The 60942-nt window shown below is 33.4% G+C and overlaps 3 protein-coding genes across 8 annotated transcripts; 2 read left to right on the top strand and 1 right to left on the bottom strand.

The window, feature by feature from the left end:
* The first annotated feature begins 15624 nt into the window (after positions 1 to 15624).
* LOC143237319 (putative E3 ubiquitin-protein ligase RNF144A-A) lies at positions 15625 to 35054 on the top strand. Of its 2 annotated transcripts, none has more exons than XM_076476433.1 (9): positions 15625 to 15727; positions 25967 to 26610; positions 28149 to 28250; positions 29459 to 29519; positions 29713 to 29825; positions 30332 to 30423; positions 30742 to 30886; positions 31232 to 31321; positions 34128 to 35054. In XM_076476433.1, the coding sequence occupies exons 2-9, from the start codon at positions 26005 to 26007 to the stop codon at positions 34284 to 34286; spliced, it is 1368 nt and encodes a 455-aa protein (XP_076332548.1). In that variant the 5' UTR covers positions 15625 to 15727; positions 25967 to 26004; the 3' UTR covers positions 34287 to 35054. The 2 variants fall into 2 exon arrangements, with proteins under 2 accessions (XP_076332548.1, XP_076332547.1); XM_076476432.1 differs by lacking the exon at positions 15625 to 15727 and adding an exon at positions 22696 to 22853.
* Positions 35055 to 36555: 1501 nt separating this feature from the next.
* On the bottom strand, positions 36556 to 45137 carry LOC143237320 (ribonucleoside-diphosphate reductase subunit M2 B-like). 4 transcript variants are annotated; one of them, XM_076476436.1, is made up of 7 exons: positions 44951 to 45137; positions 39945 to 40010; positions 39250 to 39522; positions 38761 to 38894; positions 38089 to 38317; positions 37346 to 37564; positions 36556 to 36774 (listed from the first exon to the last, which is right to left on the bottom strand). In XM_076476436.1, the coding sequence occupies exons 1-7, from the start codon at positions 44984 to 44986 to the stop codon at positions 36622 to 36624; spliced, it is 1110 nt and encodes a 369-aa protein (XP_076332551.1). In that variant the 5' UTR covers positions 44987 to 45137; the 3' UTR covers positions 36556 to 36621. The 4 variants fall into 4 exon arrangements, with proteins under 4 accessions (XP_076332551.1, XP_076332552.1, XP_076332550.1 ...); XM_076476437.1 differs by having other exon boundaries at positions 39250 to 39519; positions 44951 to 45126; XM_076476435.1 differs by lacking the exon at positions 44951 to 45137 and adding an exon at positions 41997 to 42159 and having other exon boundaries at positions 39250 to 39519.
* Positions 45138 to 47526: 2389 nt separating this feature from the next.
* On the top strand, positions 47527 to 58610 carry LOC143240210 (elongin-C). Of its 2 annotated transcripts, none has more exons than XM_076482308.1 (4): positions 47527 to 47664; positions 50802 to 51006; positions 54862 to 54910; positions 56310 to 58610. In XM_076482308.1, exons 2-4 carry the CDS (start codon positions 50847 to 50849, stop codon positions 56449 to 56451), a joined length of 351 nt encoding a protein of 116 aa, XP_076338423.1. In that variant the 5' UTR covers positions 47527 to 47664; positions 50802 to 50846; the 3' UTR covers positions 56452 to 58610. The 2 variants fall into 2 exon arrangements, with proteins under 2 accessions (XP_076338423.1, XP_076338425.1); XM_076482310.1 differs by having other exon boundaries at positions 47601 to 47744.
* The last annotated feature ends 2332 nt before the right edge of the window (positions 58611 to 60942 follow it).

The following is a 60942-nucleotide window of genomic DNA, read 5'->3' as shown; positions in this document are numbered from 1 at the left end:
GTTTTTTGATGAGTAAAAATTTCCGAATTATATCACCAGATGGCAAAACAAATCTTATATTCAGTAACATATTGATTTCCTATTTCCTTTCAAAGATGACATGGCCTAGCGCGTAAGACGTGCGACTCGTAATCCGAGGGTCGCAGGTTCGCGCCCGCGTCGCGCCAAACATGCTCGCCCGCCCAGCCGTGGGGGCGTTATAAAGTGATGGTCAATCCCACTATTCGTTGGTAAAAGAGTAGCCCAAGAGTTGGCGGTGGGTGGTGATGACTAGCTGCCTTCCCTCTAGTCTTACACTGCTAAAACAGGGACGGCTAGCACAGATAGCCCTCGAGTAGCTTTGTGCGAAATTCCAAAACAAACAAAAAAAAATCGATGATGACAAACGCGAAATTTTTAAGGTGGCCGTAAAGAGAAGCGCCATCAATTTTGAAGTTCAGCACAGAAAGACGAAAAACAAAAAACACCTTATGTATTTTCTGATATTTAAGAATGATTTTTCTATCAAAGGCATTGGTCCAAAAATACATATACATTTAGTTAAAATATAGATTGTGAGTCAAACTCACTGAACAGCTGCTCTACTTTTACCAGCAATATACATTCATACCAAGTAACTAAAATATAACTTTTATAAATAAATAATAAAACATTTTATTTAAGAACTAATAAACAGGAGATAACTGAATAAATACAAAAATATATAAATGTAACATAACTTGTCCATTATTGTTAAGACAGTGATTGTATTAAAGCGATTGTTGCTTATGTCGAGCTTTACATGATAATTATAAAGAAAGTCTTAGTCCAGAGCAGAACAAACAGGATATGAAACAACTGATTTATATGTAGTTCACCAGCTTAAGGTGGTAACCACCCTGTGTATAAAGGTCTGAGTCCAGCGACTTGTAACCAACGGTTACTTTATCAGTTTCAGAGACGTCGATGAAATGTGTTTCATGTCGTGTGCGTCCTCTTATGCTATGTTCTGTGTTAGAGTGTATTTACTTGAACTGTAAGTCTTATAAAGATATAAACTGTGAGCGCTAGTATGTTTATTGACGTTTGTAACTTTCCACGATGGGAGTATTTCACGTGCCACTCTTCTTCTACGTGCTACCCCGAGAGCTGCCCTTTTTGGTTTTAAATGCATGAAAGAATTCCACATGCAGTGACGTAGACAAGCCTTTAAAGTTGCTCAGGTAACATACGTGCATGCGCACATTGTAGATAACGTTTTCGTCTGGTCCCTTTGTGTACACAAACAGCCCGAGGTCGTAGGAGAAAAAGGAAAAAGAATCAAATAAATTATGGAAGTAAAATAAAACCATATTTGTTATATCCAATACTAAAGAATCTCTCGCCAAGTGCCAAAACTCGTATGTATTTACTTCATAACGAGGGTATTTCACAAACAACTGGCCAGCTTACCAATTCTACACACACAAGAACTATTCAGTCTTTCAAACTGAATGATATATTGAATTGTTACCAAGATTTACGATCATGAGACAGAGCATGACCAAACGCGTCGACGTGGATTATAACGACGAGTCCAACATCGTTTTAAATGCTGCTTATTCAAAATTAATAACTGAGCCATTTCCATCTTATCTGAATGTAGGAGGAATTAAATAGAAGAGAAAAAGTAGGGGACTCACAAATCGTTTTAAAAGCTAGTCCACCCACATAAATGATTTTAATCCAGCCCTGCCTAATCTCAGTTTAACTAAAGTTTCAACACTGTAGTTCCTTTCTACGTCTATGACTAACCGAATCCGTTTATATACACTACCAAACTGATAGAAGGTGAACGCCCTGAAAACCAGATATTGCTTATTGATTGAATGATTTCAAGATATAACTTAAAAGCCTTTACTAAATTTGCAATAAAAACGTAGTTCTATACACATAACAACAGTTGCTAACAATCGCCACCGCTACAGGTAACCAATAAGCCTAACGATTAAGCGCGAGACATCTAAGTAAATCTATTCTTTTAACCAGTGGCGACGCCAGGATATTTTCGTTGGGGGGCTGAGGGAGACAAAGGTAAACTGTGGAGGGGCTTCCCAAAATGCCATCAATATGAAGTATAGATGGTAAATTATAATAATGTAAATACCAAGATACATTTCAGAAAGGTGTGCTATTTTGAACTGCGTTTTCAATGCAGTTTTCATTGGAAACTCATACTCTGATTAATAATGGGCAGCTAATGGGAGTGAGCGGGGAAGGGGGGGTGGCGTGCGGCTGGCATCTGGATCTCGATCGAACTGAGTCGATCGTTAGCCCTTACGCAGAGCGTACACCATGGTCAGCGGCTCGGTCATCATACGCTTAAGGCATTCGAGGCGGGAATCGCGCGCTCAAACAAAGCAAACCCGCGGCCTGAATACTAAATGGTCATAGTAGCACCAAAACAACATGTCTAAATTACAGTTGACCTTCACAGAAAGGCTGGTTTCTTCATAAGTTCACATTATTCACACAGGCCAAACTGTGATTGTGATATTGTTCTTATTATCATAAGTGTGGCAAGCACCTGTTACAATAATGTAACTACTATATTACATTAAATTAGGCACTTCTAAATAGCCCAATGATAATTACAAAAGTCATTCTAAAATTGTTTAGAAACGTTATTTGGTCAGTTAACATGTAAGGTTATTATCTAATCATAAGTATAACATTAATTGGATTGTAAGTCACAATTTTAAGTATATGCCACAATCATCAGTGCAATTTTGGATGGCTGATGCACAATGCAAAATGATCTCACAGAGAACACAACACCGGCTAAATGCTTCATAGTTTTGACCTATACACAATACACTTATATATGCATGCTGTGTTTTACTTTTCAATAAAAGATTAATGAAATTAATGGGTAAATACCTGTGAAACCTTTGGTTAATCAAGTAAAATCCCTGATGATCTGTTGTAACTTGAAATCAATGTGGTTGTCTAATCTTCGTCACAGCTCAAGATAGAATGGCATTACACAGGGAGCGGCAATACAGCGCATGAGTTTCAGTGCATTCAGTACGTTGCTATGGGACGCATGACACATACTTCCGTCTTAATGAAGACGTTGAGTTCTACAGATCTATGTATCTTTGATGTTAATTGTTAAGCAACAACGACGATTGTTTTTTTCATTTTTATATGTAGGTAACAATATTGGGGGCTGAGGGAAGCTTGGCTCATTTGGGGGGGCTCAATTCCCCCCAAGCCCCCTTGGCGCCGCCACTGCTTTTAACATACCAGTATAATGTAATTAGATTTCAAAACAATTTATTATGAAAATAAAAAGTTGTTTGCGTAGGAGAAGTTATCAGCAGTATGTGAATTTGTCTTCTCACTGTAAAGATTAGTTTAATTTCGTCGTATTCAACACGGATAGACCAGTGTATTCACATTTTTCCCTATTACTATTAATTTAACACTAAGACTTAGTATTAGTCTATGCCTAGATTGAGGTAAGAGGTTCAATTTAAGTATTAAGCCTAAAAATTAAGTCTAATCCCTGTCTTAACGTAGCTTTAATGTTTAATACTTAATACATAAATATATATTCAACAAGTTTCCTTAGTTTTTGTGAATTGTAGTTTCTTTTCGTTAGAATGGAAGTAGTTCTCATCTTCTTAAAGCTGCTCCAGAAAGTTCCTTTTGAGGATGAAGGTAGCTTAACACTAAAATTTAGGCGTAAATCGTGTTTTTAGCCATCACAGACAGATAAATTGGTTTACTCATATGTTTTGCGGTATTTAACTGATGAAAGTAACAAATCCTTTAAAACCACTTTTTTATTATTCTCGCAAAAACAAAGATATCTTATTAATTTTTTTTCTACTCATTACCAGTCAAAATGAAAATAAACTTGACAATGTGTACTATATTAAACGTCATTCCAATATATGCTACTTTCCACTAATAACTAAGTGGTAATTCTGAATGCTTGTAACGCTAATATTCGGTTGAACACATCACAGATGGCAGCCCTTATGTAGCTGTGTATTTCATAACAGTAAAATAAATAAATAAACGTGTCCACATGTGAATTTGTTTTAACTTTGGAGACCCAGCTATCTTTTACATTTATGAGTGCACGTAGATGGCTGGAGTCTAACTTGTTTTGGAAAGAGAGAGATTATTTTGTATAAATATTATATAAGTGTTTCTTTCTTAATATATGGTTTGTTTGGAATTTCACGCAAAACTACAGAAAGACTATCTGCGCTAGCCATCTATAATTTAGCAGTGCAAGACTAGAGGGAAGGTAGTTAGTCATCACCACCCACTGTTTTGTCTTTGTTTCACAGTAGATAATGTATATTCTGCCCACTGGAATATTGCAGTAATATATAAATTCCAGATTAAAAAAGTTGTTAGTGTAATATAATTTGCTGGTCAGTTATAACGTTGGCTAAATGCAACAGCTTACCAATGCTGTGGGGAAATACGGCTCATGAGGAGACACTAACCACTGGATAAAACAAAGCAGGTTTACCACCTGAATTCAGACGTGTTTTTCAAGCCAGTTTCTACTAGGATATCTTAAAGTGAAGACTTCTTTCAAAAACAACATTTTTTAGATCTTCGGAAATTAACTGTTAGGGATAAAAAGCTGTGAAACAAACACAATCTCGTAGAAATAACTATCAGTTAGTCTGAAAAGTAGCACAGCCTGTGTTTTCAGTCTTGTTTTGGTGCTAAGTTTTGTTTATTCATTCAAACTACCCAGACGCTTTATTTCACGCTTAGAGGTCAGGTTTCGTTTTTGTCAAGCACAAAGCTACACAATTAGCTATCTGTGTTCTGCCTACCATGGACATTGAAAACCAAATTTTAGCTTCCTTAGCCTTTAGACTTACCGCTGAGCCGCCGGAGGCTACACTAAAGGAATGCAGTCAATTTATCTATTACAAAACAGAACCTTTATTTTATATCGAATCTGGTGGTTTAGTCGTTGTGGGTTCGTATCCTCGTCACATATTAAACATGCTTACCCTTTCAGCCGTAGATGCATTATAATGTGACAGTCAATCCCGCTATACGTTGGTAAAAGAGTAGCCCAAGAAATTGACGGTGAGAGGTGATAACTAGCTGTCTTCCTTCTAGTCTCTTACTGCTAAATGAGGGATGGCTAGCGCAGATAGCTCTCGTGTACCTTTGCCAGGAATTCAAACCAGACCTTTCTGCATTTATAACCACCAGGTCTCTACGTATACTGAAATACGTTATAAATTACATGTTCCTGTTTCACTGTTTGAAATCAAGCCCAAAGTTACACCATGGGCTATTTGTGCTTTGCCCACCACCGGTATTGAAACCCGATTTCTAGCTTTGTAAGCCACTGGAGGCTATACGTCTCTGATTGAATTAATGTCCCTCAACCCGTATTCATAATCCAAACGTCGTGGGCTGTGGCACGCACCAACTAGCAATTGTGGAACCATCTTTCAATAGTAACTGCTTACACCTCTAACGTCTGGCGTGAATTGCATTTTATATATAATATACACTGCTGGCCAAAATCTTAAGGCCAATGAACATTAAGAACAAATATGCATTTTGCGTTGTTAGGCTCAACCACATATTTGAGTAGAGCTTTGAAAGATGATAATAAGAAAAGGGAAAATAAAAAAACAGAATTTTTAGCAATTAATAGGGAAAATGTGAAGACTATGAAATTAGCCTAAACACTAGCTGGTCAAAAGTTTAAGACCATACCAAAAACAAGTCCTAAACAGGGTAGGAAATGCCCAACAAGAGGTCTCAGTAGTGATAGTGAGTTGCACGGCGGCCGTCATTGCGAATAACTGCAGACATTCGCTTTGGCATGGTCGATATAAGCGTTTGCACTAGGCTGGATGAAATGTTATTCCAAGTGGTGAAGATGGCATCATGAAGATTATGCACTGTTTGGAATTGGCATCCATTTCTATAGACTTCCCTTGCCATCCACCCTCAAACATTTTCAATGAGGTTCAGTTCGGGCGAACACGCTGGATGGTCCAAACAATCACGCTATTCGTCATGAAAAAGTCCTTTGTCCTGCGGGCATTGTGGATTACAGTATTGTCCTGCTGAAAGATCCAGTCATTTCCACACAAGAGAGAACCTTCAGTCAATAAAGATACTCTCTCCAACATGCCAATGTAGCCAGCTGCTGTTTGATGCTCCTGTATAACCTGAAGCTCCATTGTGTCATGGAAGGAGAAAGCACCCAGATCATGATGAAACCTCCTCCACTGTGTCGTATAGAAAATGTCTCCAGTGGGATATCCTTATCGTACCAGTAACGTTGGTAGCCATCTGGACCATCCAGGTTAAATTTTTTCTCATCAGAGAACAAAATCTTCGTCCACTTTTCTACGTCCCATGTTTGGTGCTTCTCAGCTAAGTTTAACCAGCTACTTCGTGGTGTGGAAGGAGGCGTGGCCTTTGAAGACGTTTACGGTTTTTAAAGTCTTTCTCTCGTAGATGCCGTCTTATTGTTCTTGAGCTGCATTCTGCGTCTGTAAGGGCCTTAACCTGGTTCGACGATTGGCTGATGTCTTGCCGGACAACTCGTCGAATCCTGCTGCTCAACGCCGTCGAAATTTTATTGGGCCGAACCACTTATAATTCTCGTTCCTTATCCCTCAGGGTCTTTTAAGAAATTTGCAATAGCAGTTTTACTACGCCAAATTTCACCAGCGATGGCCTGTTGAGAGAGACCTTGCTTTTGCAGCTTGACAATTTTGCCATGTTCAAACTCTGTCAACCTTTTAGCCTTTGCTATGTTTTTACCCAATATAACACAGGAAATGTCAGTGGGAGATGTTGACAACGCTAATGCTTGAACACAAATGACTAAATTTCGTTACGTGTTTAACGATTAACGCTTCGTTTTAGTATGGTCTTAAACTTTTGACCAGCTAATACTTAGGCTAATTTCATAGTGTCCACATTTTCCCTATTAAATGCTAAAAAAGGTTTTTATTTTTTGTTTTCCCTTTTCTTATTTTCATCTTTCGAAGCTCTACTCAAATAAGTGGTTGAGTCTAACAACGCAAAATGCGTATTTTTTTCTTTATGTTCATTGGCCTCAAGATTTTTGCCAGCAGTGTATGTGCTATAAGTTTGTGTCAATTATTCAAAATTACGAACATTAGGTAAATAAATATTTTATTAACGCTTCTACAGTTACTAAATTAAACTAGCCCGTACTAAAAACTGCGTTTTAGAGGTGTATTTTTATAAGCATTAAATAGATGCGAAAAAAAATTACTTTATTATATAAATTTAAACGTACGAGCACGAGATATCGAGCCTCAGGTGTGTTGCTGTAGCAAACTAGTGAAGAGTTTCACCATAGCAACAACCAATCACAAACAGGCAAGTAACGCATTCGGCTACAATAGTTAAAAGTGTTTCAATTATGTTAGGCTTGTTATATCGTGGAGCGACGTGTCTGACTTGTTCTAATGTACAGGCTTAAACTGAATGTTTTCATGTCGCGTCTACAGATCATTCCGTAGACTCAGTAACAAAATACTCTAAAATATATATCCTTCTTAATATCACAACGACTGTGACATTTTTATAGTATTTAAATACATATGCAAAGTTAGAAACCATTAAATATTTATTTAAAATATATACAGTTATAGTTTAATCTCTAACTTCTAATTTTATATTAAAACATACCACTGCTCGTTTGTTTATAACTTCTAGTATTATAGTAACACACAATGTTATAATGCTGTTTTAAATTTGTAATATTATATTAAATCATACTGCTGCTCATGAGTTTCTATCTTCCAGTATTACAGTAAAACACAATATTTTTGTGTTGTTATAAACTTGTAATTTTATATTAAAACATACTGCTGCTCATGTATTTTTAACTTCCAGTATTAGAGTGAACCAATGTTATAGTGTTGTTGTAAACTTGAAATTGTATATTCAAACATACTGCTGCTCATGTGTTTCCGACTTCCAGTATTACAGTAAAACACAATATAATAGGGTGGTTGTAAATTTGTAATTTTTATTAAAACGTACTGCTAATCACGTGTTTCTAACTTCCAGTATTACAGTAAAACACAATATTATAGGGTTGTTGTAAATTTGTAATTTTATACTAAAACATACTGCTGCTCTTTTGTTTCTAACCTTTAGTATTACACTAGAACAATGTTGTAAACTTATAATTTTATATTCAAACATATTGCTACTCATGTTTTTCTGACTTCCAGTATTACAGTGAAACACAATATTCTTGTGTTGTTGTAAATTTATATTAAATCATACTGCTGCTCATGTATTTTTAACTTCCAGTATTAGAGTGAACCAATGTTATAGTGTTGTTGTAAACTTGAAATTGTATATTCAAACATACTGCTGCTCATGTTTTTCTGACTTCCAGTATTACAGTGGAACACAGTTATAGTGTTGTTCTAAACTTGTAATTTTATTTTAAAACGTTCTCTTACTCATTTGTGTCTTACTTTCAGTACCACAGTAAAACATTGTTATGGTGTTCTTGTAAACTTGGTAATTTTATATTAAAACGTACAGCTGCTCACGTGTTTCTAACTTCCAGTATTACAGTAAAACTGTATGTTATAGTTTTGTTTTAAACTTGTAATTTTACATTAAAACATACCACTGTTTATGTTTTCCTATCTTCCAGTATTACAGTAAAACACAATGTCATAGTGTTGTTTTATCGTTGCAATTTTATATGAAAACGTACTGCTGCTCATATGTTTTTAACTTCCCGAATTTCAGTAAAACACAATGTTATAATGTTGTTGTAACTTTGTAATTTTATATTAAATCATACTGCTTTTCACGTATTCCTACCTTTCAGTATTACAGTAAAACACGTTATATTGTTGTTATAAACTTGTAATTTTATATTAAAATATACTACTGCTCATGTGTTTCTGACTTCCAGTATTACACTAAAACACAACGTTATATTTTTGTTGTAAACTTGTAATTTTATATTCAAACATACTGCTGCTCATGTGTTTCTGGCTTTCGGTATTACAGTAAAATACAGTGGTACCTCGGTTCTCGAACTTAATCCGTTCCAGAAGGCTGTTAGAAAACTGAATCAATTTTTTCCATAAGAAATACTGTAAATTAAATTAATCCGTTACAGACCTCCAAAAATTACGCATTATGAAGCATTTTAAGTAAAAATATTGCTTATTTATACCTGTATAATAATACTTGCATGCATAAAGGCAACCACAAAAACTGTAAACACAATAAAAAACAATAAATGAAAATTTAACTGCACTTTACCTGTGCTGAAGAGAGCTGATGGCGTAAGTGAAAGGTGGTGAGAAACGTGGAGAGTAGGAGGGTTATTATTGTTTGGAAGGGGAGTCACCTTTCATAAAAACGTCAGGTAACTCTCCTTCTGGGGTTCTTTCTCTTTTCTGTCTCTTTGCACCGCTACAACCTACTTGAGACTCACTGGACCTATTTATCACTAAAAACTTGTCTAATGAGGTTTGTTTCTGCCTGCATTTTAAAATGTTTCTGAAGTAAGACATGGCATTGTCATTGAAAAGGTTTATGCTGCAGTTTGCTACAGCTTTGTCAGGGTGAAATTTTTCCACAAAACTTTGTAACTCTCCCCATTTTACACACATTTCCTTGATTAGTGAACTAGGAACATCCTCCCTTCCCTCATCCTCATCTGAAGACACTTCCTCAGTTGTCTTCTGTTGCTGCTCCTTCTGAAAGTCTTGGAGTTCTTCTATGGTGAGCTCAGTGTTGTGGTCTTCTACCAACTCCTCCATATCATCACCACTCACATTCAAGCCCATACACTTACCTAGTGAGACAATATCTTCGACAACAGGCTCAGCCTCAAAGCCTTTAAAGTCTCTATCTGTTACTGAGTCTGGCCACAATTTCTTCCAGGCTGAGCTCATGGTCCTCAAAGACACTTCTCTCCAGGTTTTGTCTATGATCCTCAAGCAATGGAGGACATTAAAGTGATTTTTCCAGAACTCTCTGAGGGTTAACTCTGTGTCAGAGGTCACTTCAAAGCACCTTTGAAATAGTGCTTTGGTGTAGAGTTTTTTAAAGTTTGATATGACCTGCTGGTCCGTGGGCTGAATGAGAGGAGTCGTGTTAGGAGGCAAGAGCTTCACCGTAACGAAACTGTACTCCTTCACCAACCCGTCCTTCAATCATGGTGGGTGAGCGAGTACATTGTCCATCAAAAGAAAAGCCTTGAGTGGCAACTGTTTTTCCGTGTGGTAATTCTTTACACTTGGAGCAAACACTTCATGGACTCACCCCATAAAGAATTGCCTGGTTACTAATGCTTTACTATTAGTCCTCCACATGACATTTAGTTTACTTTTCAGGATATTATTTTTCTTAAAAACCTTCGGGTTCTCAGAATGTTACACAAGCATAGGCTTAAGTTTTAAGTCCCCACTTGCATTACTACATAACAATAGAGTTAGCTTGTCCTTCATTGGCTTGTGTCCTAGCAGTGACTTCTCCTCCTTGGTGATGTAGGTCCTCTTTGGCATTTTCTTCCAAAAGAGGCCTGTCTCATCACAGTTGAACACTTGGTGGGGAATAAAACCCTCAGTTTCTACATAGTCCTTAAATTCCCTAACAAATTTATCAGCAGCGTCTTTGTTAGAACTGGCACCCTCCCCATGTCTCACCACACTATGTATGCTACTTTTCTTCCTAAATTTTTCAAACCACCCCCTACTAGCCTTAAAGACATCACTTGTATTAGCACTCATTACAGGGGTGTTTTTCAGGAGGTCAGCATGCAACTGCTTTGCTTACTCACAAATGATGGTCTCAGAAATGCTATCACCAGCTAACTGTTTTTCGTTTACCCAAATCAACAACAGTTTTTCTACCTCTTCCATTGTTTGTGATCTTTGTTTCGTAAGCACTGTCACTTATTTTGCAACATCAATTCCTTTGATGACCTTTTTATTTTTCAGTATGGTGCAGACTGTAGACTTCACCACACCAAACTGTGTAGCAAGGTCAGACATGCGAACACCACTCTCATACTTCGCTATGAGATCTTTTTTCACCTCTATTGTGGCTCTAACAACTTTTCTTTTCAGTTTGCTGCTTTCATTATCCTTCTTTGACCCCATGGTGGCTTATTTGATCAGAATATTTAGAAAAACAACAAAAACAAAGAAAATCGAGAATGTTCACAGCAGATTTTAGCGGAGGTGTGGACTGAGCGACAAATGCGGGTAAAATGTTTTGGACAAGCTTGGTGTGGGTCAAAAATGGTCAAAGGGTCGTTCGGGTCATCAGTCGGGTTATTTCGGGGGTTCGGGCCACGACAGCTTAGTTCGGGAACCGAGACATTTTTTTCTCAAACAATATGTTCAAAAACCGAATTGTTCGAGAACCAAGGTATCACTGTAGTATGTTATAGTGTTGTTGTAAACTTGTAATTTTTATTAAAACATACTGCTACCCATGTGTATCTAACTTCCAGTATTACAGTAAAACACAATGTTATAGTATTGTTATGAACTTGTAACTTTATATTAAAACGTACTGCTGCTAATATTTTTCTATCTTCCAGTATTACAGTAAAATACAATGTTATAATGTTGTTGTAATTTTCTAACTTTATATTAAAACGTACTGCTGCTCACGTGTTTCTAACTTCCAGTATTACCGTAAAACGCAATGTTATAATGTTATTGTAAACTTATAATTCTATTTTAAAACATTTTGCTACTCATTTGTGTCTCATTTCCAGTACTACAGTAAAACACAATAATATAGTTTTCTTGTGAACTTGTAATTTTATATTAAATCATACTGCTGCTCATGTGTTTCTATCTTTCAGTATTACAATAAAACACTGTCATATAGTGTTGTTGTAAACTTATAATTTTATGATAAATCATATTGCTGCTCATTTTTCTTACTTCCAGTATTACAGTAAAACTCTGTATTATAGCGTTGTTGTAGACTTGTTTTGTTTTCTTTTAAAAGATACTGTCAGTGATTGTTATATTTTACTGAACGAGTTAAATGGAATTTGTTGTGATAATATGTTAAAAATGTTCAACAGTTTAACTATGGGTTAAGCCCAATTTTCAATTGAGGTATTTTAATAGTAGGAGTTTAGGCAAAAAAATGTAATTTATATAATATTGTGTATGAAAACAAGGCTGTTTGTTTTTGGATTTTTTATTTTTTTTTAGTGAAAAGCAACTCAATGAGCTGTATACGTTCTTTCCATCGTCTGGCAAGGCCCGACATGGCCAGGTGGTTAGGACTCTCGACTCGTAATCCGAGGTTCGTGTGTTCGAATTCCCGTTACACCAAACATGCTCGCCCTTTCAGCTGCGTTGGCGTTATAATGGTACAGTCAATCCCACTATTCGTTGGTAAAAGTGTAGCCCAAGAGTTGGCGGTGGGTGGGGATGACTTGCTGCTTTTCCTCTTGTCTTACACTGCTAAATTCGGGGCGGCTAGCGCAGATAGTCATCGTGTGGCTTTGCGCCAAATTCAAAACACACCGTCGTCGGGAATTCAACATCGGATTTTAGTGCTGTTTCTTAGTTTACCACGGACCACTGTAGGACCAACCACAGTGATGTCACGATTCTTGATATAAGTTGTCACAATAATTTTCACTGACTATAAAAGGCTTATTCCATCTGTCACTCTGTGAAGAACGCTTTAGCATTCCTCTTTTTAGTAATGCTTAACAATATAAGTCATCATTCAGATACAATACTATCAACTGAGTGTTACTAGGCCATATGGTGTTTATGTTGAATGGTGAATGAAAATTTGTATTGCATAATGGAGGGATTTACATATTTTGATAAAATAAAGTTTAGAAAACAGTAGTGTATATTAACCCTAAGGAAGCCGCAAATGCAAAACGTTGGTTAAAATAAATATATACATATATATTTTATACATATTTGGAGCGTAGAGGTCGCTCTTTACCAGACTTCAATGCTTGACATTCATGGTGATTTCGAAGAAAAGTTCTCTTTTAGTTATTTTCTTGTTATAACTTTGGTGATACAAAAGCAAAAGGCTTATGAGACTGTAATGTAGCCAAAAGCAAAATAAAATTTACCAACTAGTTTTTCAGCTAAGCCTTACGTTACGTTTATGAGAGTACAAATAGGCCTACTGTTACTAACGTTCTAGAGTCATTGTTTTAAATCAGTGGTTCTTAACCTTTTTCAGTGTTTGCACCCCTTTCAAATCAGTAATCATTTCTCGCACCCCCCCTGGAAACTTAAATATAAAAAAAGCTAAAAATACAAAGTTGATGTAATCAAAAATTTTTTTTTAATCTTCATACATACAACATACCTTTTTTCAAGACAAAAATTCAGGGTACATAATGAAAAATTAATTTCAATTTTGTTAATGATGTTTTTATTTAGCCTGTAATGCACAGTAAACTTAGTGACTTCGTTGCTGCTGTTTTTTTCTCTATGATGGTATCAAATCTTGGCGTCTTTGTACTGAGTGCCACTCGCATGTCATGTTCAGAATTCAGCCGATTTCTGCATTTTGTTTGGATGTGAAGTAGACAAGAAAATCCTTGTTCACACAAGTAAGTAGTTGCAAATGGTACCAGAACTTCAAGAGCTTTCTTCGCTAATGCAGGGTATGCTTCCAGCTGAGAAGCCCAGAAGTGTTCCAGCTGACTATTGGTGAACTCCATTTGGATTTCACGATTGTGTCTAAGGTCGATGAGATCTTCCTTGATGCCGCTGACATCTTCCAAATTCTGCATGAAAGGATTCAGGATCCAGTTGTCATAGGTTTGCAGCTCTCCACACGAGAAGTAACCCTCAAATGAAGAAATCCTCGCACCCCTTGGGAATCATCTTCGCACCCCCTAGGGGTGCGGGCACCCCTGGTTAAGAACCCCTGTTTTAAATGATGAGTAAATATTACTTAATAAATATTTTACACATATATTACATACACTTGGCCTTAGAACATAAAGAAAGACGAACCTTTGTTACTATCAAATATATTTTATCCTCTGCACAGTAGAAAGAGTTAAAATTCTTATCAGAATGTTCGCACTATGTTTTCTACTCTTTGTCCTGGAATACAGTGAAAAGGCTCAAAAGTGACATTTAAGCCCCTTTAATGTCCACGCGTCATTTTTTAAAACGATAACATGCAGTTTTTCTGCTTATATTTTACTAAAACTGTGGTGATTAAAGAATTACTTTGAGACTGGTGAAATAAATGAAGAGTAGATGCATTTTGGAGTTTTGACAAATTTGTTTTAGTTAAAGCCTACTTAATGCCCCCCAGTGGCTTAGCGGTATGTCTGCGGACTTACAACGCTAAAAACCGGGTTTCGATACTCGTGATGGGCAGAGCACAGATAGCCCATTGTGTAGCTTTGTGCTTAATTCAAAACAACAACAAGCCTACATAATAAACGTATACAAACAATATATTATGTACTCGTGAGCGTCATTTCTCATAACACTGAGAAGTGGATAGACTGATCTCCTGTGGGTCCTCTAGTTTATCTGGTTGCGACTATTTGATATAATTTGCGTACATGCTCCTCACAAGAAATGCACGGTAGAAACTTTCATTTGAGACCCCTTCAGAGTTTCAAGGAGCGGCTGCCCAGTGACGGATTTAGGGTTATGTGGGTCCAGGAGCTAATAAATTCTGTGGGCCCTATATTCTATATAATTTTACAAAGAATAAAATTATTATTTGGTTCCCATTAAGACCAGGGGCCCAAGAGCTAAGCCCAATTTAGCCCCAACCTAAATACGCCACTGCGGCCCTCCTTATCTATTTCCCATATAATGAACTCCAAGTATGTACAGACGATAATTATATAAACTACATTGATATCAGTCAACAATATAAATAAACAATATATTATATTATCTACCGACATTAATTTAATCAACAGTGATTGAAATTAGTCAATAACGTTAGGACTTACTCATAATATGTTCTGTACTAATGACAATTAAATTAACAACAGTTACATTAATAAAGAACACAAAGACTTATCAACAATATATTATCTACCAAGGTCAATTAAATCAACAATGACTAAATTTTGTCAGTAATGTAAGGGCTTATTGATAATACGTTCTATATCCATGACAATTAAATTAACAATAGTTACATTAATAAAGAATACAAAGGCTTATAAACAATATATTATCTCGATATATTCTACAGTTTTAATGAAAAATGAGCGTGGTGTGTCGTGTATTCAGTAATGTGTCATGTAATTAATTTAATACAAAAGCAGAACGAGGTATTTTTTTTACTGTAGTAATCCGTTTTCTTGAGTAATAGTCTGTTTAGGCGTAACTGCGTCATACGCTAAAAATGCGACGCTGAGAATTAAGCTCACATTATAAACTAAATAAAAATGCAATTACCACATTATTAAAAAAAATCGGGTTCGTGATCATTCCTAGCTGGTTTAAACCGCTTTTTACACGTTTCGGTTGAGTAATGCAGAGCTAATCATTGTTTTTTTCAATCTATTAAAACGAAGCCCAAAACGCTCTTACATCAGATGTTTCATATTATTAAAAGGTTGTATAATAATGTAACAACTATTTTATTAAACTGTTTTTGTAAACTTCACGTGACATTACTGCGCAACTATCCGGGGTAGCCGTTACGAATTTGAAGTTATAGGCCAGACGAAAGGGTGCTTGTAAGTCAAACTCGTATTCTGACATATCGTGAGCTTTTTTTTTTAACCAGCGAATACACTTATATCATAAATATTAGTCTTCTAGATACATTTCTGTGTTAACACAATATAAATATTAGTCTTTAGATACATTTCTGTGTTAACACATCATAAATATTAGACTTTTAGATACATTTCTGTGCTAACACATCATAAATATTAGACTTTTAGATACATTTCTGTGTTAACACATCATAAATATTAGACTTTTAGATACATTTCTGTGTTAACACATCATAAATATTAGACTTTTAGATACATTTCTGTGTTAACACATCATAAATATTAGACTTTTAGATACATTTCTGTGTTAACACATCATAAATATTGGTCTTCTTGATACATTTCTGTGTTAACACATCATAAATATTGGTCTTCTAGATACATTTCTGTGTTAACACATCATAAATATTGGTCTTCTTGATACATTTCTGTGTTAACACATCATAAATATTGGTCTTCTAGATACATTTCTGTGTTAACACATCATAAATATTGGTCTTCTAGATACATTTCTGTGTTAACACATCATAAATATTGGTCTTCTAGATACATTTCTGTGTTAACACATCATAAATATTGGTCTTCTAGATACATTTCTGTGTTAACACATCATAAATATTGGTCTTCTAGATACATTTCTGTGTTAACACATCATAAATATTAGTCTTCTAGATACATTTCTGTGTTAACACATCATAAATATCAGTCATCTAGATACATTTCTGTATTAACACATCATAAATATTAGTCATCTAGATACATTTCTGTGTTAACACATAAATATTAGTCTTCTAGATACATTTCTGTGTTAGCACGTCATAAATATTAGTCTTCTAGATACATTTCTGAGTTAACACATCATAAATATCAGTCATCTAGATACATTTCTGTATTAACACATCATAAATATTAGTCATCTAGATACATTTCTGTGTTAACACATAAATATTAGTCTTCTAGATACATTTCTGTGTTAGCACGTCATAAATATTAGTCTTCTAGATACATTTCTGTGTTAGCACGTCATAAATATTAGTCTTCTAGACACATTTCTGTGTTAACACATCATAAATATTAGTCTTCTAGATACATTTCTGTGTTTACACATCATACATATTAGTGATCTAGATACATTTCTGTGTTTACACATCATACATATTAGTGATCTAGATACATTTCTGTGTTTACACATCATACATATTAGTGATCTAGATACATTTCTGTGTTTACACATCATACATATTAGTGATCTAGATACATTTCTGTGTTAACACATCATAAATATTAGTCTTCTAGATACATTTCTGTGTTAACACATCATAAATATTGGTCTTCTTGATACATTTCTGTGTTAACACATCATAAATATTGGTCTTCTTGATACATTTCTGTGTTAACACATCATAAATATTGGTCTTCTTGATACATTTCTGTGTTAACACATCATAAATATTGGTCTTCTAGATACATTTCTGTGTTAACACATCATAAATATTGGTCTTCTAGATACATTTCTGTGTTAACACATCATAAATATTGGTCTTCTAGATACATTTCTGTGTTAACACATCATAAATATTAGTCTTCTAGATACATTTCTGTGTTAACACATCATAAATATCAGTCATCTAGATACATTTCTGTATTAACACATCATAAATATTAGTCATCTAGATACATTTCTGTGTTAGCACGTCATAAATATTAGTCTTCTAGATACATTTCTGAGTTAACACAACATAAATATTAGTCTTCTAGATACATTTCTGTGTTAACACATCATAAATATTAGTCTTCTAGATACATTTCTGTGTTAACACATCATAAATATTAGTCTTCTAGATACATTTCTGTGTTAACACATCATAAATATTGGTCTTCTAGATACATTTCTGTGTTAACACATCATAAATATTAGTCTTCTAGATACATTTCTGTGTTAACACATCATAAATATTGGTCTTCTAGATACATTTCTGTGTTAACACATAAATATTAGTCTTCTAGATACATTTCTGTGTTAGCACGTCATAAATATTAGTCTTCTAGATACATTTCTGAGTTAACACAACATAAATATTAGTCTTCTAGATACATTTCTGTGTTAACACATCATAAATATTAGTCTTCTAGACACATTTCTGTGTTAACACATCATAAATATTAGTCTTCTAGATACATTTCTGTGTTTACACATCATACACATTAGTGATCTAGATACATTTCTGTGTTTACACATCATACATATTAGTGATCTAGATACATTTCTGTGTTTACACATCATACATATTAGTGATCTAGATACATTTCTGTGTTAACACATCATAAATATTAGTCTTCTAGATACATTTCTGTGTTAACACATCATAAATATTGGTCTTCTAGATACATTTCTGTGTTAACACATCATAAATATTGGTCTTCTTGATACATTTCTGTGTTAACACATCATAAATATTGGTCTTCTTGATACATTTCTGTGTTAACACATCATAAATATTGGTCTTCTTGATACATTTCTGTGTTAACACATCATAAATATTGGTCTTCTAGATACATTTCTGTGTTAACACATCATAAATATTGGTCTTCTAGATACATTTCTGTGTTAACACATCATAAATATTGGTCTTCTAGATACATTTCTGTGTTAACACATCATAAATATTAGTCTTCTAGATACATTTCTGTGTTAACACATCATAAATATTAGTCATCTAGATACATTTCTGTGTTAACACATCATAAATATTAGTCTTCTAGATACATTTCTGTGTTAGCACGTCATAAATATTAGTCTTCTAGATACATTTCTGAGTTAACACAACATAAATATTAGTCTTCTAGATACATTTCTGTGTTAACACATCATAAATATTAGTCTTCTAGACACATTTCTGTGTTAACACATCATAAATATTAGTCTTCTAGATACATTTCTGTGTTTACACATCATACATATTAGTGATCTAGATACATTTCTGTGTTAACACATCATACATATTAGTCTTCTAGATACATTTCTGAGATAACACATCATAAATATTAGTCTTCTAGATACATTTCTGTGTTAACGCATCATAGTTTTTGATTTGTGCTTAAAACGTTCATTTGTTGTTCACCTTTTGAAAATTAACTGCCCCTCACTATCTGTTATTTTATTTGGTGCAGTACTTACGTCTTTACAGTTTGATACGACTGGGTTCTTTCAAGTAATAACAACAACAAAAAAAAAACACAGTTAACGAACTTCATGTTTTATTTTCCAACAGTGATATGTTAAGCTGCACCTCAAATTCTGACAAATGAGCGATATTTGCATGTTATAGTCAAATACATAAAAAAATCACAATAAGCAACCGGATTCTAGCGGAAGGTTAAATATTCATGCTTTTGATTAATATGAAAATTTGTACTTTCTCTGTTTTAGAAACTTTGTTCTAGCTTTTGCAGTCAAAATTCTTAATTACTGGTGGCTGGAATTTGTCATTCACATTTTTTTCTTGCATCTGAACATAATTTATAGTTTCTTCCGAAAACGTTTTGGCCATTTTGGATACAGTACAATTTTTAAACTACCATGCTATTATTATAGGCTTAGCGTTGCCTTCCGCATAATGTTTTTAGACTAATTATCATACTAATTTGCTATATACTTACTAGTAATGCATACTTTTTGTGAGATATTTTCAAATGTCGTGGAAACACTGTTAGAGGTTGGATCTGTTGGTTTCACCTTCTTCACCTATTCGTTGCTGAATTGTCTGTCATGGGTTGGTACTGAAAGCGTCGACCCACCTATAATCAGGTTGGAAATAATAATATTGTTACCTAACAAAGTAAACCGTTATACACGTGTTATTTATCACTGTTATTGCATTAAGTGAACCTTTTAACTCTATTCATGCATGATATAATGAATTATTTTATGTCATTAATTTTGTTTCTTTTTTATTTTACCTCATTACTATATCTGTTACATAATACAATTGTAATGTGTTCTGGTATAATTTGAGCAATGTTTGTTTGTTTGTTTTTGAATTTCGCGCAAAGCTACTCGAGTGTTATCTGCGCTAGCCGTCTCTAATTTAGCAGCGTAAGACTAGAGGGATGGCAGCTAGTCACCACCACCCACCGCCAACTCTTGAGCTTCTCTTTTACCAAAGAACAGTGGGATTGATCGTCACGTTATAACGCCTCTACTGCTGAAAGAGCGATTATGAGTTTATGAGTCGACTGCCTTAACCATCTGGCCATGCCAGATCCCGAGGTGGAGGTGGTTGAAGGTGGGTCGAACACAGATAGCCTGTTATATAGCTTTATGTTTTGTAACAGGCACGTTAAACTTGGGGAAAATTATCTCCACGCCCATAAAAAATAATGATGATGACGAAGCTAACAGCATGAGATATTTGATTATTTCTGGAATATTCTTTCTTTCGGGTTATTTGAAAGTCATGCAACTGTGTCCACATAACAAAGCTCGCATTAAAAGATCGTAGCTTATCTTTGAAGATCAAAAAGCGCCCATATTGTGTCCGTCCCATTTAAAGATCAAAAAGCACCCACTACATCGTGTCTGTCCCATTTAAAGATCAAAAAGCACTCACAACATCGTGTCTGTCCAATTTGGAGATCAAAAAGCACCCACATTCTATCTATCCCATTTAAATGTCAAAAAGAACCCATATCGTGTCTGTCCCATTTGGAGCTGCAGTCCTTGTATGTAAGATTACATCACAAATTACTGTTTCGTCAGAATATGGGTGAGGGTTAATGACTGATTTTGGTCGAATGAAAATGTGATTGGTATTCCCTGATATCCTTAAATGGAAAAAAGTTTAGATGAAAATAAAGCCTAGTATGCATCATGTTGTCCACTTAATAAAGCCTAGTATGCATCATGTTGTCCACTCAGGAATTTCGTCACCTTTTATCGAACATTTGCAAAATTTTCTATACAGTTTCGTTGTCTGCCTAAAACTTCGCCGCAACAAGAAATTGTGTATATTTCTCCTAAGATCTCCCCCTTTCCTAAAAGAGGAATAAAAAATTTGTTGATAGAAATCACGGAAAAGTTGACATGAGCTGATATTGAGGTGGTGCCAACCTCTTCAAGGCTGATATTGAGGTGGTGCCTACCTCTTCAAGAATTCTCATACATTCCTGATAGCATGACTTACATACCAAAAGTTCTTTTTGTATATAAAAATATAGATTTGCATTATGATAATTATAAACAAGTTGCTATCAAAGTAAGGTGACAACTTAAGTCGGAAATAAAAACTAAGGTACAGTTAATCGAAGCTGATTCTACAAACAACTTAATAAATGTAAATCAATATACTCTGAGGATTTACAACACTAAAATCAGGGGTTCGAATCCCCTCGGTGGGCTCAGCAGATAGCCCGATGTAGCTTTGCTATAAGAAAACATATACACAAATAAATCCTTATGAGAATTATAAAAGATGTACTGAACTTTTAGTTGTAATACCCTCACTATTAATTCTGTTTAGTTTTTACCTCGCAATCTAAGGGTTGGAATCGCGTCAACATCCTCGCTCTTTCATAATGCAGGGGCATTATATTGTGTGGATCAATCCCACTAATCGTTGTTAAAGAGTGATCCAAGAGTTAACGGTGAGTGATGTTGGCTAGTTGCCTCCCCCTACCCTCCCACCAGTCTACCATTCCTAAATTAAGGGATAGACGCAAACAGCCTTCGAGCAGCTTTGAGCAAGAAACAACAGAATAAACTCAATTTGCGGCTTTGAGCCCAAGAACTGTGACTGGCCATACAGTGGCGTGTTTAGGTAGGGACTGGAAGGGGCTTAGCCCCAAGGCCCATGGTCTTAATGGAGACCCATTGATAATTTTATTTTATGTAAAATTACATGGAATGTAGGCCCCATAAACATTATTAGCCCCTGGGCCCACACAGTCCTAAATCCGCTACTGAATATAGAATATGAATTGTGAGGAATATGGCGCTGTAGTTTCAGCTCTAAAAATATTCAGGTCCAACCTTCGCAGTACGTAGTCGTTCATCGAGTGTTTTTTGATCGCCGGCTCTACACCTGTACTTAAAAACCTAGTTTTAATTCAAATGTATTTATATTTTATCAATCTCACCTCCAGTTTTCAATTATTGAACATTAATGTGCGTTTTCCACGCGTTTTACTTTATTTAATCTAGTCTGTTAAGTAAATTCGTTTTCGTATCGTGCCAGTTCAAACCAAATCACTTTCCTTTTTAACAGTTATGTTCTTAAACCTTTCGTGATCAAACCCGGAATACCACAATGCCATTTTAATTCGAACAGTTCATGACGTCAAAAGCAACATTATTTTCGGTTTTTGCGGCTCACTATCAGTACATGTAATGAGCTGTTAGCGCTCCCTCTTGGCCTGGCATGGCCAAGCGCGTAAGGCGTGCGACTCGTAATCTGAGGGTCGCGGGTTCGCGCCCGCGTCGCGCTAAACATGCTCTCCCTCCCAGCCGTGGGGGTGTATAATGTGACGGTCAATCCCACTATTCGTTGGTAAAAGAGTAGCCCAAGAGTTGGCGGTGGGTGGTGATGACTAGCTGCCTTCCCTCTAGTCTTAAACTGCTAAATTAGGGACGGCTAGCACAGATAGCCCTCGAGTAGCTTTGTGCGAAATTCCAAAACAAACAAACCGCTCCCTCCCCACCTTACGTCACAAAATATTTTTGAACAATGAATGCCTCCTTTCTCGTTACATCTGACTCGACAGGAATGTAAAGTACAAATAATATATCTCATGATGAACTTGGTGAAAACTAGAATACAGCGCAGACGCAATGGAAAACATTAGGTGCTCAGCCAATAAGAAGCAACTGCGAAGCAGTAGAGGCTCGCTTTGTTCACGTGCTAACGCCGTGTTAAAACTATTTCTGCTCTAACACAGTATGACTCGGTGTCAGAGCGTGTGGGTTGTTAGAGTGTAGGTTGTTTGGTAAACTTTATCTTCCTTCGGTCGTAAGTTGTGAAACGGAAACAGCTTTACAGGGACTTTTTTAGACATTCCAACCAAAGAGACGTCGTCCAATTGGAACTAAGTATTAACGCTATGTACTTTTTGTCTAATTTATGAGTTATTAATGAATTCAAAAGCATATTAAATATCCTTGATAAACAACGATGATTAGGAAACGTAGGACTATAATAATATTAACACTTTAATTTTGTTAGATACAAATAACAATACTTTATATCTATAGAACATCAAGTATTGTCGCAGGCTCAAAGGGTAGTGATTGTCTTTCTCGATTCTTGATGACGAGAAACCCAGTTGAAACAACAATGTATCTCAGTACGGATGGTACAGGTTAACCTGAAGATGACATAAGAAGGACGAAATGTTGTTCTCTGCTTTATTAGTAAAAGTGTTAACACCACTACGAAAAGAAGTTTCTAGTGCTGATTTCTTCAAGCCCGTTCCCCTGGCTGTGGTTTCGCTAGATAGTAGATAGGGACAGTGGGAATCTCGTTAATCCATTCATTAATGGATTTAAATGGCAATTTCATTTAAATACAAAATTATTAGCCTAATATTAATAACCTTTCAAGTTGCTCTGGGGCCTATTAGGCCCCACTTTTCGTAGGAGTGTTAATATCCATACCAGCCATTCTGAAGTTCAGGATAGTGATTTGTGTTTTATTAATTTTGCTTTAATTAAGCGGTCCTGTCTCCTATAATTATGTATTTTAGACTAAAATATTGTTTTCGTAGTACGGTTTCTCATTATTGGGGTTTTGGTTTTGATAGACCAGGGAGGGTCAGGTCCACTTGGACCTCTTCTTTTTAAGCACGCTTTACGTTTGTATTTTGGTTTGAATTTCGCGCAAATTTACACGAGGGCTACCTGCACTAGCCCTCCCTAATTAGCAGCGTAAGACTATAGAAAAAGCAGCTGGTCATTACTACCAACTCTGGGGCTACTCTTTTTACTAACGATAAGTGAGATTCATTGCCACGTTATAACATCCACAAAGCTGAAAAAAGCTAATATGTTTGGTAGGATGAGGATTTGAACACGCAGTCCTCGGATTGCGCTTGTATTTACTCGTACGTTTGAATAGCTCAAATTATTATTCATATAATGAATCGCAATTGTATTATTTTTTTTTATTATTACAGCATTGTTTCCTGATGTGGACATTTTTAATCTGTTATAGAAATGTGTTTGAAGTAAGAATGCGTATATAAAAGCCCTCGTTATTAAAAACGACAATGGAACATCGCAGTTGAGAAACAAACAAACAACACCAAAAACAAAAATGAAACGGCTGTTTGATAATATAATACAATAGATGAATCTGTGTATATTTTCACTTGAGTATTTGCCCAATGTGAGGTTCTAATACAGTATTTTATACACATGCGTAGTACTGTCACTGAGTGCGTGAACATGCCTCTCGCTGTTGTGGCTACAAATTACTGGTGTCAAATTGCTCGGGAGATCTTGACGAACTTTGCATTATACCAATATCGTTAAAATTGTGACTTTTTGTTCATACACATGCGTAGTACTGTCACTGAGTGCGTGAACATGCCTCTCGCTGTTGTGGCTACAAATTACTGGTGTCAAATTGCTCGGGAGATCTTGACGAACTTTGCATTATACCAATATCGTTAAAATTGTGACTTTTTGTTCATGCACAGTGTCCTGTATTATCGGGACTTTCATTACGTAAGAGGAACTAGTTTGCAACGCCGCAGCTTGCATATTCTTTCATAAGTTTATGTTTGATGTACTCAAACTTTCTAGTAAATATTAGTCTAACTGTTTTTACGTAACGAAAATAGTTAGTCTTTCGCATATATATATATACACAAAGTCCACAAAATGTACATGTTCAACATTCCAGTAAGGTCATTCCAAACTGACTTTGTTTTCATACAAATATCATAATTACTCCGAAGTTGTTTACTGATAAGATAGAAAAGGCACGTGACCTTGATGCATCTCTATTTCATTCAATTGGATGGAAGGTAAGGCGTACCATTGTTAGCTTTATTTTGCGCAGAGCAACTGGGCTAACTGCGATCTGTACATCGCAGGGAATCGAACCTCGTATTTTCAGCAGTGTTGACTCATACCTTACCACTGACTGCCGGAGGACGGGTATTTGTTTGAAAAGTTAGTGTATTACACCAGGGTATAGCCCTCGAATAAAAGTTAATTTATTACGCAGTGAGGAAGAACTCTTACATTGTCCAGATTGTTGGAATGCAGTGTCCGTAGTTTCAAAACTAACTATTCTATTTCTTAAGGGGTCTGGCATGCTCTGGTGATTAGGACGCTCGTATCGCAATCTGCTGATTGCAGGTTGTAATCCTTATAACTGAACATACACACTCGTTTAGATAGCATTCTAATGTTAAGGTCAATCCCACAATTTGTTGGTAAAAAAGTAGCACAATGGTTAGCGATGAGCGATGTTGACTATCTGCTATCCCTCTAGTCTGTCACTGCTAAATTGGAAATGGGTAGCACAAATAAATCCTAAAGTAGCTTTGCTCAAAATGCGGAACAAATGAAACTATTTCGTAAGTCGCATTAGCATCAAAACATAGGCCCGGCATGGCTAGGTGGATTAAGGCGTTCGACTCGTAAGCTGAGGGTCGCGGGTTCGACTTCCTGTCGCACTAAATATGCTTGCCCTTTCAACCGTGGGAGCATTATAATGTGACGGTCAATCCCACTATTCGTTGTTAAAATAGTAGCTCAAGAGTTGGCGGTGGGTGGTGATGACTAGCAACCTTCCGTCTAGTCTTACTCTACTAAATTACGAACGGCTAGCGCAGATAGTCCTCGTGTAGCTTTGTGCAAATTTCAAAAACAAACAAACAAGCATCAAATCGTTTCATTAGTTACTGTAAAATATGACTTCAGCAAGTAAGACCCCATTTTTTATACAATAAAAGCATCGTTTTTCTTCTATTCCTTGCACACTAATTAATACTCACTGTTTTTTAACTGAAATAGCTGTATTTTTAATACTTTTCAGGCTCCAACTCACTGATCAACTGACTCCATATTTTTTAACCAAGATAGGACAGGATAGGGACTTGTTTATAAAGCAACTTTTTTTTCTGATAAAATTAAGAATTTAATGATGTCACCTGCAGTTGAAAATGGTAAAAATGGAAGATTTTCTTTTCCAGAAGAAGGAAATAACCCTTCTAGGACAACTGCTCGATTCATGCTACACAATTGGTCTTTCTGGCGTGAAGAACAGAATAAAATGCGTGGGCTTCTAAAATCAAAATCGGCTGAAGAACGCCATGAAATGGAGAAGAAATTGGTTCCTAAATCAAAATCTTGCAATACTGGTGTTGCTGCTTACCTAATATCATCAAAAAACAAGTCATCCTCACTGATTTTAAAGACGGTTCCAACTGCGGTTAAAAAGTCCACAACACCACGTGATCAACAACGTTTAAAAGTACCTTCAGCGTACAGAATATTCAATACATCCTTTAGTAGTGATGATATTTGTAAATCTTGGTCCTCACCTAATTTTACGTCACACATTAGTCAGCCCCACATACAGGTGAATTCTAAAAATCTTGGCTTGTCTTCCAGTCGGGTCCACGACCTCGGAAAGAACCCTCACTCGGTATCGGATCTATTAACCACAGCAGCCAAAAGCAGTAAGGACTTATCGGCCATTTCTCTTCATAACGATTCAGGATTTTATAAAAATGGTCAAACAAATCGTTTAATTCTTTGTAAACTTTGTCTAATGATGATACCTCAGGGGGCACTGTATCAACTTAAAGAGTGTGGATGCCTTTTCTGTGAAATGGTAGGTCAGAACATTTATTTCGTCTGTTTACCTGCATGTTTATTTTTGTTTCTACATTTTAATACCGATAATTTTAAGCAAAGTACCTGGTGCAGCATTCTTCGTGTTCATTGTGAATAAAAAAAGTCACGGATGCAAATATTTTGTTGTTCAACAGGTTATGAATGACTCGTTGTGTTTTAAAATAATTATTCCGTCTGTGTTTAAAAACTAACAGACGTAGTTATAACTTTAGTTTTCCATACTATTGTATTTTATGCTCTTGTGGTTTTACTTTAGATGTTCCTATTGTTGTTGTTTAGAGATATTCTGACATCACGTTAGGGTGTGACATGATGACTAGAAGCTTCTTGAGAGTTTAGGAAGTGAATTTCATAAAAAAAAAAAAAAGTTAAGGTAAATCAGGCTATGAGTAAGATTAATTTCTCATAGGATATCGATATTCAGTCGTTAGCTCACCAAGTTTATTAGTTTTGTGAATTTCATGTTTGTGTTTCAACAACAAAATAGAAAAAAAAAAAAAGTGTTACACCCACAAGAAAAATCAGCAAGTAAGTGAAATTGTTGTATTAGCATCTACTGTGAACTTGCGCATATCGGTGAACATCAATTAGGCCAAGATGTAGAATTTTATGGTCAAAAATTAAAACTTTTGTTATCATTAAGTGTTATTTTTTTTTGCTAGTTAGTTCAAAAGAATCTATGCTTATTCAACATAGTTAATGATTATCTGATCTAAGTAACTTTTATGTTTTTGTACTGCTGGACTCATTTCTTAATCTTTCAAAGACTCCAGGTATTAAGTAAGTCGCAATCATCAGGTGAAATAAACTGCCCATTACAAATCAATAATACAAACGTCCAAGTTCTTGTGCCATTCTTCCACATGATCAGTGCATGGTTTATGAATCATTCACATGGCCAACAGCTTGTGTATCATTCTTGAACTTGCCTGGAACCGATTCTTTTAATATTTTTTTTTCCATGAAAAGTAGCATGTTTAATTTTGCTATTGCCCTCATATTTTCATTATATGTATGTTCTGTATTTAATATTTGTTCTCGTATTAGTTTATTCAAATATTTTTCATAGTTTTTCTTTTTCATCTGCTATTTTTAGTTATTTTTATTTGTGTATGATTTGTTTGAAAATTCCAATTGTTTTGTTTATTTTTGAAATATTATATATCTCATTGGGTGTCTTGAATTGGTGCTCATAAGTAAAAATGATTTGTAGTTTTGTTAATATATTTCAAAGTATGTTGAACTAGTTACTTACTCAGTTTTAGACTGTGTTCATTTGATGTTGAATCTTTTATTAAAAAGACTGAAGTTGACTTCGAATTTATCTTTGTCAGGTGGATGATGTGAAATTAATTACATGCTCACCCTTATGTAATAAAACCAGAGTGACTGTAGAAAATTCTGTTAATAGTCTTCATTTGGAAGACTGCATATGAGTGAGATAGGTTAGAGAACCAAATTCATTAATCTTTACTAAAGTCTGTATGATACATTAGAAGGTTTTATTCTGTGTAGTGTCTACAACAGTACTTGACTGTCAACATTCAAGATGGAAATGTGGTTATAACTTGTCCTGATGGAGAATGTAGGAAAGCAGCTAAGATTCTGGTGTCGGAGGTATGTTGTATAAGGTGCGAGTAAAAATGTATGCCACTGAAAGAAAAGCTGTTAATGTGCTTGTTCTGTCTAGTATTTGTTAGTTCATATACTCTTTGTGGTTCTCTATAATATTGATCTTACTGATAGAAGAAAGCAACAGGGTTTCTATGAAATTTGGTAATATTGTGGAAAAATATCGTCATAAACATTTGTCTTGGAAGCCCTTGAAACAAATGACTGTTTGTTTTTTAGCAGTGACCCTAAAATTTCAGTTTCAGTAAAAAATAAATTCCATGAAATGATTGATTAATTTAAAAAAAAAACTGTTACCAGAGTTGATTTGTTTTTTGGGTTGTGCTGTTTGGAAACTCGTGCCTTTCCAGACTCTAAACTGTTTCGATGTTCAACGGTGACCACATCTTGACAAAGAAAGTCCAAAATTAACATTGTATGGCAGTACTCATGAGTGCTGGAAAATTTTCTGAGTGCTTATTATTATTATTATTTAAGATACTGACTAATTATTAGATATGTTTAGTTATGTTTGTTTTAAAACAAACTTTTGTTTTTCTTCTACCTAAACAATGTTCTGTGAAAAGATGCTCAAATGTGTGAACTACTTGTTTGTTATTACTCAATTTCTTGTATTTCTTCTCTAAATCAAGTGGATTAAGAGTCAAGAAATTAACTCTTTTATTTCATACTTCAAATAAATGTTTTAATTCGCTGCCTGCAAAATTTGGTTTTCAAGGAATCTACCATCATGTGTAAAGAAATGCAGCTTCTTTCAATGTTTAAAGTAATACAAAGAGTCAAATTCTTACTATTATGTTTTGGTAGATAATTCACACTTTTGGGAATTGGCTTTAAAATTAGTTGCACAGTGAAATGGTTAAGATGTACCTGTTTTGATAATGTTGTTGTTAATGGCTTTATTGTAAAAATATATGTGTATTTGGTGAGTTTGGAACATAGAAGTTTTCTAAGGAATTTAGAGTTTTATGGTGTACACAAAATTATGGGATTGTTGAAATTAGCAGGTCAGAATTTTGTTTTTGGTAAAGAATAAGTACAATGTGTTGACACTGAGAGAAATCAAATTCAAGAAAAATTTGAGTTTGCTTTAACACTTGAATTACTTTGTTTTGGTATCATTAAGTATAAATTATTAACAACAATGTAGTTCCCACTACTACTTCATTCTGATCTGTGACATTTATTTTTAGGTAGAAAAGTTTGTGGACCCAGCAGTTTATAAACAGTTCAAAAGATTTAAACTAAATAGAGGTAAGTTAGATGTGAATGTGCTTTATTGTTATTAAAATAATTCTAATGTAAACTAACATTACACTTTCTGATTTCACAGTAAAAGGTCTTAATGGACTAGTTTTGAATATTGTGGTTACAAAAGTAGATGTGGATCCTACAAGACTTAGAAACATTTACTGTGATTGACTCTTTGATTTAAATATGATCATAGAAGTAGAACTGGATCCCACAAGAACTTGGTGTCCTGGAATAAATTGCGAGACAATATGTTATGTTAGGCCTACTGTGAAAGGTGAAGAGAGCGTTGCTGTTTTCTGTTCTAAGGTAAGTGTATTCAGGTCTTTGAGTGCTTTAAGGCATAGACATATTTACAAATAGACATCTTTTATAGGTTATAAGCAAAGCAGAAAAAGCTTAAGTTTCACTTAAATAAAGCAATATGTTGTTGGATATTACATTTTAATAACCTAATTATCCTGATAATGTCATTGTCCTTTTGTAAAAACCTGATGTAGGTAACCTTTAGCTCTTAACATTTCACAAGAAAGCTGATGGACACAAAAGTTAACTTTTGTCTCTGATCACAGAAGTTTTATAGTTTACATACAAATATCAGTTTGTTATTAAAATGTGTTTTAAATAGAGCAGTTAGTACCAGTTTTAGTTTACTGTACTACTTCTTTTCAAATTATAAATTTGTTTCAGGGATCAAACATTTTAAATATGGTAAATTTGAGTTTAATTTCTAAAGTATTGGCAACTGTTATTTTATACAAATAAGTCAATTTATACACATGATTGTAGAAGATTTGATTTTGTTTCATTTGCAGTGTGGCTTTACATTTTGCTCTGTGTGTAAGGAAAAGTGGCATCCATCTAAGACCTGTGATGAGATGAAGAAAAATACCAGAGATGAAGAGGAGTAGGTCTTGCCCTCTAGTTTTTGTTTGGAATTTGCATGTGCAAGTTAAATGATTTGTTATTATTGATTAATATTAAATAAAGATGTACTTTATTTATAGTTTGGAATAACATCACCACTAAGTTTTATACTGCTTCAGACATATTAAAACATTTGGTTTATCTCAATCTAGAGTCAAAATATTGTATGTACTATTGTTTTTTTTTTAATCCTTGGTATGAAAATTTTAAAATTATACTCTCCAATTTCATCATATCTATTTTTCTGGCATTCTTTTGTTTTTAATCTAAATTTATCAATTTCATGTTTTGTCTGCAGTCTTCTACTCGTGGATGTTAAAAATTCCAGCATTAAACGTTGTCCCAGCTGTCATATTTTGATTGAACGAGATGAAGGATGTGCACAAATGATGTGTAAAAGATGTAAACATGTTTTCTGTTGGTACTGTTTAACATCACTGGATGTAAGTTGTTGTTTTAGTCTGTATTTTATATATTTCAGTCTTCTTTTATATATATATATATATATGTTTCCATATCCAATATTCCTGTTTACTCTGTACTTGCACTTGTGAATTTCATTGTTGTACTAGAAGTTCAGTAGAATTGGTCACTTATGGTTAGGTTTCTATACTAAACAATACTTATGCTTTACTTTGTTTACAATATTTATGAGTAGCTATGAAAACTTTGCTGTTAAGGTTAAAGTGGTAATATTTGCTAACCACAATGTACGTGTGTATAATCTCATTATTGGTGTGTTAATATGATTGTGTATTGTAACTAGTGTTTTGATTTTTAAACGTTAGGATGACTTTCTCCTGCGACATTACAATAAAGGACCTTGTAAGAACAAACTTGGCCATACCAGAGCTTCTGTAGTGTGGCATCGAACTCAGGTGAGTTTAAAGTGCATGATGTTCTTTTAGTGTTCACTCTGAGCTGTTTTTAAGTGTGTTATCAACTGACTGTGCAACATCTAATGTCATACAGTAAAATGAAAGTTTAAAGCATTGTTTGTACATGTAATAGCAGAATCTGCAGAAAGGATAAGGTTTTTTTAATTACATATTAAATGATAAACAGTGTCCAATATTTTATTATTTAATTGCTGGGAGAAAAGCTTTGTATAATAATTTATATCAGAAATTATAGTTGAAATGTTTAGGATTGTATAACTTTTGTTCATGAAATAAAAAATAAAGGGGAAGAAAGACAAACTACAAATGATAAATTTAATAAAATATGAACAAAATTTCCATAATTTGTTATGAAAAACACATGCAATGTTGAGGAAAGAATGAGTGATTAACCCTGTGTACATGGCAGGGTCAGAGCGCATATCATGACCTTTTGCAGAGTTATGTTAAAGGTTTAATAACTGCTTTGCTTTCCACAATCCATCTGGAGACTAATCAACTATTCTGAATTTTATCAGTTAATGCCTGTGAGACGATTCAATATCAGATCTAACACTGCTCTTAGCCTTCTATGTAACAGCAATATTAAAATGGTTATCACAGAATGTGAAAGTATCATGTGGCATAGCTAAGAAATGCAAACAAAATGAGGAATAAATAAGGTAACCAAAGTACCCCTAGTAACTTCAATAAAGAAATGCTCTTCTACCCTCTGTAAGGTAATTGCCTGTGGTTAGGACCAATTAGTATTGATGGTCACCTAGTACTCCATTTGAACCACATAATTTTAGCTTTAAAATCAGCTTAAGGTTTTATTTTAATATATCTATGCAACTGAGAGCCCTTCTGTAAAACATTCAATTTCTGTTGGAAATTCTAAATCTTTTACCTTAATACATCTTTGTGATCTAAGTGTAGAATCTTTAGCACTGGATATGATTGTTGCATACAATTTCCAAATAGTAAATAATTTTTGATGGCATTACAGTATCTACATAATGACAAACAATGTCAGATGTAGTTCCAATACATTCTGTTCCATTGTGGCTTTACATGGCTTGCATTTGTAAAATGATTTGATTAATTTGCATATTCCATTTCAATATTTTTTTCATCACGGATTATATTCTAAACCATTTTAATATAAGGTACTCAATTCTCTGTAGCAACCAAAAATAAATTGTTTCATTTATTTAGGCAAAGGCATGATACAAAATGAGAAACTGCAAATTTGGTATGTGTACATTTATACTACCTAGTTGATTTCATTTATGTTTATAATATAAAGGTGAAAAGCTGTCTGTCTATCATGCTGATATCTTGACTGTTGTGGTACTGATCAATCATTTTGTTTCACTAAACAATGATGCTTTCTGCCATGATGAGCAAGTTTTTATTTATTTAAATTATCCCAATTGTGTGCACACACACGTGTGTGATGTAAAATGCATGACAAACTACTTTGGATTCATAATTAGATGTGAGGTTAGGTTGGTAGAGATAATGATGAATAATAAATTGAAATTGGTTATATATGGTCCCCATGGTTGGTGTTGCTGGTTCATAAAAATCATAATAATTGGCTGGAATTCCTCAATCTGTTTTGTTTAGTTGCTGAGGAGACAAACTGATGCAACATCATCAAATTTTATCCAGTTAAAACCCTTGCCTACAACTCTGTAATAAATTGCATGTTTTACCCAGATATTTCAGTTTTGAAAGGACAACTTGCATTCAGAAGCCAAGTCTTAACACTTAAGTCCTAACACTACTAAATGTCTTTTTATAAAAAGACATTGAAGCTATTTTTTAGAATTTGCCATATATAATTAAATCTTCTAACTGTGCTCACCTTCAACTTTCGGGTGAATAATGTTTCTCATATAAACAAAAACTGTTTTTCAATTATAAAAGTTGATTCAGTAGGCTTTTTTTTTTGCCTCTCATTACTCTGCTTGTGTAGATATCAGCAATGCAGAAGATGTCATCATATACCTTGAAAGATTGTCTCCATAATTATACATTAGAGCTTGCAACTTTCACAAACAGTTAAACTTTATACCTTAACATATTCATAACAAAGGGGTAACCTAGCAGTTTATTGAGAAATCTTAACCATCATAAAATGCTGCTGTATGAAGGAAAATTACGTTTTCCTGGATAATAAAAAATCTTACAAGTAGATCACTAAAATACATCTTAGAATATTTATTAATTTCTATAATTGAGAACAAATTGATCTGCTTGTGAAAGCACAAGATTTTGAATACAGTTCATGCTGATATGTATGTAACCTTACTTATTAATTTGATTGTTATTAGCACAATTTTCTAAGCTATACCAACCACAGATATCAAAATCCAATTATTTTTAGCGTCTTAACCTACGAATTTACCACTGAATACTGACAAGCACTTGATGACCTTTTATATTATCTTTGTATTTGTTGTAAATACAGACATTAACTGTTGAAAGTAACCACACTGACAAAGTTAGTATATTATTATTAGCCAACTTACCAAGAACCAACATTGTTAAAAGTTATTGTTATATATTCTCAAATATCAAGTTTCTAGAAATAGAAATAAGCACCTTGAAAGATGAGGAATTACACCATTATATGATGACACAGCATAGATGAAAATATCTACACCTGTGATTAATGTTTTTGCTGTGGTCCCATATTAGTTTAATTATTGCAGATGGTTCACACACTTCAGTTAACTATAATTATTTTCTTGCAGATAGCATGTATATTTAATTAAAATAATCTTTTTTGTTGCAGGTTGTGTGTATATGTGCTGGGTTTGGCTTTCTTCTCCTAGTGGCATCCCCACTATTGTTGCTTGGAGCTCCTTGTTTTCTCTGTTGCCAGTGTAAACGTTGTAAACTAATTGATGATAAGTCTGCAGCTGTTGATGGGACTGATTACCAAAGACAATAAGTTATACTAAAACAAGATTGATGATGTGGAAGAAGAATTTACTTGGAATAAATGAAAATGAATTTGTTTGAACTTTGGAGTGAAGTATCAGATGTGCCATCTTCATTAAAACTTCAGGAACAAAGCCCAAGAAATATTAAGTTTTAAAATGTTGGAGATGATTGACAAATATTATATACTTCCATTCTTAAGTGTTGTTTCATGTTTAAAGTTACTTACCAATAGACAATTGAAAAAAAGTTAATACAAGTCAGCTGTGGCTTTCAAATATTTTTCTTCACTTGGCAAGAATCTGTTTTGAAATGTTTTTTTTTAACTTTTGCTACAAACAACGACCAGGTTACATCTGGATCTTGATACCAGTTTCCTATTTCTCTCAAGGTGATTACTGAAGTGAAAGATTTACTTTTAAAACTTGGGTGGGCTGTACTCCTGTATAAACTTTTATTACTAATGTTGATGCAGTTTTCAAGCCATAGTATACCTTAGTCAGTCTTATTTAGCACTTAAACGATCTAATGTTGCTTTGGAAATAGCTGGGCTTGTGGCAAAAAGAATTCTATGTCAAATAACCCTTTACCTCATGGGACCCTGTGAAGTTAGATCTTAGGTTTAAGAGTGTGATTTACTCAAAAACTTTTTTGTGTAACTTCTAATGGACTGTATCAGATAATTAAAACATCATGAAAAAACAATCATTGTACAACCCCAGTATCAACTGGAAAGAAATATTAACCTCTCTAATAAAGGTCTTGTACAACTGTAAAATTATGATGCTTCCTTTGGGATAAGAGTTAATGCAATTCAAACCCACTAGCAACTGGAAAAGACATCTTATCAGGTTAAAATAAATATTTACCAAAATGTGTCACGTAGATCTTTACATTCTCTAATAAAATCCATACTGTCGTAACAGGAGAGTTAAACTTTTACACACTGTTTCTATAGCATGAAAACCATTGTTTACATGTGGAATTAAACAAATAATGGGTAATTTCAGTTGGGCAGTTTTTTTGTACATGTAATGTGTGTGGCATGGTATTAAAACTATTGTGAAAAAACTTTTGCAATTTTAAATGTTTAAAATTTGAACAAAAGCAAAGTCTAGACTGGAGAGATTCATGTGTAGTGCATGAATAGCATTCTTTATAGAAACCAAACCCAATGGTTCCACCCTTGGATCTAGTTTCTTTGTGAAAAGTTTGAACTGTAAACACTTACATTACTCCTTATAGATTCCTGCTACAGTAGTTGGTCTCTCAGTCCAACTAATTACTGGAAGTACAAGAAACAAAAGTTACATTGTAGGGTTCAGGAGACAGAATTTCATAGTTGGAATATAAGTTTGTTTTGTTTGTTTTTTAAAATTAAAATCACCCTGTATAATAAAGGTTAGGTAATGGCCACGTTAACTGCTATCCAGTTTATAGCTGGTTAGTCCATACCCACTAACCAATTATTGATTATTCTTGAATAGTGTTTTGTGAATATCTGAGTTATCGAGTGGTTCTCTAGCTGACATTGCATGCAAGTGGTGTTTTGCAAAAGTTGTCCAAGCAGTTTGCTGTAGAAACTACCAAGTTAATACTTGTGCTTGAGACATTTAAAAAAACTAGTTACAAAATGTTTGTGAACTTATAACCAGGATAGAAGGAAAAAAGTTACTTAAAGACATCAAACACAATTGGAATTAGTACTGGGCTCTAACCCCCAAAACCTAGAAATTTGCTGGATATACTAAATCATGTACATCTCTTCCACCCATCCTTTTAACTCAAACACTTACTATCTTAACTTGAGAATAAATTAGTGTTAAATTCATAACTTACAGCCCACCTAATTATACAAAATTAGTGTTAATAAATCACTGGTATTTTGAGATGATGTTTCAACAGGTATTACAGCAACAGTGGCAGTAGGGGAGAAGTATGCAAATATCATTGTTGCATGAACTGTATTGCACAAGTCTGATACAGTATTCTACAGCTAGAAGTTAAACCATTTACAGTTGATTTAAAGATATGCACAACTGAACTTTATACAAGCTGTATGCTGCAAGTCATTACCACAGAGAATACAAAAGTTATACTGGGCTTGATATTACACTCTCTTCTAAAATTTACTTTAAGATATAATATAATACATTAGTTTAAAAACTGTGATAATGTCCTAAAAAAGAAGTGAGTAGTGAAAAAAGTAATAAACTAGAATGTTTTATAGCATTTGTTAAATGTTCTGTCTACCATACTTGATTCTATAATATACAACAGACTTTTAAATATCTTTTATTATTATTATATTAAAACTGTAATGAAATAGATTAACAACACCATGTTTAAAAGTCTACATCTAATCTAAAGGTATGTTCTTCCTGTTTGGCCATAACACCACATCTCTGGTATTCTCCCACTTTTTTTTCGAAGAAGTTAGTTTTGCCTTCTAGTGAAATATGCTCCATAAAGTCAAAGGGGTTTTCTTCATTGTAGATCTATTTTAGAATGAATAACACTATAAATTAAGTTACTACTTTTCAAGTACATGTAACTGTTTGCCACTGTGGTAATAACTTAATGTGTTATCTTATTAATAATAAAAAAAGTCACATTGACATTTACAAGTAATAGATATCCACTCAACACTTACTCTGCTGAAGTTCTTTTCAAATACAGAGAGCAGTTTAATTAGGAGGCAATTATTATATACTAAGCATTTATCCCCCCCCCCACTTATGATACGTAGGAGACAATTGCAAATGAAATATTCATTAAAATGAGTTTTATCATAGTAAAAAACATACTTCCATTTTCAGTGATGTCGAGAAAACCCACTTGTAGATAAATACATATGCAAAAACGTCAGGTTTATGAACCTGACGATGACCAAAGAAGTTTGAAACGTTGTTCTCTCTTCTATGTAAAATATTTTCTCAACCCAAACGAGCCGTTTTTGCATATATACTTCCATTGTGTGTAATAATACAAGTTATTAAAAAAACTTTAATTTAACCAATAAGAGATTAGAAACGTTACAACACAAGTAATTATAAAATTTTGCTCAACCTTATTAAATCCCAACTCCACCAACAGTCGGTCAGCAACAAACTCTATATACTGTTTCATAAGATCACAATTCATGCCAATCAGGGCAACAGGAAGGGCCTCTGTCAGGAACTCCTGCTCTATCTTCACAGCATCACTGATTATCTGAACCACACATTCTTCAGCTGGCTTGTTCAAGATATACTTGAAGAGGAGACAAGCAAAATCTGTATGCAAACCCTAGAAGTTAAAAAATTATTATTATTAAAAGTGTGTATATGTCTAGAATGAATGTTTTTAGTTATGTTCGAAGACAGTAGGTAAACTGGTAACAAGACATCCAAAGAAGAAAGTTTTAGTTTTAGAAACAGCTCATTTTCAAATTGTATATAAAAAAAACAACTTATCTTTACAATACACTTAGCAACAGAAAATTGCATTACAGAATAAAATGCAATACTAAGTGATCAAAATACACCCCCCCCCACTGTTTAGATACTCTGAAACCACTCATATATCAGGTGTTCACTATTTTTACATTGAAATGCATTTATGAATACTCTTCTAAGCAAGCAATTATACTCTTTGATCTATATTAATATTTTATCTCAAGAGTCCAGAAAAATAAAAGTATTATGGCAAAACATTTTAAAGAATGAAGTCTGTAGAGTGGTGGTCAGTTAAATGTGAAGTTTCATTATATTTATAACAACCTTCTACGACTATTTAAGTATATAAAAACAAAAAGAATCCACCAGGTTTACCTCATCTCTACTTATCAGTTCATTACTGAAAGTCAACCCAGGCATCAGTCCCCTCTTCTTTAACCAAAATATAGCAGCAAAGGAACCTGAAAAGAATATCCCTTCTACAGCAGCAAAGGCTACAAGTCGCTCAGAAAAGGAAGCAATGTCATTTTCAATCCAGTTGAGAGCCCAGTCAGACTTCTTCTTAACACAGGGTAAGGTTTCAATAGCATTGAAGAGTCTGTACCTAAACAATTAGGATTAACATGGTGTCAAGATTCTGTACTTACCCACACTTCAATAAAATATTATTAGTTGTTTCTCCCCCCAACGTTATTAATACATTTTCTTTATGTAGTTTGTTGTAATGAAACTTACTAAATTAGATGATTATACAAGAAAGTTATTAGTATGGCATTAAATGACTAAAGAAAGTCTACTAGTGAAAAAGAAAAACAAACAAATGGTGAAACCATATTTACAAGGGCTTATTTAATACAACTTAACAAATGTCTAGACATAACAAGTAATATCAGCACATTGAGTACAAGAAGTAACAGACTCGCAACTTAATTCACAGTTTTATAAAATGCAGGCATTTATTACAAGATGTATTTTAACAGACATTATACACACCACAATAAGTCATTCACAGGAGAATGAACATTTTAGGCCTGCCATTCTACTAACCTTTCATCAGGATCTTTCACGTAAGTGTCTATCAAGAGACTGTACATTTCAGAATGTATGTTCTCTACTGCAATCTGAAAGCTGTAGAAACAACGGGCTTCAGTAACCTGGACCTCCTGACAGAATCGTGCTACCTAAAATAATATTCCTAACTGTCATTACATGGTTTACTAGTTGTGCCACTTACCCTGCCATGTATTACAAGGGTAAATGTAACATGTATTAAAAACTTAAGAAATCCAGTAACCTTTCAGATTATTTAGGTTTAGATTATTTGGTTATTCAAGACACTGCAGTTCTTGAATAGAAACTAGACAACCTTTTTCAAATTCTATTTATACTATCCATAACTTTGAAAGTATTTATTTACCAAAGACTTAAAGCAAGCCAAACTTTTGGTCAACTTATGATAAATTTAAAATAATTGACACAGATTAAGCTCACAAATGTGGAAAAAATTTACAAAAACTTGTATAACCCAAACTTTACCAAGTTTTCCATCACTATTCCATCACTAGCAGCAAAGAAAGCCAATACATGGTTTATAAAGTGTTTTTCTTCAGGTTTCAACTTGTTCCAGTCTGAAAGATCTTTAGACAAATCTACTTCTTCAGCAGTCCAGAAGGAAGCCTCTGCCCTCTTGTACATATCCCAAATATCTTGGTACTTTATTGGCAAAATTACAAACCGTCCTGGGGTTTTTGTCAGAAGAGTTTCTTTGATTTCCTTCTTTTTCTTGGGAGTCTGTGTGCTTTGCACCTGCTAACATAAGAAGACAGATTTACAGTTTCAAATATCTACACATTTAAATCATCACATGTCAGCCAAGCTGAACTGTTATTCTAATGACAATAGATTATTCATTAAATTCTAAAACGTAATTTACGATGAACATTTACAGTACTAGCTTTGAACTGTTTAAAAAAAAAAAAAATTAACTTGCAATAATGATTTTACACACACACACACACACACACTTGTTCAACAAGTGGCACGTTTACTCCAAGGAAATATGGGAAGTAGCAAAGCATATCCATTTTTCGAGAGGAATCACATCTTCAAATATGGATCACGAACACCAATTTCACAGGCACTTTATATTATATTATTCCAAAGTTAATAAAAATAAGTAAGCTTGTACAAGAGAAATCTTAGTACATAACTTTGGGTAAAAGCAAACTGACCTTAGAAACATTCTCAGTCTGAGTCGCTTTCAAATTCAAGTTTTGTTGATCAGTCAGGCCTGAATTCTGTAATTATTCCAGAGTTTTTGGATTAGACCCTATCATATAATACTATCCTACATTATACGTTCAAAGAGACACTAAATTTATTACACTTAACTGGAATTTCAGTTTTTTGAGAAGTAACATCACGGAGACAACAGCGAGAGCTCTGGCAAAAACTGAGATGAAACCTTGTACCACCACTTTCGGTAGAAGGGGAGAAATGGGAGGGGGAAAGAAAGATGATAAAAAACCATGTATAAAACCCATGGAAACAACCGCATCCTAATTTATTGCTGTTCAGTTGGTCTTAAAAACATTAAAATGTATAATTTGGCAGCGAGTTTTACCTATTAACACTTAAGTTACTTTAATTAAAAAAAAAACAAAAAAAACTTGTAATTCTTTATGTGCCATTCATTTTAATGGCAATCTCCCCCCCTTCTAACTCGAAGAAAGCAAGGTGTGGATTTTTTTTTTTGAACATGAAGATGACCTGAGAAGATCGAAATATTTTCCTCCACTTTTTTAATTAAATTTTTAATACACATACCAGACATCTTAAGAATACATTTTTATCTCATTATAATTGAAAATAATTTTGTCAGACAAACGGGCACTTTAGGATTATGAACTCGAGCCCACACCATCATTCTCTGTTACGGTTCATAATGTCTACTAAATACAAAAGGTGCTCTTAGGCTAAATATTTATTTAGGTGAGAGCAGAAACTTCTACTGGTAATCATCTACATGGGGCTGGGCTTTAATCCATATGGTACCCAAAATAGTCCTTTCACTATGAACTGCGAGTGACAAATTGCTTACCATGGGTGGTAGGGTGTTGTCGAATGCTTAATTTCTCTATAAAATAATTATAAGCCTTGCTACCTTTTCCACGAATAAAAAGAACAGCGACTTCACATTTCATTTTTACGCACGTCGTGCCATCCACCTTATACCATTCGTGTGTTAAAGATTGTAAATCTAAAAGATACTGTTCACGTGAAGTTTGGTAGCATTAGAATGTTCATAAAATTTACCCTCCCTCACTTTGGTTCTTACCGAACCTAGATGCGCGCAGTAGACTAAGAAATACTTCACATACGGAGATTTATTTTTAGAAGGAAATATACTACTTTACAAAACGTCACTGTATTTACGTTAGATTTACAGTGATGTAAAAGTCACACAAAGGTATATCATTCATTGAAGTAATCACAGATTTTACTTATATAGTCTAAAACGAAAGAAATGATTTTTACCCTTTCTCTTTCCTATTAATACCTCACACCGCACAAAGAAGTAATAAAATATTACTAGTTTCTTTTTGCACACTTCAGCCATGCAGTTTTGACATTCGTTGGCTTGTTCACGCTCCGTCTATCCCCTCTACAATAAGTTTCACTTTACAATTGTCTAATAAAACTATAGTGACAGGAAGAAAAAAAAAAAACAATTTGCGCAGTTAAAAACCTAGATCGGGTAGGAAAGTTGCTGTAATTTTAACCGATACCGAAATGTTGTCCAAAACTCATAGTTACTGCTAAATATTCCAAAAGACGCAAAATAATGTAAAAGCAAAGTAAAATCACACATCTACACCTAATGTTCATACAGGTTGTTGTTATATTACAAGTCAAATGATACGTGTTATATTACCAGTATAAGCGGCATATTTCGATAATTGAGATAATTTGAGATATACTTGTAACCATTCCAAAAACCTATATTGTAGTTACTACAGCGAAAGTTTAAGTATTTTTGAAAATTGTTCAAATTCTCACAACAGAAATAAAGTTATTATGGAAACAGGATAAAAAAGGTGAATAGCGACAGGGAAAATAAAACGAACTGCCGTACTGGTGGTGGAAGAGGTTTCGAATATCGATCTACTCACATAAACAAACTGATAACGTTTAAAACACACTTAAAAGTTAAACACATCCTTTCAACAATAATACTGAGCTACTATTTCACCAACTATGACAATAAGTCACATTTCACAAACCTGGTTTACTGTATTCGACATTTCTGTTTCTCCAGAAACTTCTATATCAACATTATGCTTAGGACTTGAAAAAAATATAGATGGCATTATAAAAATTTTAAAGAATTTAAAAATTAGCAAAATAAAATCACCTAATCCAATATTTACTAAATTTTAAAACACCAACTCACAAAATCGACTGCAGGTCCTTATGTTTATAAGCGTATTTGTGCTCGTGAATCACGTGGACTACTTTCTGTTTGTTTTTATGGTCCTTTACTGTCCAATAAAGTAGAATGTTAACATTTGGTTTCATTAAAAATTTCATATGTATTATTATTTAGAACATCAAAATTACTTCAACATTGAAATCTGAGCGCGACAAATAAAGGGGGCACTTAACACCTCATTTAACCCAGTACTTTTTGATGTTTAGTGATATATTTTGCATCAATACTTCGATACCTCCCTGCAGTAGTATCCATCGCACGTATTTCTTATTTATTCTTTGTGGTTGCGAAGTAACAAGACACCTCTCCCCTCCGCGATAAGTACTTTACCTAGCCTGATGTATAAACTTCGGTAAAAATTAAATTGAATTTCAGAACTTACATGAAAAAAACGTTTACAAAGTTTAAAAAAACAAACAAAAAACTGTTTATTATCATCTATATCTGCAACGACATTTCTCTACTTTTCTGTTAAAATGTTGTTTGTCATGTTTTGTTTTGTTTTGCACTTTATTTGCTAGAGTCATTGTGGGTCAACAACAATTTAAGGAGAAAAAAATAACCTAAACGCAAACAATATTTGTATGATCCATGACTGTACGATTTTCTATCTGATTGTAAAATGATACCAAACTTAAATATGACGTACGTACGAAGGGGGATTACTTGAACTCCCTGTTTTTATGATATAAAAAATACTACTTCCAAGTTCATGTTATGTGAATGTTTGGTACCTGTTCTATTTTGGTTGAATTAATACCTGAGGTGTAGACAAACTGAAGAAAAACTGGGTGTTCTAGCTTTATTACATAATTATTATTATAACACATTAAGCTTATTGTATAGCATAGAGTTTTTATTTATTGCAATATAACAAACACAACATGTATAACATTAAAGTATGCTTAACATGTATAATAATAATACAATGTTTCTCAGCATTTCTGAAGCATTTTTGTTGTTGTTTGTATTTAAGTACAAAGTTACACATAACCTATTTGTCCTCTACTTACTACGAGTATCGAAACCCGGATTCTAACGTTGTAAGTCCGCAGATATACCACTTAAGAGTCTAAAGTATTTAAATATTTTATTAAAATGTGTAAAAAACAAACAAAAACGCAAGTTGTACCATGAAATTTCCGTCAGAACTAAGGAGCGTTCTTTTATCGTGTACTGTCGATAAAAAAGTCCTGCATTAAGTCGCTGATCTCTTGTAATTAGTAATTATTTATAGTGTTCTACAGTCTATACTACTGTATACCATAACCTCACATATCTGCAACGTACGATGTACCAGACATGCTAATAATATAGAGGTACAAAAGCGAATTCGGATTATTGAAAGGAATGCAACAGTCAGGAAAGACTGAGAACCATTATTCTAAAAGACATTTGGGGAGACCGGGTGCCAAGATTTTCGAGACCCGGCATGACTAGGTGGTTAAGGCACTCGACTACCCATGGTCGCGGGTTTTAATCCCCGTCACACCAAACATGCTCACCCTTTCAGCCGTGGGGGAGTTACAATGTGACGGTGAGTTCCGCTATTCGTTGGTAAAAGAGTAGCCCAAGAGTTGGTGGTGGGTGGTGATAACTAGCTGTCTTCCCTCTAGCCTTACACTGCTAAATTAGGGACAGATAGCACAGATAGCCCTCGAGTAGTTTTGTGCGAAATTCAAACCAAACCAAGCTTTTCAAGCTCGTAATAACAATACGGGTAACAGTATAAAACAGGCGTATCTATATTCAGTACTTGATGTTGTAAAAAAAAGAAGAGAAATATACCTCTAAATAATGACAAAACAAATAAAAAATGGATGATTTATTGTTCTCAGGCCCCCAATGACTCAGCGGCAAGTCTGAGAACTTATCACGTTAAAAACCGGGTTTCGATACTCGCAGTGTGCAGAGATAGCTCAGTTGTATAATTTGCGAGGTAGTTTCGAAATTAGGGACGGCGTAACACTACCTACAATTCCTCCAGCGTGTAAATCGAACATATTTTTAATATCATTTATTTTTTGTTTCTTGCTTTTTTGAAAATCAATCATTTCATTAAATGTGTTATTTCGTTGATAATATTATTAATGCGAATTGGTTGCTGAGGTTGTATTTAAAATTATCACCCATGATACCATCCATATAACTACAAATAGAAACATAATTCGTGATGACGAGAAACACGTTTGAAGTAAAAATGTATCTAAATGCGGCTGCTGTGAGTATTAAAACTTTTGTTAAAATAAAGTAGAGAACAACTTTTCGACCTTCTCGGGTTATATTCAGGTTAACAAAGAGAATTTGCAACACTTTCAAACTATCTTTGTTAACCTGAAGATGATCTAAGAATGTCGAAACGTTGTTCTCTATTTTAATAAAAGTTTTAATACTCATACCAGCCGTCTTAAGATACAGTAAAACATGTTACTTACATAATTTATTTACCATGAAAAAACTAAATAAATAAAGACCCTAGCGGTTGTATGTGACATTACTATTTATAAGATTATTTAATAATTGTTTTGGATTTTAATATTGCAGATAAAAACATATTATACAAGTAAGTTTCTACATATAATATTCATGTAAAATCAGCAATTCAGCCTCTTTGTTATTTCAAATACAGTTGTTTTATTTTGTTGCTATAACGTTCAACGTTTTAAACAACTCTTTGAAGAGCTTTAATATAATTGGCACCTGCAGAAAAATAAGTCTAGCTTAGGGCAATATACAAACTTTTACCTTGATTGAGGAGCTCAAGGGTTCCCCCACATCCATGCAAATCTACTGCAAGAAGCAAAGCGATCTGTTCGTATTGTATTAAATAATGGCAGCCATTACTTAGAAAAATGATACCACTTCGTAAACACTCGGCAGTAGTGTACATGCGACATTGCTTTGATGTGACGTAAAAATGTTAAAAAAAAAAGAGGAAATAATGTGTATGCTGCCATCTATCAAGATATTTTAAAATTAATTTGTTATAATTTCTCCTATAATTCATTTTTCAGCAATTATTGAAAGTATTGTTTAGCTTCTCTGTGATTTTTTCAATTTCATACAAAGCTACACCAGAACTATCTGTGCTATTCGTCTCTAATTTAACAACGATAGATTATAGGGAAGGCAGGTAATTAACACCACTCACTACTAACTCTTGGGCTACTCTTTTACGAACGAATAGTGGGATTGAACGTTAAATTATAATGACCCCACTGCTGAAACAACAAGCACGTTCGATGAAATGGATTCGAATCCGCGACCAGCAAATTGTGCATTGAGTGTATAACCACCAGGTCCTTGAAAGTGTTATGGATCGTATTCAAGATTGTTTCTTAAACATTCCATTGCAAATAAACAATGCATATAAATACTTGTATCACTTTAAGGTCACTATTTTGATGCTTTAAATGTGACTTTTTCCGCTCCAACAAATTATTGTTTCCTTAGACACACAAGTTCTATTCTTACCGTGATCTAGTGGAACGATTTGAGAACTTATTAGTTTATCCCTGTGAATTTTATCTTGAATCACGATCCATTACTATATATCATTAAGTCATATACAACTAAACCTCATTAAGCAACAATTATAATAATCTAATACTATGTCAAATAAATAAGACATTACTTTCAGTATGCAACTGTTACAACATTGTAGTAGTACTGTTCTTTCGATGGCGAGTTCTTTTGAACTAACGGTTGAAAATAATTCAACTCCTAGTCTAAATAACGATGATAAATTTATTTATTTCCTCCTTTAACGATTCTACAAGCTTGAAGTTAAAAAATCGTACATCTTGCAACTTGTTGTAGGCTTACGTAACAAATGGCACAATCTATAACGATCTCATGACACTTCACGAAACGTCGTATCTATATCTACAAATGTTTTAGCTATGTTTAGGATTTGCTTGATCCTAACATAATTAAGATTTACAGTTCCCTCTAGAGTTAATTTAAGACAAGCAAATGTAGCTTATAACAATAATCCGAGTAGATTATAGCCATAGGTTTACTGAAATAGGTCAAATAAAAAGAACACAAAAGCATTTTGTTACTACTATAACTGGAGGTTTAAGAATCTGCTTGATGTGATGAAGATAACTGTTTTATTAGTTTAACCCTTTAGTTCCGTTGGTAGTGGTGTGCGGGAGATTTCGGGTTTAATCCCGAGCCGATGAAAGGATAAAATTGAAATCACCACAAAAGTGATCAGAAGGTTTGGTAATGGTGTGCTGTGTCTAACTCCTGTAGGTTATGCACGAAGTCTGTGCTTTTCTTAGTTAGAGTTTTATTGTTATACAGGTAATTTTCTGGCATTCGAGAGCGAAAGAGGCTGGTTAGTATGTCATTTGCTCATTACATGTGAGTTAACAAAAATGAGGTTTTGTGTGTAAGCTGAAATTTGTTGCTTTTAAAATAAGAATCATCAATAACACTGCACAAGAGAAAAAAATAGTGATTTTCAGAAAATAAGAGACGAGCTTAGTTTAATTTTACTTTTTTTATTGGAGTTGGAGTGTAAAAACAGATTTGAAGGACCAAATGGGTTCTTGTTATGTGCATGTACTGTGATAAATATCTAAATTATTAACTGTTTTTGTAATGATTCGTTAAAGTAGGTTTGATATAAGTGATTTTATGTGCAATAATGTCAAAATCATCATTAAAATATTCTGAGAATAGAGGAGTCGGGCTACGTACTATTCAAAAAGGGTTAAATATGCGTTTTTATTCTTTTAGAAAAATATTTACTCTTGGGCTCTTTACCTTAGGTAAGACATTGGACTGTTGAAAATAGCTCAGAGAAGGGTTACTAGAATGATTCCTGGAATGGAGTGGTTGTCATACAAGGAGAGGCTGAAATCTTTTATACTGTTTTCTGTTGAAAAAAAAAAGAGTTAGGGAGATCTGATTGAGGTGTTTAAAATTGTAAAGGGAATGGATAGGATTGATGCATCATCTTTCTTCACATTAAACAGTGAGAACAGTGGGATTAGGAAATACAAATATAAATTTTGGAAGGGTTGGAGTCATTTCCTAACAGGGTGATTGGCCTTTGGAATGAGTTGTCTTCAGATATTCTGGAGACAGTATATTTAATTCAGTTTAAGAAAAAGCTTGATAAGTGTATGAATTATAAGAGCTGGCTTTGAGTTTTAAAATTATTTTAACATGGTTCAGAGGATGAAACAGTCAAGATGGACCAGTAGTTCCTATATTATTTCTAAACGTTATGCATGTTGTTATGTTATAAGAAGCATTGATAACTTTCCTTTAATACAGAAATTTTGAAAAATAATTTCGTGATTATTCTTTGAAGACCCAAATTATGTAATTCCAATAAAATATTTGTTTTACCAACGTCACGTGATTGCTACATTAAAGTTCCTGACAATCGCCATTAGAAGGCGCGCTTGGCGTAGCTAGTGGTGTGGGGTTTGATTTCGAAGGTTAGTAAAATTAAATAAATGTGATTTTATTTCTTTTGTCTCTGATTTGGATATTACGTTGAAGCTGTGTTGCAAAAAAGGTTAATACAAAATATTGTACTTCATTTATAATCAAGCTGCAGTAGTAGCAACTATATTCTTTTTAAGTTTTGTTGGAAGAAAGGTGCTTTACAAGTACTAGTGTAATATTACTATGTACCATTATTGTAATTGACAGTGTGAAAATTAAAGCTCAATATTTTTGTACGAAGAGTTCTAGGAGTATTATATAGTGTTAATAAAGCAGGTTAATATACTATAGTACCGAACATCAGTACATAGCAATTATTATTACTATGATTACTACTAGTAGTAGTACTAGCAATGTACGTAGACTACTATTTTAATGTTAGGCCTAATTTTAATGCCGTCGTATAAATGTAGTTTTATTTCTTTTCTATGATAACAGGCAGCATTCATTTTCATTCTCATAATAAGCAGTAATTTGGAATTAACTTTATGTGAAGACAAAACTAAAACAAGTAATAGTAGAGATGTAATATGTTCTAATACATTCATGTAACAAGTGAGTAACTAGTAATAAATTCAGGAATTGGGTGGTAGATCTAACTGGTATTCATTGTTCAGTATATTGCATACACTGACTAATATATGTTACTGAGTATGTTTTAGACATTACAGTATTATTAATGCTAGGATTGAAAAGTTTGTTATATTAAGTGTGAAAGAAAAACGGAAATAAGGCTTAGGTTCCATAATTACAAGGTGTTATGTAAGGTTAAGGAAGTGAAACAATTTGGGTATGTCTGCTGTATAGGTTTACCAATAGATGTTAAGCATAACTATTGCTGTATAATTTGTCTAATATCATTTTTTGTAAATACATTTACAGTTTAAAATAGGTAGCCAGTTTTTGGTTGATCTTCATTTTTAATGCATTTGTTAGAGCTTTCCTGTTGTAAAAGATGTGTTTTTATCACTTATGTTATTAGAATAAGAAACTTTGAAATATATATTCATATTAGTAGAATATAAATCAAGGAGGGCAAATTCTTTTTCAAAATATTTTCTACTGTATCTGATACAGGCATTATAATTGTCACTGTTAGGGACTTTCAGAGAATTGTAATTTATAGCTATGGAGGTAATGCAACTGGAAATATAAAAAAAAATCTCCCATAATCAAAATACTAAACAACAAATGAAAAATGTCTGCAGTATTATTACATGATGTGTTTCTGAGTAAAAGTTAATAAATACTTATTATTCATTGATCTTGAAGGGACACAATAAGCTGTGGTCAATATTATATAATTCTTAAACACATGTCTGTCCAATTCCAACTAACAGCTTGTCAAAAACAACTGATTAATTGGAACTGTAAGCAGACAATATGTTGCCTTGAAGACAGTTTGCTTTACCTCCTAACAGATATTTATCTGTCAAGTATGAAGTATCAAATCTTTCCTTTGCTTCAATAGGTAAATATGCAAGTTAACACTTGTTTTTTAACAATTGGTTTTAACAGTTTTCATTTCATTTATTAGTATAATATAAATTTACACACACAGCTTTAAATTGAAGTATTTTGTTAGGTTCAGTATTTTCTCTCACATTGTTACAAGTTATATCCAATGTTTCAGGTTACCAGGTAAAGCAATTTTATTTCGACTGTTAATGTCCTTGTGGCACAAAGGTCAAATTCTATGTATGGTTATTAATTGTTTTTCATTAATTAATTAATAATTGAAATTGCAGTGTGATTCTATGAATTTTTTACTGTGGAATGCAGCAATGTGTAATTTTTACTTGATTTTACAATTTAGAATTCAATGAAACCACTTACTAGTGTCAGTTTATTTTTTGTAGGTTTCTATCTGATTTATACCTTTCTTCATCAAGATATTAATTTGCAGCTGATGCATATTTTTTAAAAAGTTGGGACATTTAAAATATTTCATTTTAATCCAAGTAATTTTGTTATACATTGTTTGATTTCTTGCAAATTTAAATAAACATTTGTTAAGTAGTTTATTTTGGTTATGTTCCATTGAAATATGGAGAAATAACAGATAGCAACAGTAAAGAAATTGATAATAACCTAAAAACATTTGAAATGAGAGTATTTCTAACAGCTTAGCTTGGTTCCTTAGTGCTTATACCTGTGAGCTGAAGAAAACCTGGTATTTTGTGAACTGTGTGTAAGAGTAAGGTTTGAAAAACATGGATTCAAGAATAGAGCAAGACAACTAAGTTACAATGTGAAACTTGTAATATTTGTCACAGTTAAACTGTAAAAAAATTTATGGTGATTGATAGTTTTCCATTCAGTGTGTTATTACCAAGATAAGTAAGATTACAAATATATTTTAATGGGTGATTAACTTGATAAATTAACTGATTACCTATTGATAATATCAGTGTCACATGAAATTAGTTAAATCAAAAATTTAATATTAAATGAAGTTACCGTTTCTTATATCAACTATTTAAATAATCAAAGTATTGTCATGAATTTTCATTACTTTTAATTAAGGGTTTGTCAGTTTGATCAGTTAGTGTCACAACTTAAAATAATCAATTAATAGAAATTAGTGTTTCATGTTTTCTGTTATTCTAACAATCCATGTTTTAAAATAACTGTTGCTTAAATAGAATTGATTAATGAACCCAAAACTTGATATGCCCTGCTATAATATTCAAACTGAAAAACAATCACAGTAATATAAAAGATATTTGTGAACAAAGGTACACATCAATTTATATGATCAGTTTGTATTGAAGTAATGTGACTTTTGTTTCTTTATTGAAAATTTTTATCTGAACAGAAGCTTTCAACCAGTTAAGTTTTGCATTGCTGTAGACTGATCTCTGCATAACAATTAGGACTGCTCATGTTTGTGTAGACTGTTGATCTTTGTATAACAGTTAGGATTCTCCATGTTTGTCATGTAGACTGTCGATCTCTATGTGAGAATTATGATTTCTCTTGTTTACTAGCAGCTCTTTTAAAAATTAGTAAAATGTTTTAAAGTGAACAAAGTAACATTGAAACTAAGCTAGTTTTATATGAATGTTTTACCCTGGAAGTCTATGATCTTTTAGGAACAGATATCAAAGTATGTCTTTATATCTAGATAAGCAGTCACACCTGGAGTGTTGTAGTTTTGTCCTTCTGCAACATGTCAGATGACAGACAGAACGAAGACAAAGTTCACGGGGGGTGTGAAGGGCCTGATGCAATGTATGTGAAACTGATATCTTCTGATGGACATGAATTTATTATTAAAAGGGAGCATGCATTAACATCGGGAACTATCAAAGCAATGTTAAGTGGGCCAGGTAATGTAGTTTTTCTGTATTACCTTTAGTTATCTTTAAAGATGATGTAACTATGTACTTTTGATTTGTACTGACTGTAGTCTAGTTTCCTTTTACATAATTCTAAAACATAAGCTAGTTGGGTGCTTTTGTTAGAGTGCTTAGATATGGTGAATGTCCTTTTTCTTTGTTTTTAGAGCTAAGAGTTCAGTTAAGGTGGGTTCACTAATATTAATATTTATATGTATGACACTAATACACATCTGATAGATAGACAAAACTTTTTTCCTGTGAAAAGTTAGTGTTTTGAAACAGTATTGGCTGGATTAAAAATCTTTCAGGGTCTTGTCCAGTGGGATGCTCACTTCAGAACTTTGTCTTCAGTTAACCAGAGGTTAAAGTATAAATGATTTGAGGATTCTTTATTTTTCTTGTGTGATGGCAATAATTTTAATTTAATATTTTAGCACAAAATCTCTAAAACAGTATTTACTGGCCTTGTTAGATGTGTTGTAGTCAAGGGCTTCACTTGCTGCTGATATATTACGACAAAGAATCACTAAAAGAGTATTTCAGTAAACCAACAGTAATTAGGTTGAGATTACATTGCTACGTTTAAGATACTGTGCTTGAAGTCATTTTAAATATCTTGGGAAAGCCAGTTTCTGCCATATCAAGGTTGAAATCAAACAGAATTCAGGCAGAAACTGTCAGTGACTGTTTAGCTGTCAGAAGTCAGTTTATCTATTGTTTTTTAGCAGTGCATGTGACTAAGTACTTGCTGCTTATCTTTTAAATGTCTTATAAGAGCAAAAAGTTTCAGAATAAAGTGAACTAATGCAAAACCTCATGTAAAAGTTCAGACAAGATTTAAGAGTTTTTAATTTATTATGGTTGCCATTAGTTCTAAAGTAGAGTTAAAGAAAAAAGTTATTTAATGGTTGGATTTATAGATGAAACATCTTGGAGTTTTTTGAAAATACATTGAATTTTATAATTTGGTGAGTGTGTTGATTGTTAGCTAGTTATGGTATTTTCAAAGCATGGGGAGAATTTTCATGACATTCTACATATTGGTCAAATTATACACAATTTTGTTTATTTACATTTGTATTAGATTAATCCGATAGAATGATGGTAATTTTGGTTCTTACTTGTTTCCTATAATTTGATATACTTAAAAAAATGTTGACAAAACATTTACTGTTGAGCTTCCTTACACAAGAGATTAAATGTATAACAAGTGATGGCTGATTTTTGCAGCTGTGGTAAAGCTGAATTTTAGTGAGCTGTTTGTTTCTGTGAGCTTGTAAATGGTGTACTATGTTCATGTGATAAATCTGTATTCTGTTTGAGATCTGTTAAGACTTTATTGCAATATTATATCATGTTTGGTATATTTAAAGTATATACTAAAAAACTTGTAGCTAATTATTGATTGTTTTTATACTAAGTTTTGAAAGGTTACATTTTGGATATGACTACTATTGTTCTATGTGGAGTACAGGTGTGACTTACAAAAATGTATACACAGAACCTTCTAATTATGCTTTGTTATATGGACACTAAGTAACTAGATGTTCTGTTTTCTTTACTAATTTATTCAGAATTTTAAGTGACTCAGTAAGGACTTACAGTATGTACAGAGCTGGTAATGCCTGTAATAAGTATAGTTAAACAGTACCTCTTATATCAAAGGTGGTCTTCTTGCAGAACACATACCTTATAGTTGTGTATACATTATACTTTTGTCAGATTTGTGTAGATTTGTTACTGTGTTCAGGTAATTGTTAACCTTTCTGAAGTAACATTTATCAACCACCCCTCCTTTCTATTTAATTTTACACTTGATTTTGGCTTACTAGAAGTACTACATACCTAAGACACTTAGAACACAGATGTGGTTCTCTGCCTGAGTGAATAGCCCAAGGGCATGAAATGCTTTATCAGGTAGTTTGCTCCTTACACAAAATTCATAACTTGTAAAGTTAGTTCTACCTTACAGTATAAACAGTAATAATCTTAACTGTGATATAACAGTGGTTGTGTTAAGTTGTAGATGAGAAGATTAAGTTTTACCAAAACTTATATTCCTAATTTTACTTCTAATATAATGTTCTCTTTTGTCTGTAGCTTTGCTTAATTTCTTAAACAAGTTCTGACAAGTGGTTGGTTGTTCAGCTGTGCAACAAATAGTGGTACCTCGGTTCTTGAACTTAATCTGTTCCAGAAGGCTGTTCGAAAACCAAATCAATTTTTCCCATAAGAAATACTGTAAATTAAATTAATCTGTTAAAGACCTCCAAAAATTATGCATTATGAAGCATTTTAAGAAAAATATTGCTCATTTATACCTGTATAATAATACTTGCATGCATAAAGTCAACCACAAAAACTATAAACTCAATGAAAAAAAAATAACTGAAAATTTAAGCTGATGGCATAAGTGAAAGGTGGCAAGTAACATGAAGAGTAGGAGGGTTATTGTTTGGAAGGGGAGTCACTTTTGCACTGCTACAACCTGCTTGAGACTCACTGGACCTATTTCTCACTAAAAACTTGTCTAATGAGGTTTGTTTCTGCCTGGCACCCTTCTCATGTCTCACCACACTATGTATGCCACTTCACTTCCTAAATTTTTCAAACCACCCCCTACTAGCCTTAAAGGCATCACTTGTATCAGCACTCATTACAGGGGTGTTTTTCAGGAAAGTCAGCATGCAACTGCTTTGCTTTCTCAGAAATGCTATCACCAGCTAACTGTTTTTCGTTTACCCATATCAACAACAGTTTTTCTACCTCTTCCATTGTTTGTGATCTTTGTTTCGTAAGCACTGTCACTCATTTTGCAACATCAGCTCCTTTGATGACCTCTATTTTTCAGTATGGTGCAGACTGTAGACTTTGCCATACCAAACTGTGTAGCAAGGTCAGACACGCGAACACTACTCATACTTCGCTATGAGATCTTTTTTCACCTCTATTGTGGCTCTAACAACTTTTCAGTTTGCTGCTTTCATTATCCTTCTTTTACCCCATGGTGGCTTATTTAATCAAAATATTTAGAAAAAGAACAAAAACAAAAAATCGAGAATGTTCACAGCAGATTTTAGCAGAGGTGTGGACTGAGCAACAGGTGTGGGTAAAATGTTTTGGATAAGCTTGGTGTGGGTCAAAAATGGTCAAAGGGTCGTTGGGGTCATCAGTCGGATTACTTCAGGGGTTCTGGCCACAACAGCTTAGTTCGGGAACCGGGTTTATGCTTGACAACTGAAACATTTTTTTTCAAACAATGTTTGAAAACCAAATTGTTCAAGAAAGGAGTCGTTTGAGAACCAAGGTACCCCTGTACCTTTCTTTTACCATTGAAATACAAACCACATTTGTCTGATATATAACGCGATACGCACACACACACACACACACACACACACACACACACACACAATTTTTAGCTGAGCACTACTTAAATTGGACATTTATGTCAACAGATTTTTGAAACGTAAAATATGAATGTGTTGTTGTATATAAAAAAAAATTTGAAAAATGAAACTTTAAAGGTTCCAGTTTAAAGTTTCATCTTTTAAAAGTTTTCAAATCAAAACTAGTGTTATAGGTTTTAAAAAGAAATTCATAATAAGAATAGTGGACCTGAAATATTTTTCTTGTTCAATAATCTTATGGTTTTGTGTGTATTCCAGTTTTAAACTAATCACTGTGTATTTGAAGAGAATATTTTAATATATTGGTAATACACATTTTAAAGGTTTGTGTGTATTTATATCAAAACACAAGCTATTTATTCATTGCTATAGATATGGTAATATGATAGAAATGTATTATTTTCTCATGTTTGAAGTAATATGTCATTGACAGGTCAGTTTGCAGAAAATGAAACGAATGAAGTGAACTTTAGAGAAATTCCGTAAGTAGCATTTGAAGTTCTTTATACTCTACACTGTCATTCCTCAAAGTTCCTGTGATATTTGTACAATTGACTGAACTCTCTTTACGGTGTCATTCCTCAGAGTTTTTATTATTTGTATGACTCCTTAGTGGATGATTTTCATTACCTTATATGAAATGCTCTCTTCTGTTTTGAGTAAGTTCTACAAAAGCTTAGAATTAAATAAAAATTTTGTATATTTGTAAATAATAGAAATTAATATAGAACTTAATGACTGGATCACAGGTCTGTTACAGTTATGAAAATTAAATATAGAAATTATTCAATACATCCAACTTTACTGACTAAATTACATTTGAACTTGCTTGAACACTATCTTAGTATGGGTGGAATCCACTTTTACATCCGTGGTTTGTTTGTATTGTTTTAAACACTAGCTTATAAAATGTTTAAAATTTGTTATTGAAATGAAGTATAGAATAAGAAACATCTTGGCTAACCTGTTGAAATCGTTCAACATTCACCATGTAGATATATTCATACTGTTATCATTCACTCTGTGTTTCATAAGTCTCTAACCCTTTTGCGATGAAACATTGTATAAAACCCTAGTTCACGTACACATTTACACATGCTTAGTATTTATATTATACTTTTTGATGCTTAATATGTACCTTAACAAAACGTGTTACTTTTAGTAAACTGTCCATAAAAATGTAAAATATTTTAATGACGTTATTTGTAGTCAAGGTTGTCTGTGAATATATCAAGTCTTATTTATTAGTAGTCAGAGTGTGATGTGATTCTCATGTTATGCTTAAAAAAAATCTATTCTTTGTCCCAGAAATCTCATATGTTATTTATATAATCTAAAACCTCTCGGATACTAACCTAACTCTTTACTGGGTTGTTCAGTTTCATCAACCTTGTAACTACCTAAAAAAAATTAGGAAATAAATACAAGTTATGCTTTTTCATTCTAGAATAACTACAGATTATGACATTAAAACATGAGTATTTAGTCTAAGTAGCTTAAATTTCATAATATTATACATATTTTTATTATTGATCTTTAAGATGTATCTGGTTAACAATACAGAAGTTATAATGAAGTGGCACACATGTGCTCATGTTACCATATTCAAGAATATAAAACCACTATAAAGTTTCCTGTCTTAACTGTGATGTAGCAGCCTAGTATTTTGTGAAATGGTCACATTTAAGTTATAATACATTTACATTTACAAGCAAGTAATTTCTCTTAAAACATAGAACAGTAAATAACTATAGCAAACAATGTTCTAGTTATAATTACCTTTGTACTCATTTGCTGCTTCCCAGAAGTTGCTAAGCCTTTTAAAAGTTTGCATGTGGTTTGATGGTCATTAGTCAGCTAACACTTTTTTTTGTCTTGTAGGTCACATGTTCTTCAGAAGGTCTGTCAGTACTTCACTTACAAAGTTCGATATACCAACAGTTCCACAGAGATTCCGGAGTTTCCCATTGCTCCAGAAATTGCTCTTGAGCTTCTGATGGCAGCAAACTTTTTAGACTGTTGAGAATTTTGTTAACTAACAAACGTATCTTAATTTGTTTGATCATTTGGCCATTTAATTAATTTTTTCATTCAAAACTCCCATTCTTGGTTGTGGCAGTGTTGTCTTGTTTCAGGTGTGTAGTTGAAAAACCAGTTTAAATCTGTTAAGTAAACAGAAAACGAAAACTTGTATTTGCCGAGTAACCCGTGCAGTAACCCTAAGTTACAGTATTGGTGCTGCTGTTTTGTATGTAATGTAAAACTGGTTGGCCTCCAGCTGCTGTAGCTATATTAAAAACCATTGCAAGTGTTATTTTAAAATGTCAAATCATATTACACAAAACAATTAGTAGAGGTTTTACTTGGCTGGCATTAATAACAAATACTTGGTTATTAAAATATCTTTAATATCAAATACTGCTATTTCTTTATTTCTAATTTCCATTTTTTCACTGTCTTAATTTTTCACCAGATTTGTATGAGTGAATGTTTTTGATCCTTAATATTACTGTTTTATTTATTTAAAAACAAATTGGTGAGAAAATGCTACTGTTGAAGCCATACAAGTTTCCACAGTTTTGTTACATTTACAGAGGAGTTGTGCCTTCAGTTCTTGAAATGACTGGTCTAGTGAGTGCCAGCTCTATAGAGAAAGGCACTCTTATTGTCCCTTATAATACTGTTGCTATCTTGTCATTTTAATCTGTTAATATGTGATAAAACATTTTTGTAGAAGTATGTTTCTAAGTTCTAAGTTTGCATGACCCAATAAACACATCTTGCATCAAATTTCACATTTTTCTTGAATTTAAAACTGATGTTTTGATATCTTGTAACTCGTGCAGCGTTGCATTAACGTAGTTAGATGCTTTCTGATGTTTTGAGTGAAGACTTAGTTTGTAGGTTGTATTCTAGAGATATAATTCAATTAAAACCAGTTCCATGTGGTACTATGCCTATTTCCCTGTTTATCAAAGTATTCTTACTTTTTGTGCTTTAATACAATAACAGGTTCCAGGAATTAAGTCTAACAATGGTGTGAAACCGTAAGTAAATATGGTCGTTTTCTGTTTTCTCAAGTTGTTAGAGTGTGATTTGTTGAAGTACAACATTGTCTTTGGCAAAAATTAATTAATCTGTTTATAAAGCAGATGAAAGTTGTGAAAAAAGTTGTGTATACTTGTAATAAATATTAGTTTTTTCTTAAAGCTTTACAAACAAAAAAAAGCAACTTCACATGATTTTTGTTTTCAAATAAAACTGTACATTTTACTTAATACTGAAATTGCCTTATATGATTGTCGAACAGTTTTAATAAAGAAATAGTGTTCATGTTGGTTAAGACAAGGAAGATAATTCTTTGATAGATTGTTTAGGCAGAGTATTCATGAAACTTTAGAATAAATGACAACTGCCTGTTGTGGAGACAAGTGTAGAGGACGACGTTTCAAATGTCTTCCGCCTTTTGTCTTCAACCTTTTGAAAGTCTTCCTCTACACTTTTGTCTCCACAACAGGCAATTGCTATCCATTTTACAAAGTTTCATCAAGGAAGATAATGATTTTTCAGAGTAAGATTAAAAAAAGATGTTTTAAAGTTTGTGTATATACAATTTTTGTTCGTTAGTTAACAGTGTTTTACACATGACGAGTTCAAATCCAGGAATACAGAAGTTACAACATAACTTACTACTTGTGTGTTACAACACGGAGTTACAGTGTAACTTGCTCCTTGCGTGTTACAATACTTGAGTTAGAATTTAACTTGCTACTTGTGTGTTATTAACATGGTGTTACAACATGATGTTTGTTTACTAGGAATATGGAAGTTGTAATTTCCCAATTTCTCTTAAAAGCATGAAAGCTACAATGTAAGTTTTAATCTGTGTATTTTGCATAAAATGTTATGTGAATACTTTAGAATTTTTATATTGGTGAAATATTGCTTTCATTGGATTACACAACAGTCATGGTTTACACTCAGATGTTTAGTAAGTTTTTAAAAACTTGTTCTACTATCACCACAATTTTGTTCTGTAACTGCAGGTATTTGCAAATGTAAATGAAGGTGTTGCGAGTTCATACATGCTTACAGTTTAAATGTACAGAAAGTAATTCAGCGAGCTGGTGTGTAGTGATACGATCACTGTGTATTTAAATAAATTTCAAGGATTTAATTGTCCTCACTGCTGACTGGTGGCCTCAACATTTACAAAACAATTGAAGTTTTCGAAGTGTCTTAGGAAATGTGTAGAAGTCATAGCCTGAGATGACTCCAGGATATTTATATTTTAGTAGATGTACAGATGTGATTAAACAAGATGACCTGAGATGGCTTCACCAATTTGGTATCTAGAGAAATTGACAGAACTGGTAACATATAGCTATCTGAGATAACCTCATTCAGTAACCATAGGTGGAGGTAACTCTTACATTTCTGCTTAAATAAATCTATAGGAATTAGAATTGCATTACATAAATTGAGGTGATTTCTGACTGTTCATGTTGAGGTAAACTTCAGTAGGTTGGTTTATGTCTATGACAATGTAAATAAGCAGTAATACGGAACATGCTGAAACCAAAATATTTGTTAGAGATGTGTGTGGATGTTTTAGAGTTAGTGGGCCTAACTTTTTTTAATATTTCAAATTTACGTGTGATAGTTTCTAATCTAGAGCTGTTCAGCTAATAAGGGTGGGTGGGGGTGACAGCATTTTTAAACAAAGGTGGTGAACTATATATTGCTGTTTTTTAATGGAATCTGTCTTCAGCATTTGTAGAATGATTTGGAAGAAACAAACAAACCTAGTTTTGTTATAATGCACAAGTTAATATGCTTTTGTTGTTTTTTTTATTCTCATGAAAATATGTATAAAATTGCTTTTAACCTCAACTGTAGTATATGATTTCTTTAGGTATTCCAATATGTACTAAGAGGAAACTGTTTCTTGTGCTGTCTTCAGGATAGTATGATTCCACTTTCCCTCGTGCTGAAATGTTTTTTCTTGGGAACCATTTGATTCTTCAAGTGTTTAAATATCAGAGAGTTGTCATTTGTATCTTGTGCAGCACATCATAAAATATTTTAACAACTAGGCCATCAAAGCATGATTTCATTGCTTTTCAATGACTTCGTGATAAGTAAGAGACAGGACCTCGTATATGGAGGTTGTTCAAACATCCACTCTAGAGGCTCTGACAAGATATGCTCCTCATGAAGTTATAATTAACTGGTATTCAAATTTTTATGATGCTATTATTGTAAATTGAAAGAAATATAAAAGTAGAATTAATTACAGTAAGGTTGTTGGATATTTCTCTTCCAACTTCAAGATCTTTATATACATGACCATTCTTTTTAAAAACATGGATGAACTCTGACTGAAAGGCCTAATCTAATTATTGGTCTATGACTAGAATGAAGTGAACAACGTACACATGACACATGAAACGTTGTCCTCTGTACAAAACATTTAAATGTAAATATTTTATGAAATGATGGAAGTAAACAAGTTGTGAATTATTAATTTTGTAACAAGGTACTGTGAGATACAAAAATTCTGAATTAAATCTTTCTGTAAACACATGGATAAACTGTAACAAGACAATGGGAGACAAATTTAATGAGGTAATGGTATATAAATGCAATAAAAGTTAATATTGAAATAAGAATAACTTTTAAGCCTACTGCTTTAAAGGTTAAAACACGTTAAGTCCACTGGATGAAGTTTAAAACTGGCATTATGGATTATTACCACATGAATGTGATGAAGAAAAGCAAGTATATTTAATACTTGAAAGACACTTTATTAAAATTAATACTAACATCTACAATTTACTGAATGCTTGGAATATAGTCTGATTACTGTTTTTTTTTTTTTTTATTATTGAATTGAACACAATGTTATAGCTGAATATTGAAGGACTTTTACTGGTGGCTGGGGGTGCAGCCTTTTGGTAGGATACCCCAAAAACAGTGATGGAAGAAACAGATGAATTGGAAGATAGCTTCACTTTACTCTCAAAAGTTGTTGCTCCTGCTTCTTACAAGCACATTTTAATTTTTTTTTTAAATGAAAAAGAAATGATGAAAATCTTGATTTTGCTGTCATGATGTGTGAAAATTATTTTAACATGAGTAGACGGAGGTGCAATTGAAACTTTGGTGTGTTAGGGGTTTGGCTGTTTAATGTTTGGAAGACCCTACTGAAGGATAAAATCTGTCAACAACTCAGTTGGCACTGACAGTTTAAGTGGAAGATTAAAATTCACTCACTTAATGAAGACTGAAGTATCAAGATTACTTGGGCCTCACAAATATTGGCTTGATTGTTAAACATTCAAATATGAAGGTGGTCTTGCCTTTTTTTGCTAAAAATATTTGAAAATGTGTGTTTTTAATAAGTATAAAACTTGTGCTAAAAACAAAAATTAATATGGTTGGTCTGTTTAGCCTCAAATATTTTGAAGTATGAGTAAATGAGATGAAATCAGTTGTTAGGCCTAATAAACAG

This window comes from Tachypleus tridentatus, chromosome 13 (assembly GCF_004210375.1).
Source record: "Tachypleus tridentatus isolate NWPU-2018 chromosome 13, ASM421037v1, whole genome shotgun sequence".
Lineage (NCBI taxonomy): Eukaryota > Metazoa > Arthropoda > Merostomata > Xiphosura > Limulidae > Tachypleus > Tachypleus tridentatus.
Note: the sequence above shows the minus strand (reverse complement) of the source record. Positions and strands in the feature narration are given on the sequence as shown.

Coding starts and splice junctions, on each gene's coding strand:
- LOC143237319 (XM_076476433.1), top strand. CDS start 26,005: ATGCTACACAATTGGTCTTTCTGGCGTGAAGAACAGAATAAAATGCGT. Junction 26,611..28,148: donor GATGCCTTTTCTGTGAAATG/GTAGGTCAGAAC, acceptor TATTCTGTGTAG/TGTCTACAACAGTACTTGAC. Junction 29,520..29,712: donor AAGATTTAAACTAAATAGAG/GTAAGTTAGATG, acceptor ATATGATCATAG/AAGTAGAACTGGATCCCACA.
- LOC143237320 (XM_076476434.1), bottom strand. CDS start 42,083: ATGCCATCTATATTTTTTTCAAGTCCTAAGCATAATGTTGATATAGAA. Junction 37,565..38,088: donor AACTGATAAGTAGAGATGAG/GTAAACCTGGTG, acceptor TTTAACTTCTAG/GGTTTGCATACAGATTTTGC. Junction 36,775..37,345: donor TGGAGTTGGGATTTAATAAG/GTTGAGCAAAAT, acceptor ATTCTAAAATAG/ATCTACAATGAAGAAAACCC.
- LOC143240210 (XM_076482308.1), top strand. CDS start 50,847: ATGTCAGATGACAGACAGAACGAAGACAAAGTTCACGGGGGGTGTGAA. Junction 51,007..54,861: donor AGCAATGTTAAGTGGGCCAG/GTAATGTAGTTT, acceptor TGTCATTGACAG/GTCAGTTTGCAGAAAATGAA. Junction 54,911..56,309: donor GTGAACTTTAGAGAAATTCC/GTAAGTAGCATT, acceptor TTTGTCTTGTAG/GTCACATGTTCTTCAGAAGG.